At 41.2% G+C, this 63,582-nt stretch overlaps 3 protein-coding genes across 4 annotated transcripts in view; 1 reads left to right on the forward strand and 2 right to left on the reverse strand.

Moving 5' to 3' along the window:
- Nucleotides 1-7,324, forward strand: part of LOC307017374 (uncharacterized protein) — a 19,458-nt gene extending 12,134 nt beyond the window's left edge. The window contains exon 2 of the mRNA XM_079646965.1: nt 1-7,324. This exon is cut by the window's left edge and continues 2,380 nt beyond it. The gene's annotated coding sequence lies outside the window, so the exon portion shown is untranslated.
- Nucleotides 7,325-29,643: 22,319 nt separating this feature from the next.
- Nucleotides 29,644-32,627, reverse strand: LOC307017376 (E3 SUMO-protein ligase ZBED1-like). The gene is made up of 2 exons (XM_079646966.1): nt 31,447-32,627; nt 29,644-30,839 (listed from the first exon to the last, which is right to left on the reverse strand). Exons 1-2 carry the CDS (start codon nt 32,363-32,365, stop codon nt 29,824-29,826), a joined length of 1,935 nt encoding a protein of 644 aa, XP_079503092.1. The 5' UTR covers nt 32,366-32,627; the 3' UTR covers nt 29,644-29,823.
- A 2,928-nt stretch (nt 32,628-35,555) lies between these two features.
- Nucleotides 35,556-43,888, reverse strand: LOC307016373 (chromodomain-helicase-DNA-binding protein 8-like). Of its 2 annotated transcripts, XR_013801786.1 has the most exons (7): nt 42,672-43,888; nt 41,876-41,954; nt 41,680-41,794; nt 38,297-38,395; nt 37,670-37,781; nt 37,027-37,486; nt 35,556-35,669 (listed from the first exon to the last, which is right to left on the reverse strand). XR_013801786.1 is itself a non-coding variant. In XM_079645462.1 (6 exons), exons 3-5 carry the CDS (start codon nt 41,763-41,765, stop codon nt 37,277-37,279), a joined length of 408 nt encoding a protein of 135 aa, XP_079501588.1. In that variant the 5' UTR covers nt 41,766-41,794; nt 41,876-41,954; nt 42,672-43,888; the 3' UTR covers nt 35,556-35,669; nt 37,027-37,276. The 2 variants fall into 2 exon arrangements, 1 of the variants encoding a protein (XP_079501588.1); XM_079645462.1 differs by lacking the exon at nt 38,297-38,395.
- Between the last annotated feature and the right edge of the window lie 19,694 nt (nt 43,889-63,582).

Consider the following 63,582-nt stretch of genomic DNA (forward strand, 5'->3'; position numbering starts at 1 on the left):
TTTTGGTCGGTTCGTACTGTCACGGTTTGTGAAACAAGCAGGACCCAAATGCAGATTTAAACTGAAACTTCCTTTATTTCAAGGCTATGATATTTCTATACAATGACAAACAGAACACTCACCGCAGAACTAGTCAGGGAACAAGACGAACCGACCAAGACAGACAGACAACCCAGAACTTAAATACACACCAGACTCAATCACACAACAAGACACAGGTGAGGAGGGAGGAGAAAACACTGGGGCCCAGGTGAACATAATCAGACAATTAGACACACCAGGGAAACTAATGACAAGAGGAAAACACAGGGAAAAGGACCAGACAATAACCCAAAGGGAAACATGACATGGAAAACAGCAAAAACACCCAAACCTACAAAACTATAAACGTGACATAACATGAGAATCGTGACAGACAAGCCTGTTTCTATCGAAGGTCTGTAATTGGCTAAACTTTTTTAGAGTTGTCAGAGACATATTCCGGTGTCATAGTTGTTGCGGTGGAATATACAAATACATATTTTAGATAGGTAGGAAAGTTATATAACATAAAAGTGAATCAATGAGGTATGTAAGACGAAGGTGAAAGGCCCCGTACTTTTTTCAGAAAGGAGACGGCTGAAGACTCGTTGGGGGACGTCCAGTGACCGTTTTCAGACGGCATCCAGGAGACGAATCTGAATAACAATTCTTAGGTTCATAGGAATCGAAGTTGAGTTATAAGTAAAATCCAAAGGAGAGTAACGCAACCTTCAAAAAGCAATTTTGAAGTGACCGGACCTCATTAATCCTTTGTTCTGTGGGGGTTGAATCTGTGAATATTTACTGGTAACAAGGACAGTAAGTCAGATCAATAGATATGAAGTCTGTGAATATTGACTGGTAACAGAAACAGCCTAAGTCAGATGAATAGATACGAAGTCATAATGAAGGGAAAATTTTAACGAGAGGAGCGTGAGTTGAGAGCTTACGAGGACAGTGGGTTAAAAAAAAAAAAATTGAATAAAAGGATAGCAGAAGTGTTAATTGTTGAAAGAAGCCCCCCTTTTCCAAAGGAGAGGCTGAGAGCTACAGCAGGGGAGAGAGAAGGGGGTGTCAGTATTTGTCTGTGAGAGTTCCCCCCACCCTTTTTCCTCTCGAGAGCAGCAGCAGCAGCCCGGAGTGTGTCTGCTTGCTTTTTTCTCTAGTGATCTGAAGTTGGAGTTTAATACATAGAAAATTAACAGATCAAGGTGTGATTTGAAGTGGTAGATATATTGAAATAAATAAGAAACAATGATTTGCTGCTATTTAAATATAGTCTGTGAGAACTGATTGATACCGTTGCATTGCGTTGTGAATTTCATGGTATTTGTCATTAACTAAGGATTGTACTTAATTATATTCCAAGGGGAAAATTATATTAAATACAGGAACAAAAGAGTAGAAAGTAAAGATAAGGTTTTTGTAAGTTTGTCAGAGGGAATCTGTTAATGTTTAAGCATGACAGAGGTCCTGCACGAGGTTTTACTCCAGCCATCTCACACGGTTACACAAAGGGGTGATTTATGAGAAACTTGTGGTCAGGAGAAATGAGATGTTTTGGAGAGTAGACAGAGAGAGAGAGAAAAGTAAGGTTGTTGCTAAAATATAGAGAGTAAAAGTTATATAAAGTTAACTACTATTCGGGAGAATGTCATATTGTTGAATGAGTAACCTAAAATAAGTGAAGATGGTGAAATAGTTTGATTAAGGATACAACCGGTAACTACTGATTAAATACACAGTGATGGTGTACATGAACATTGAGAGTAGATTAAGTTGTTTTGTTCTTCATGCTTTTCACCAGAAGTCATTTGAATTGTTATTATTTTTAAGTAGTGTTGTTTTGGGTTATATTTCTAGACTATAATGTACCCACATGCATGTGGTTTCTTTGTCCCAGTTCATTTTAAAGTCAGCCGCCTCATGGCTAAATCTATTTGACCCCATGAGGTCAAGAGTCATTCTGTTAGACCACCATCTTGTGAAAGACAAATCATTGTTCTTTTGTCACATTTTGAATTAGAAAAGAGTTCATTTTGCTAGATCAATTTATCTATAAATGTTGTAGTGGGAGTTTTGTGTTTGCTAACATTTTTAGGAACGACAACACCAGGAGATGAGTAAACTCAAGAATCCGTGGAGTGTAAACACATTGAGAAAAACACATTTTTATACTCTAACTTTTTGCACATCATAGACAAGGAATTCAGACAATATAAATAAATATTCACCAAAAGTAATAAGTAAAATGGAAAGTAGACATGGGCCTACACTTGAGTCAAATTATATTACTGTGATCTGATCAGTGTGCTCTGCAGGTTTACTATTGTTCTAAGTAACAGTGGGATTTAAAATATTGGAGAAAGTATGGAGATGTTCTTTCGTAGTGTGTGAAATATGTAATGCTTGAAACAGGTATTTCAATTTATGGAAGAAAATGGTTTCCTGAAAGAGTCAGGTTGGGTACATATGTAACAATGGATGAAACAATTTATAGAGGGAGTTTTTGTAATATCATTAGTAGACATTAATGGTGTTGTTTAGATGGCATTTAGCAACTAAGACAGATAGTATGATTAGAAAGAGACAGAGTGGAAAGGGTTGGATTGATTCAATCTCAGTGTGCTAGATTTCTTATGGATAATGCGTCCCGGGACCTGGACTCCCCCTCTGAGTTAGAAAGGCTACGACCCCGTCCCTCCAAGCAGACAAAAGACCCAACCCAAAAGGAGGCTCCTCCTTCTCCATCAAACAGACAGAGAACCGGAGCTGAACCGTCTCCACCTGAGGCATCCAGAACCAAACCGCTTGCTGACAGAAATACTCTCATCAGTCCCTCAGACAGGGCATGAAGCTGAGCCACGAGATTTGGCACAGGAGCAGAGTGGGGGACATGAGAGCAGAATCCGCCCTCCATGAAGCAGCAGAGAGACTGTAAAGGAGGAGATGAAATGCAAAGCAGTGCAAAGAACAGTGGCATGATGTGGGCTGCAGATGTGACTGGGCCAAAGGCTGCCTAAAACAGTTACAGCGGAGGGATTCAAGAGCTGATGGACTGAAGAGAAGACAGAATCAGAGGAGTTGGCATAGTCGATTTGAAGTGAGGAGGTCGGGGTCACGGCTTGAGACAACCAGGGGAGGAGAAAAGGAGAACGGGAATGAGTGAGTTTACACATAAACACACTTATTCACAAAACGCACATAGAAGACACCACATTTAAAGAACTTGAATTGACTTGATAAATAAGTAAAGATAAAAAGAGGTATTAACCATGAATTAATCGATTGGTAAATTCAAAATAGCAGTAAAGAGGAAACTATTAATGTAAAATTAGAAAATCATCCTAAAAACACACTGAGGGTTAAAGGGGGAGACATGAGGGAAATATGCACTACACTTTAAGCAGGGGGTGTTTTGGAGTAGCACAGTGTAGAACCATATTCTTCAATCTTTCCATCATATTAATAAATTATTCTTCAAGAGATTTTTATTCATGTGTGAATAAAGCAGTGATCTCATTTGTTACAATATTGATTTCACCATTGTGGCATAGTTATTACCATAGGAGGGCTTTAGGATGGAAACTGTTTTTAATCCTTGATAGAGTAAGGGGTGATGGTTGCATGTTCGGACACCCAAGGTTCCACACACTGCTAAAGAGTTTAACATTGTTTTTAAGTAGACCAGAATTGAAGATAAATGAGTATAATGAGCTATGAAATGCAGAGCTACACAGATCCTAGTAATGTTTTGACTTAAGATAATAGTTATGTACACAAGTTTCTGAATTAGATTTATTACACATTTTAATACTACTTAGTTGTAAATAAATTGCAGTAGTAGTAGTACTATTATGAAGTGAGTTTTGTACCAAGTTGCAGGAAATGTGGGAAGCAGCCGTCCCGATGACAAGTTAGAGATATCTGACTTAAGGTGGTAATCGTGAATTGATAGATGATGGCGCTCCATATATGACTGATTTTTGTAGACAAAGGATACTGGCCTATGCTGAAATGTCAAAGTCTCTGCAGAGCACGACACATGGCCAATGAAACTGAGACCAAATGACCTTTGACCCTGACTGACAGTGTGACTTGAGAAAAGCACTATCAATGACTGACTCTGGGGCTGACCAAACTTGACTTTACAACCTGACAGTGTGAGTGTGAATGAATTTCTGCATGTGATCAGTGTAACTGCATGATTCTAAAACAATAACTAACCGAGCATGTCTTTGGACTAATACATTATTTTGGAGCTCCATGGGAAACACAGGTTTCCTACAATTCCACACATTTGGAAAAAAGCACATGTGACCCGTTTCTAATTCCCACAGGAGTTGGCAGTTTGCAAATGTAAAACTCAAACTAAAATCTAAAGATTCTGTTTCTTTTAGGACTGCCAGCTGGAAATGAACACTTATTTTCCCTGGAGTGTTTACTGTGAAAGATGATGGATATACTTTTGTGAAGGATGTTTGGTATTTTCTTATAACCACTGGTTACCTGAAGGTTTTCTTCCCATACAGGATTTTATTACACATGTTTACATGTGTAAAAAGGGGGAGTGTGGGATATTTTCATTTAGGGACTGGAAGAAACCTGCCGCCCCAACTCAGATGTTCAATCTGACCATTGATTGACAGTTTTAGATTTAACCTGCTCCATATCTGGGGATAAGATACTGTTTGATGAATGTTGACATGTTTCTAATATTGATTGAGTTATAACAGGTAACACAGATGCAGAATCAGTGGCCAAGGGGCTACTGTGAGAGATGTCATTCCAGAATGAGAATGAGAAGGTGAACTGTGATAATGAAAACAATTTTGTAATATTTCAACAGGTATTAAAGTAACTGAGGTTTGAAATGTAGAAAGAACATATTACAGCTAAGTTAAAACATAGTAATGTAATGAGATAGAATTTAATTTAGACAACATCTTGTAACTAGCCTGGTAAAGAAGTAAAAGCCATAGACTGTTTAGATCATTATGGGGATGTACATTTAATTTAAAGTCATAATAGAAAGACATTAGATGACAGTATGTTGAATTTCTGTATTCATTTTTCAGCTTGATAATATCCAAGCAGTGACAGGTAGAAGCAGTCTCGCCTGGAAATTATTCACTTTGTCAGTATCATGATTTTAGTTGTTTTTAATCCATAACATTAGTGTGTTCCATTACCAGAAACATTAGCAGTTCATATTATATTTAGATTTTAAATGGGATCTCAAGGATTTCATTTATAATAACACAGATGCTTGTCAGGAATTCAGAGCTATTGAGATATGTTATTTAGTTCACCTGAAGATGTTGGGGTTTATTTTGTTGACACAGGCCAAGTATTAGAATTCTGAAGCGGCCTACCAGTGGTGGGTCAAAGCCCTGAGGGCCCAGAAGCCCTGAGCGTAGACTTGAGGGGTGGGTATCAGATTTCTCCACACAGGTTGCTGACGCCAAAAGGGGGACCCGAGGAGCAGGAGGCCGACACAGCGGAGTTCGTCAGGCCTACGTGACTCAACCCCAGGCTCTCCGGCCTCTACAGAGTGACCCAGAGGACATCTCATGCCGTCCGCTGAGGAGCAAAGGGGGACATCTGGTACTACTGGAGCCAGTGTGCGGCGAGGAACACTCCGGCTAGGACCTTGGAGGACATCAGGATGGACCTGGCTATCGTCAACGCGGACATCCCTACAGCAGACGACTTGGAAGCAGGCATCAGCGGACTGGAGGAGAAGGACCTCGCGGACATCCCTACAGCAGACGACTTGGAAGGAGGCGGTCAGCGGGCTGGGGGACTTCTCGAGGCAGCAGAGGAGTCTACTTCTCTCTGATCAGATTCATCAGTTCCACCTTTGAAGGAAAGGCCGCATCTCCCCCTCCCTATCAGCTGCCCTTGTTGGCGTATTCCGCTGAGGGGGGGGGCCCTGATGATTCAACAACACGCAAGGATGCTGCCGTCTGGCACTCAGGCTCTCACTCTGATAGTTTCTTCACTGTCATTGGAGGTTGTTTTCTGTTCTCAAAGGTTTAATGAAGGGGGACAGACACAGTATCAAAGAATGACAGTAGTTTTGTTTCAAATGTCTTATGTGTGTTGGTCTCGTTAATGCGAGACCAAAAAGGGGGAATTGAAGGATTATTTGAATTATTTGAAGTATTAAAGTAACGTGGTATGACAGGAAAGTTAAATCTGGTATATTCCTTTTAATGCCACCTTATTTATATTCATGTGTGTTAAATTAGAAAGGACAAAGTATCTTTTCCCTCCCCCAATATATTGAGGTGAAGTCCTTGTGTATGGAGAGAGAGGTGAGAAGGGGACACCATATTTGGGAATAGGGCCAGACGCTGGAATGTTCCCCTCGTAAAAGAAGGGGGTGCTTACACAGGCTTGAAGCAGATGTGTGTGTGTGTGTGTTTTCATTGCAGTAAATAGATCTGCTACATGATTACTGGTCAACTATACCTCTGTTCTTATTCTTTCATGTGTGGGTACTAAATGGCTACAAACATTGTGGAGAAATTAGCTTAAACATCTTTTATTACTCTATATGAAATGGAAGCAGTTTTTATGACAGGGACGAGAGAGGTGGGGGAGGGACACATTCCGAAGAGGTTCAGCAGGTCAATTGTCAGGGGAATCGACTTGTTTTCAATAGAGGTGTGTGGTTAGTTACTTTGTGTTAATAATAGCAGTATGTGTAAAGGAAGCTGGAAATATACAATGTGAAACCTTTTATTTGAAGTAAAGATGTGAACAATAGCTCAAACAAATGGAGGGGCTATAGGTAAGCCTGTGAGAAGTTTGACTATTTGAAAAGCATCTCTAATACTGCTTAAGAGCATAGGTAATGTGTTCCTCGTTGTTATTGATATGAAAGTAATTAACATGTATTACGTATATTTAGCCAACTATAACAACTATATCTTAAAACATACTTTTAACTTGTGTGTGGCAGTCAGGAGGCGGGAAGATGGACTCAGGGACAAAGGCCCATAAAGGAGATGTGTGTGTGCTGGCTACAAGCTGCTGTGTCGCACTGATTGGGTGCGACAGGCCATGTGTTGGTCTCTGCCAATAAGATGACCTCTGGGGGAAAGCACGTACACACCTCCTCCTGTGTTTTAGTATGAAAGCCTGTGTTTTCCTTTGGTTCGCGCTCTTGTTTTTCACCGGCCGTTCCTGAGACCTGTCTCACACGTGGTAGTACTCTGCAGAGTGCTTCGTGATTTCTTTGTATTTGTATTTTGTATCGTTACTGTATATCATTAAAAGCAGGATTATTGTTTAACTTGTATTCTGGTGTTCCTTAATCCCTTTATTTTCCCGAACTCACCCAGCTTATCAAACGACACGCGGAGACGAGGTTGGTTTTCAACATCCTCAAAATCTCCAACAATCTGTGAAACGAAACACCTCTTCCCAAAGCGTGACTTCCCTATTGAGAGCATGCGTCTTCGGCAGTAGGGTCTAAACCAATTGGCCATATATACTAACATGCAGAACGTACGGTATGTTTGAAGACTAACCATTTATCCAGTTCAAGCTGTCTTTAAGATCTGACATTGCGCTCTGACTATTCCCCGTAAAATCGTGACAAACTATTACTTATTCTTAAATTTGACCTCTTGCTGCTTGGTTGAAAATGATAGATGAAAAATAACTCAAACAGCGAGGGACATTATACTGGTGAAAAAACTCTCAATTCTACAGATGACTCCCCCCACTCAACGCAATAAGTCCCTCCCTCCACTCAGCAAAGCATCTAAAACTAAGGACCCCACTAAGACGACAGTTTGAAAACTAGCTATGGATCTGAGTAAAAACCAAGTCTCCCCCCGTGAGTTGCAGCCAGGAACAAACTCCTGGACTACCATCATCACCACCATTCTGGACACCCGAATCTTGCAATACTACTGCTGCTTATTTTGCTCCTTGGGCCAAGACGTCTCTGTTTATGGACACAGTGAAATCAGTGTTGGTTGATATTATGGAGGGGGTGATACATCGGTACAGAGAAGAAATATGCAACGGATGCCGAGTCAGTCACCCTGGCCAGAGGCAACACAATTGTCTGAATGACATGCCCGATTTTTTCTTCAGAAACAATTACAACGCGTTAATGAAAAGACTCTGGCTCACCGACTTCATTACTGAGATCGACCAGACTCTTATAGATAAAGAAATTTTCACGGATGATTGGATGATCCAAGGCGCTTCGGAGGCTTTTCTGCACAATCTCAAAAATTGTAGACGCCTCAAGGAGAGACTTGAAAAGATCCATGCCGAGTTGGATGGAGAAGAAGAAGACTAATAACCTGCGGTTGGTTGAAGCCAGGGATTTTTTCTTTTTCGATACATTGACTTTTTCTTTAAAGTAAAATAAAAATGGGGAACTACTATGCAAAACGCTCTATATATATTGATCAGAATGTAGTCAATACCCTTTTAATAAGTGTGGTGATGAGGACGATTGAAAACAGAGTGAATAGTGATCCCCGTGTAAACAGAATGGCTGAAGTTTGTAAACTAGAAGACATTTTGGATATCGTTCGTTCTGGCAGTACTATTCCTGGTCATTGGGAAACGATTGTAAACGAAACATTTAAAGTGGTCCTGGAATCTTCATTTTCCGAAACATTCTGTAACATTATCGAAGAAATGAAACAAACATCAAAAGTGTATCATGTGCTCTCATTGTATGCTCTGTTTGTAGATGTAATGCATCTTTTTGTCAAAAACAGCATACACATGAATATTTTGACTGAAGTGAAAACACTCCATCATGATATTTCCAGTAATCTGGGGAAGTCTAAGCTGGAGACGGTCCTGGGGATGTAACAATCAGTATAACTATTGATTTTGTGTGTGAAAAAATGTAAATGTAAATAGGACATTTAAAAAATTAAAATTAAAAAAAAAGTGTTTTTTAGATTTAAAAAAAGGTTGTCTTCATTATAGCAAGGGGGGCGTGTCTGATACATGTGTATTACAGTCCTTCACATGTACTGTTGTCTTCATTATAACAATGGGAGGGTAACAGTGAAGATGTATGATACATGTGTATTGAAACGTGCGTATTATACCCCCGCAGAAACACAGAAACATGGAAACACAGAAAACACTGAAACCACTGAAACACTGAAAAAACACAGAAACACTGAAACACCGACACACAGAAATACCGAAACACAGAGACACAGAACCACAGATAGAATCATACAGTTCATGATACTTGCACTGGGAGACTAGTTCTATTTCTGCTCCATTTAAAAATACATTGGATCCTTCGATCCTTAAAACTAGAACACTGATGGCTGGCTTACACTACAAACTTCATCACCTTTTAACAAGAGATTAAGTATATAAAACGTTATTTTGTATATTTTACACATCAGCAGAAACAGAGAGAGATGGCAGGAAGGGGGGAGACAGTCTCCCCCACCTTTACAGACACTGTGTTTTAGAGAGAACCCCTCCCCCCTGCGTCAGCAAACGGCTTGCGCGGTAATACCATCGCCCAGATGGTCCGCTTTTAGTTTCCCAGACGGTGCTTGTCAGGACTCTTTTCACTTCTGGCGGCGGGGGGATATTTCCTTCTTCTTCCTCCACATTGAGGGGTAACGGTGAAAACTCTTCTTTGATCCCGCTTTTTGTTTGCGTTTCTTTGCTTGTTGTTGCACATATCTTGTACACCGCTGGTTCCACAGTGTTTTCTTGATGCACTACTTCTTCCGATACAATGGTTGCGTGGAGATCTCTGGAAGACACCAGAGTTAACACAGCCCAATCTGTTGAGGTCAACGTTGCTTTAACACTGTGGGGTCCATACGTTTCTCCATTCTTCAGATTGTAGAAATGTAGTTCATTCGCCATATAGTTGAATACGTATCCCCAAACATGTTCATTTTCCAGAAGCCATTTCTCTTCAAGATCTTTGACCGGAGGTGTTTGAACCCGGCACAGATACTGCATCCGTTTCTTGATTCGCGCTCCGGACGGATGGCGGTAAGTTGTCACAGGCGTCTCGCTGATTAAACCCATATCGAGGCGTCTCTTGGCCATTTTTTCTTTTTGGAAAGATGACTTGATGATTGGAAATGACTGGCTTTTTATCTGCACGGGGTTCTTTTTTTTTTTATCTCACTCCACCCCTCCGGTCTTCTGACATCACATAATTGGGGCGGGCCCTTCTGTCACTTTTATGCATACTAATGTGATGGAAGCGACATTTTGTTTTAATAGACTTGGGGGCGGGCCCACATGTCACTTTTTATGCATACTAATGTGATTGAAACATTTTTTATTATACACCATAAGGCGCAACAGTGGGGGCTTTTCACACCTGTGAATACACATCACCCCCCTCCTATCGACGAATCTCACACCTACTTGGGATATCGCACCAACTTGAGATCTTACACCTCGAACAAAGGGGAGGCGGGAATTAGCTCATTAGCATAAGTAGGGAGAGGTGTGACCTGTCACAGCACCTGTCACTTTCTATGCATACTAATGTGATGGAAGCGGGATGAATAATACTACTTCTATCTATCTATAACTATCTATCGATCTATCTGTAATGTTCTGTTTTATGGACATGTAATTGTCTACATAAACAGACGACGCGGACTACTTCTCTCATTCCGAGTGTCCATCTTTATTCAACTGGCACGTAACCTGCCCACATGCATTACCTCAACGTGAACTCAGTCATCCAAGATCTTGTATTCTCCAAGATGTTACACTATCTATAACTATCTATCTATCTATCTTTCTCTCTATCCATCTATCTATCTATCTATCCATCGTACCAGTAACGAATATATTACAACTAATATATATATATATATATATATATATATATACGGCTTATGAAGTGTGCATACTCTAACCGTTAGAGTCTAACGGTTAGAATAAGCCGTTGGCTACTCGCTTATTAATTATTAATGTTAAGGTAGCCTAATTATTCGTACCTTTCACAAGCAGAACCTGGCCGTTGAAATATTTTTCTTCCCAAAGAATGGGATAGAGGATGTCCGCTTGATATGTTTTTAGGTTGAAGTTTTGGATGTTTGTTATAGGTAGCTACAATAGCCTTAAATCCGTCCGTGTATTTCACATAAGCAAACATCCTGGCTGACAGATGTCGGGCCGAACGGATTCCAGTAGGGCCTGGCTCATTTCGTGGCATCTGCAGGCAGTGGCAAGTACTTCCGGCATCTGCCACAGAGGCCGCTACTCCGTGGTATCTGTGGCAAGTATATGCCAGAGATGCCACAACTTGCCGTGGCATTTGCGCATGCTGAACGGGAGTTGCCTCAAGATGCCAGAGTTAAGAGAAGGTTTACGGTATCTGCCACTCGCCTTCCGTGGCAAATGTTGATATTTAAACCCGTATTTATCGCGTAAAATGTCGCTGTTTTGGCATGACTTTATCGGACTGATCTGTACACAAGACTGATGATCTGTTACTGATGGTCCGATCTCTATTTTTCAAAAAGATGAAACATTATATGTTCTATAGATTTTACTTGGAGAACGTGGTTTGTTAAAATAAATAAACGTGCTATTTTTATGAGAACACTCAAGATATATTATTAGTAAGTTGACATAAAGATCTAACATTGTTGACCAGAGGTGGGAAATAGGCTAACTTGTATACTCAAGTACTGTACTTGTGATTTAGAAATAGCCTACTTGTGCTTTAGTTGAGTATGTAAATGGTATGTTACTTAGTACTTACCCCACTACAAATCAGAGGTAAATTGTGTAATTGTAGCCTACTCCCCTACATTTATTTAATACGCTACCTTTAGTTACTTACTACAGATTCTGATTAATGATGATAAATATAATCAAGTCTTAAATTAGACTTTATAGTTACTCCTGGAGTAAATTCACAAGATACCCTACAGTATACAAAGTCATTAAAACTAGCTGCACCTTTACCAGCTTTGATAACATTACATTACATTACATTACATTGCATTTAGCTGACGCTTTTATCCAAAGCGACTTACAATAAGTGCATTCGACCAGGAAGATACAACCTTGAAGAAAACAGAATCATATAAGTACATCAGGTTTCATAGAGCTAAAACATTTCAAGTGCTACTCAACTGGCTTTAGATAAGCCCGCCCTTTATTATTATATAAGTGCTTTGTTAGTAATTCAATCGCTCGAAGTGGAGTCTAAAGAGATGAGTTTTCAGTCTGCGCCGGAAGATGTGTAAGCTTTCTGCTGTCCTGATTTCAATGGGGAGCTCATTCCACCATTTTGGAGCCAGGATAGCAAACCCACGAGTTTTTGCTGATGGGAACTTGGGTCCCCCTCGCAGTGCGGGTGCAGCGAGCTGTTTGGCTGATGCAGAGCGGAGTGCACGTGCTGGGGTGTACGGTTTAACCATGTCCTGGATGTAGGAAGGGCCAGATCCATTCGCAGAATGGTACGCAAGTACCAGTGTCTTGAAGTGGATTCTAGCAGTTACTGGAAGCCAGTGAAGGGAGCGGAGGAGCGTTGTGGTGTGGGAGAATTTTGGAAGGTTGAAGACCAGACGAGCAGCTGCATTCTGGATGAGCTGCAGAGGTCGGATGGCACATGCAGGTAGACCAGCCAGGAGGGAGTTGCAGTAGTCTAGGCGTGAGAGGACGAGAGCCTGGACCAGAACCTGCGCTGATTTCTGGGTCAGCTGGGGACGTATCCTCCTGATGTTGTAAAGCGTGTATCTGCAGCAGCGGGCTGTAGCAGCAATGTTCGCAGTGAAGGACAGTTTGTTATCTAGGATCACACCCAGATTCCTTGCAGTCTGAGTCGGGGTAACAACAGAGGTGCCGATGTTGATTGTTAGGTCAAGAGTGGGACAATCTTTTCCCGGAAGGAAAAGCAGTTCAGTCTTGTCAAGGTTGAGCTTGAGGTGATGAGCAGACATCCACCGAGAGATGTCTGCTAGGCAAGCAGAGATGTGTGCGACGACCTGGGTCTCTGAGCGGGGAAAGGACAGAATTAGTTGGGTGTCGTCAGCGTAGCAGTGGTATGAAAAACCATGCGGGCTAATGACAGACCCAGGCGAGTTTGTGTACAAGCAGAAGAGGAGGGGACCAAGAACAGAGCCCTGAGGGACCCCTGTAGTTAATTGACAAGGGTCGGACACTTTAATGATCAATCATTTTAATGAAAACATGTAATATGTACTTTAAGTATATTTTTATGCTAATCATTTTGCGCTTTTACTTGAGTAACATTTTAATGCAGGACTTTTACTTGTAACAGAGTATTCCAACATCTAGGTTGGCTACTTCTACTTTGACTTCACACTAGAACCGCCAGGGGTCGCTGTATAGCCTACCTAAAACCACCAACGTGTCAAATGAACGAATACATTGATTTTCAAGGTACAATGTTATTTTATTTATCATACTAGAACACAATGAGTGTTGCCACTACTCGCCGTGGCATGTGCCTTGGCATTTATGGCATCTCCCACAGAGGCCACTGTGGTATCTGTGGCAAGTATATGCTACAACCAATAGCATACTTGTGCATTAGTTGAGTATGTAAGTAAATTCACAAGATACCCTAGTATACAAGGTCATTAAAACTAGTTGCACCTTTACCAGCTTTGATAACACTTTAATAATCAATATAATGAAAACATGTAATAGGCCTTATGTACTTTAAGTATATTTGTATGCTAATAATTTTGCGCTTTTACAAAAATAGAAAGATAAAAAAATAGAGATCGCACAGTCCTGTGTACAGATCAGTCCGATAAAGTCATGCCTAAACACCGACATTTTACACGATAAATACGAGTTTAAATATCAGCATTTGCCACCGAAGGCGAGTGGCTACCGTAAACCTTCTCTTAACTCTGGCATCTTGTGGCAACTCCCGTTCAGCATGCGCAAATGCCACGGCAAGTTGTGGCATCTCTGGCATATACTTGCCACAGATACCACGGAGTAGCGGCCTCTGTGGCAGATGCCGGAAGTACTTGCCACTGCCTGCAGATGCCACGAAATGCGCTTGCTGTCTCTCACGGATTACTTGTATACATTCTTGGCCTCATGCGCTACCTATTTCTTTTGCGCACGAGACACTGCTCTGGAATCTTGAATTCTAGAATGTTCTTCTTAGAGCTGTCATTATAGCATGAAGCGCTGTCATTCATCTTATTATGTAATGCAGTAGCGCAATACAGTCTATTATTTTAGTGCCTGTTTTTGTCAACCTCCTTATTATGCTTAGGCTACTGAGTGATCCCTATCCTGTACCCTCATTGGACAGCTGTTTTTACTTTCCTAAACATGGCTAGTCGCATAGCATCATCCATGTGGACTCTAGTTTGTTCATGCTTTTAGTTTTTTCTGATATGTGCTTTAAGTCACTCACATCTGTCTGGATCCATGCTGGTTCTGTTCCATAGACTGGTCTGATCCTGACGTTTGAAAAGGGAGGCAGGGGAACATAAAATATAGCATGGTGTTGCTACAGCCACACCTCGCCTCTTGAAAAAGAGCGTGTACTGCCTTCCTCTGAGTCTGCACAACTCCTGCCCTGCCTATGTCAGGCTGATCAGGTCCGAGCTCTTTTACTCTCAGCTTTCCCTCCAGTGTCCTCCTCTCAAAGGGTGTTTCTTTAAGTGACTAAACATAATTTTCCTTCTCCATATTTTCTATCTAGTTTTGTTTACACTCCTTCTACTCTCTCTCATTCAAACGTCAATCACTCACTCTAGCGCTTCTGCTGCCCCCTAGTTGTTGGCGGTGTCAACAGCTGCTCCTATCTGTTATGTACGTTATAACGTAGCCTACAGAACAACAGATAGTAGCAACATCAAAGTCAATAGAAATATCTTATTTCTATTGAGTTTGATTACTCTGAATCAAAAGTAACCCTTGAAATGTGTTTAAACAGAAACCTGTGTTACAGTGGAAAGCCTATATCCTATACAGCCTAATACAAAGGCCCATACTATTTGTATACAATGCTGCTTACATGGTTGGTAAAAAAAGAAAAATGTATAATACACAATATTCAGACACAAAATGTACACAGCTTATATTCTAAGATTTGCTGCATTGCCAATACATTATTTTCTAAAGCTGTCGTGGGATTCTGTATCAGAATCTAATATTTCTTGAAAAGAGAGGCTTCACTTGATAGTTTTCTTTGTGATGCATTTGATGAAAGTAGAATCTTAAATAAGAAATTCTTGTTTATATAAAAATATTCTCGAAAATATGTTATGATCATTAAACATGATTTTACTGTTTAGATGCCAAAACGAAGCTACAAAGGCTACCTGGAGCCTTGCAACAGCTTTAAAATACCTAGAACCACACATAGAAAGACTATTCAAGAGGCAGTAATTGAGGTATGTATCCCTGGAATATGTATGGCATGATTATAAAATGGCCAACCTTTTAAATTGTGTTGTTTCTTATTTACCCGTTTAGACCCAATAACAGCAGTGTTTTTATTGTCCTCAAATAATCAGTGTGTTGACGATTTATATTTCAATATGAGCAACATGCTTTATGCATATACCAAACAATTTAATTGAAAAAAATGGAAACGTAATGCTATTACAATACAATATGTATGATTCATTATTGAATATTAGAGTTAATAATCATGTTATTTTGACGGCAGAGCCTGCAACACTCTGATGATACACAGAGACTTCATCAGAATAGTTTTGAAAACATTTCTCCCAGCAAAGTGATCAGAGGCTGAAAACGCTCTCTGAATTATGGATTTAATTTACCGATCCTTATAACAGTCACTACACAGGGCACATGATTTAATTAATAGCAAGCTATTTTAAACAGATGCTTTGTTAAGTATAACATTCAAAATCCAAATCTCTGATTTTAGCTTCTCATTTGTAAATAAGTTAAGGTTTCTTTTGGTCTTTTGTGACATTGAAAGTAAAATAATTGTGGGTGGAGGAGCCTTATAGTCAGGAGAAAATAAGAGATTTAAGTATAACTCACAACTTTTGGAAAAACAGTAACTAACATATTTCACCTCTTTTAAACATTGTGTGAAAACAGTACAGTACAATACTTGACTTCATATGATGTGTACAATGATGATCCTTTTCTTTACATTTCTGTAATCTCTCACAGCCAAGAGTGAGTTTTTCAACACGTTTGTTTTTTATGTCCTCACTCACTTAGGGCACCGCTGTCTCAGGTGACTACCTTCCTCTCGCGGATGCAGCTCTCTCAGATGCAGCGCTCTCGGATGATGACTCAGCTCTCTCAGATGCAGCTCTCTCAGATGCAGCTCTCTCAGATGCAGCTCTCTCGGATGATGACTCAGCTCTCTCGGATGCAGCTCTCTCAGATGCAGCTCTCTTGGATGATGACTCAGCTCTCTCAGATGCAGCTCTCTCAGATGCAGCTCTCTCGGATGATGACTCAGCTCTCTCGGATGCAGCTCTCTCGGATACAGCTCTCTCAGATGCAGCTCTCTCAGATGCAACGCTCTCGGATGCAGCTCTCTCAGATGCAGCGCTCTCGGATGATGACTCAGCTCTCTCAGAGGCAGCGCTCTCGGATGCAGCTCTCTCAGATGCAGCGCTCTCGGATGATGACTCAGCTCTCTCAGATGCAGCGCTCTCAGATGCAGCGCTCTCGGATGATGACTCAGCTCTCTCAGATGCAGCGCTCTCAGATGCAGCGCTCTCGGATGATGACTCAGCTCTCTCAGATGCAGCTCTCTCAGATGCAGCGCTCTCGGATGATGACTCAGCTCTCTCAGATGCAGCGCTCTCGGATGATGACTCAGCTCTCTCAGAGGATCAAGAATCTCTCTCAGATGACAGTGACTCAGACTCTAGTGTGGGTAATCCATTTGGGATGTTAGGAAAAGATCCTGATATGGACTCCAAGCTAACTGCAACAGGTACTACAACCAGGGCTGAAGCACTAATCATGATTATGAGCCATGCTGCTCGACATAATATTACAGGTTCTCAGCTCAGTGATTTGCTAAAACTCATTAACCAGTTGTTTGGAAAAGATGTTGTCCCCAGATCTAAACATTCTTTTAACAAGATCTTTAAGAATCATTCAGAGATGGTAGCATTTCATTTTTATTGCGACAAATGTAAAGCAAACATTGGCAGAAAGGAAGAAATACAAGATAACAATATAACAATGTGTGCAAAGTGCCTAGCCCCAGTTGTGGTCAGTACCCTTAACAGTGCAAGGTTTTTCATCAATATACCAGTTGCTCCTCAAATACAGCGCCTGCTTGAAAATCCAGAGGTAAACAATGAGTTGAGCTACAGGTTTGATCACCCATGCAATGGAGACAGAGTCATCCTACAAAAAATTGTCAGCAGCTGGTGAGATTTTATCGGATGTTAATAATTTCTCTTATAATTTTAACTCTGATGGTTCACCTGTGTTCAAGTCCTCAAAGTTTTCGATTTGGCCCATTCAGCTTCACCTGAATGAACTTCCACCAAAAATGCGATTCAAACACATTATTCTGGCTGGTTTATGGTTTGGTTCAAGTGAGCCTTGCATGCATGTTTTTCTTAAACCTTTTGTTGATCAGTCAAAGTTACTTGTATCCAAACGAGTGTCTTGGAAAAAAAATGGAATGCAGGTCAATAGCAAAGTTATAGGTGTCTGTTGTTGTGTTGACTCAAAGGCAAGGCCCACCATGCAGAACACAAAACAATTCAATGGTTACTTTGGCTGTGGCTTTTGCCTCCACCCTGGTAACCTTGTGGAACGTCAACTAAAGTACACAATGTGTGAAAATCCGAACAGTGACAGAGATGCAGAAGGAATGTTGGCTGATATGGAGTTGACATTAATTGAACAAAAAAGTGTCCGGGTTGTCAAAGGACCATCTCCCTTGATCAACATGCCACAATTTGATATTGCGTGGGGGTTTGTGCCTGATTATATGCATGCTGTGTTGTTAGGTGTTGTCAAACAAGTGACAGAACTCATGCTAGAGGGCACCAATCAGACATATTACATTGGCAGACCTGCAACATTGAGGGTTATTGAAAACCGAATCAGATGCCTTCAGCCACCATATCTGATCACTCGGTTACCTAGACCAGGGGTTCCCAAAGTGGGGGTCGCGAGATGATTTCAGAATCCCCTTGATGTGACCCCTGAGGTGTTTTAAAAAAATTAATAAAATTAAAATATATTTTTTAATTATTCTTATTTGTATTATTATTAATAATAATAACATGTGCATAGACATTTTGTGTTATGTAAGTCTGTTTAATAGGTAAGCGGGACAAATAAAGGAATTTTGATTCTGACAGATTTATGACAGTATCATTTGCAGCTCAAAGGTCACTTTACAGCACCACAGTAAATATCAGAGACGTAAAACACACATCAACTATACTATTATATTTGAACAGCTCTTTAATACATTTTTCAAAATGAAACGTTGGTTAATACCAACTAGTGAGAAGGCAGACAGGCCAACGGAGAAGGCAGCGGAGGAGAGCGGAGAGCCGCCATCACAAAGGCCGTCAACTTCTTGCGCGGGAAGAGGAGGAGGAGGAGACGACAACCGTAAGGCGGTCCATAAGCAGTCAGACCAGCCTTCATCCAAGTGTCGCAAGTATTGAGAGGAATACATCCAGTACGGATTCACATACCTCATTATCAATGAAGCACAACATCCCCAATGTGTAGTGTGCACTGAGGTTCTTGCAGATGAGAGCTTAAAGCCCGTAAAAATGCTCAGACATTTAAACACGAAGCACCCCTCTCTTGCTACTAAACCAGCAGATTTTTTCCGCCGAAAGCAGAGAGAATTGCAAGGCCAAAAGAAAGTTATAACTAACCAAGCAACAATCCCTACCAAGGCTCAAAAGGCATCATATGAGGTGGCATATTTAATTGCACAGGCAAAAAAGCCACACACAATCGGGGAAACCCTAATTAAACCTGCTGCTATCGCTATGAGTAGGGAAATGCATGGGGATAAACAGGCACAGGAGCTGGAAGCAGTACCGCTGTCTGACGGGACCATATCCCGGAGCATCACGGACATGGCCCAGGATATCAAGTGTCAGCTGATTGACAGAGTGCTTTGCAGTTAGACGAATCCACAGATATGTCAAACTCTGCCCAACTGCTTGTTTTCGCCAGATACAGTTTTGATGGAAAACTTGATGAGGACATGCTGTTTTGCACCCCGCTGGAGCTAAAGTGCACAGGCGAGGACATTTTCACAAAACTTGACAACAAAATAAAAGAAGAGGGACTGTCTTGGGATGAGTGCATCGGTGTGTGTACAGATGGTGCTGGACCAATGCTGGGGAAAAAGAGAGGACTAAAAGCAAGAGTCTTACAAGTGGCGCCCCACGTTATCTTTACGCACTCTATTATCCACAGACAAGCTCTAGCGAGTAAAACGCTTGACCCAGAGCTTAAAAGTGTTCTTGAGACGGCGATGAAAATGGTCAACTACATAAAATCCCGTCCACTCAATACCAGGCTGTATCTCTGCAACGAACTGGGATCGGAGCATCAGGGCCAGCTGTTCCACACAGAAGTCAGGTGGCTTTCAAGGGGAAATGTTCTCAGCCGCCTGTATGAACTGCGGGGCGAGGTGCGCTTATTTCTCACGGAGCATGGGTCCCAGCTCGCTGACCACCTGACAGACCCTGACTGGTTAACAAGGCTGGCATACCAGTCTTGCATATTTGACAGACTGAACGGACTTAACCTCTCATTGCAAGGTGAAAACACAAGCATCATGTCCTTGAATGATAAAATCTGCGCGTTCAAGAGGAAAGTGGATCGCTGGACTGCGCGAGTTGAAATGGGCAGGATTGACATGTTTCCTGAGCTGGAGGAATTCATAGAGGAAAATGATCTTAGTGTTAACTCTGTGAAGAAGTCTATCACTACCCACCTGCAAGCCCTCCTGGAACACTTTAACAAGTATTTCCCAGAGGAAGCAGCTCCGGAAAAATATGACTGGATAAGATCACCATTTACCTTAACGACCGCAAGTCTTCTGTCATCCGACATGGAGGACGCACTGACTGGACTGTCAAGTGACCGCACATTAAAGACAGCTTTTAATGCGAAGACGCTTGCTGAGTTCTGTATTTCAGTCGAGAGGGAATACCCACAGCTTTCCAAGGCCGCGATGGACGTTCTGACGCCATTTGGCTCGACATACCTGTGCGAAAAGACTTTCTCGGCACTGACATACATAAAAAACAAATACAGATCTCGTCTAAATGTGGAGGATGATCTCCGAGTGGCAAAATTAAGCCCAGGATGGATTTGCTGTGCTCCATGCATATTGCCCACCCGTCTCATTAGGTGAGATTAACGCTGAAACATAGCGTATTCCCCAAATGTAAATATGCACCGCAACAATGTTCATATGTTTTTTTGTTATTATTACCTTTTATGTCTTTAAAGTTTGCACAGCAATAATGTTCATATGTTTATAAACTTTATGTATTTTTACAGTTTGCACCGCAACAATGTTCATATGTTTACTACAGTTTATGTCTTTTAAAGTTTGCACTGCAACAATGTTCACTCCTAATTCACATGGAGATTACTTTGACTCACGAGTTCTGCTGTTATCTTATATTAAATTGCTATATGTAAAATCATATCATGGTTGTCAGGCTATTCTGTTCTTGTGTGTTTTCGTTATGCGCGTGTTTGGATACGCCTATTAGTGCGTGCGTCCTGTGCACACGTTTTTTTTTCTTCTTCCAGTCACTACGTGATAGTGGGGGGTCGCCAGTCTCTGGCGCTGTTATTTTGGGGGTCGCGGGCTGAAAAGTTTGGGAACCCTTGACCTAGACCAGGGGTCTGCAACCTTTTTGACCAAAAGAGCAATTTTGCTCCTTTTTCCCCGAACATTTTTTGTCTGGAGCCGCAAAACATATTTCATAGCTTGATAGCTAAGTTGTATTTATTGTTATATCAGACAAAAACTACAGTTTTTTTTGCATTTATTAGGCTATTTATTACATTATATAAAACTGTTAACCTCTAATAAGAAACAAAGAACTCCTATAAGGAGAATTACAAATAATACACAGGCCTACTTTAAAATAAATTAAACACAGCACTTGGGGAGTCCTCTGCACATTTGAAGGACAAAAAAATATTATTAAAATGGGCCCACTTTGAAATAAATAAAATATATAGCTGCATCCTAAAACGAGTTAAAGGTAGGGTAGGTAAGAATGGAGAAACCAGCTCGTGTGCGCTAGAATTTGAAGATACACAACCGGAAAAAATAGGCCTCTTCCTTCAGACTTTCTTACAGATTCCCTCCTCCAACACACACGAACGCGCATCATCAATGAGGCCACGAGATAAGTTTGTGCAATGTGCACAGATGGAAGGCTGACAGGCAGGTAGGCCATCCAGTTATTTTAGCCGGGTCGGCTAAAATGATTGGTCGTGCTTTTTACAGCGCTACGGCTTCCAGAGATACATTTTTGTATGTATTTATTGTCAAAGCATTTAATATATTCATTGCTATCGGGACGTTAAGAGCATTCCATGGAATATAACAAAAAGTGGTTTCTGAAATAAATTACATACCCCATTGAATTATGACTGAAGATTGTCAGCTGTCTTCCTCTCCCTTGTTGTTCCTCGATACGTAAAGGCTGCAGCACCGTTGACAACTTCTCTCTACATATCAAACATACCGGTAAACCAGCATCGTTTGCTGTGAAAGCATATAACTCTGTCCACACAGAATTAAATCCTGTGTTCCTCCGGTACTTTTCTTTGATTTATCCATAGTTCGCTCATCGAGCCGGGGGTCCCCGCGCGAGCGCCTCCAAGAAAAGGCGCTCGCGCGGGACCGTGACGCAGGATGTGACGCATATTTTAGTTGACCTAATTAAAACCGTTTTGTTTTTTATTTATGTGTCACAGTATCACCTCAAAATACAAGATAAGAAACATTTTCAACCGTGCAACAAAATATAAATAGTCCTACAACTACTTTTATTTGATTTCCTTCTTATTTTTGTCTAAGCTCAAGGGAGCCAGAGCAGAGGGCTTAAAGGGCCGCATGCGGCCTGTGGGCCGCGGGTTGCCGACCCCTGACCTAGACCATTGAGTGAGCGGAAATTCTGGAAAGCCTCTGAATGGCGGGCGTGGCTATTGTTTTATTGCTTGCCCTGCCTCGAAGGTGTACTAGATGGTCGCTACACCAAACACCTTTGCCTGCTCGTTACTGCGGTTTTTCTCCTTTTGAAGGACAAGATTCACTTTGATGACATGAACAAAGAAGATGTAATGCTCCTTGAGATGTTGTGAAGTGTCAGTCTTTGTATGGGGAGAGTGCAATGACATTCAATATGCATCTCCTGACTCATCTGGCGAAGTCTGTGAAACTGTGGGGTCCATTGTGGGCACACTCCGCTTTTGTGTTTGAGAATGGAAATGGAAATCTCCTTAAAATGGTGCATGGAACCAAATGTGTTGCTCTTCAAGTGGTCAACAAGTTCTTGCTGCACAGAGCTGTACCACATTTCTCAAAGCAGAATGCAGTCAGTGACCGTGTCCTTGCATTTTGTCAGGAGATCAATAGCTACTCAAAAGTACAGAAATGTATACGCTACCAGGACACACAGTTTTGAATGATGGAAAGATCAAACACCTCACACAACACGAAAGGAATGCCTTCCTCACAGCATTGATAGAACCACCGATTACAATTCTTCTTCACAACAGAATGACACACAAGGGTTTGGTCTACACAAGTAAAAACTATACCCGCGCCAAAAGACGCAATGATTATTGTTTAAGTCTGACAGATGGACGCTCTGGGAAGATCGAGCAGATAATATAATTCAACTCAGAAGCAGGAGCAGAAATTGCCATGTTCTTCAAACTTTGACACACAGACTAGGTCCTTCCCCTTCCACAGGGTTATGGTTTTCCGCCTCATATTTTTTTTAGGGTAAATGAAGGTACATCCTTGATCCACTTGGTTCGAGTTGATGATCTTGAACAAAAGTGTCTCCTTGTGAAGTCCGCTGATGGAATGTACATATGCAACATCCCAAACCTGTATGAGAGGGATTAAGATTATATCATATGAGCCCGGGGCCATCTAGTATTTAGCTCGGGCAATGAAGCCTCACCTGCTGGTTGCCCGATCGGGCAATCTATTATGCCAGTATCATGCAGCTCGCGGATCCAGTAATGAGTGACCCGACAGTAAAACTAAACATATCTATAACTAGTTTAGGTAGTTTGAGAGGTAATTAAAATAGCTACGTGTGATATTCTAACCTGAGGTGTGTGTTTTGTCCGCTCACCGCTGATTGTGATCATGCAGAACTGCGTGTCGACTCTTCAGCAGCAGCTGATCTCTCTCTCCCGTCAGATTAGACTTCACTTGCGTTTATGTCCATATTGATCAGATCTAGCTAGTTCTAGCTAATGATAGGACTACCTGCTTATTAAAAGACACCTAAACAATAAGTGTCGCTATGCAACTGGGTGAGGCCACAAAGTATAGCGCAGCATTATGCATTTGTTTACATGCTCAGCGGAACCCCGAGGCATTACCAACAGATCAACGCACAATCAACCCATACAGAACATCTCTTTCTCCACATTAAGTGTTTGACATTAGAATTGACTATTCTTGTCTGTCACATACTCTTCTTGTCTGTCACATAAGTGGCGCAACTGAAGCGGTATTGTGCTAAAGGGAAATTATTGTGACCGAAGAGATTTAGATTTTTGCCGGCCAACGGGAACTCGGTTATGGCTAGAAAGGATCCCTCTTGTGTAAAACTCTCGCGAGAGTTTGGCTGAATGTCACGTGGCTGAATGTTTACGTTTGGCAGGCAGCTTTTCAGTTACGATCGTTAACATCAGTTGGCCACAGCAAATGATGGTGAGAAGCTAAACTATCTATTAATTATGTCAATGACAGGGAGTGTGATTATTGAAATAGGGTGTTAGCAGTCTTGTTGGTGTTCAAAGAAGAATGACAACACTGTAGATCACCAACACTGGTTTATTTTTTATTCACAGGCAAGTCAACGTTGTCGCAGTAAAAGTCCCAAGATAGCTCCTGGTGCAATAAAATGTTCCCTTGCAGTGTTTTACTATTAAGTCTGATGTTTCTCTATTAATATTGCTGCTGCATTAATGTGTATGTTGCATCATGTTACTGCTGTAGATGTGTTTCCGAGCCGCTCCGATTACAACGAGAGTTACAACGAGAATGTGACGTCATATTTACACTAGACGGATCCTTTCTAGCCATAACCCGGGAACTCTGACGTCGCCATTTTGTATGCTTCGCGGATGCACTCGGCTCCTCTCGACTGCTGCTCGGGTCTGCTCGGTCAGCTTCCGGATGAGGAGGCATTCGTTCGACCAACTTACAGTAGATAACATTACAAACATTTTTAACAGGGGCCATAATAGTGTAAATAATGTTTGTTTTGGCAGTTACAACTGAATGTAATGTTTTCTACTTTTTTACATCTGATGAAGGCATTTGCCTTCATCAGATGTGTCTTGACCAACAACTTAAGTATTTCTTATAGCTATACAGGGCATGCAAGCGAGCAAACACAAACAAGAACAAACAAACAAGTGAAATGAAGAATAAAATTGAAATTGTACAATATAATATTGTGCTGGTTCATCTTATAATTCAGTCTAGAGAATGCACCAGACAGCATAGATCTAAGAATTGCACAAATCTAAATGCTCTAGGGGGAGGCCCCCCAAACCCTTCGTGGCATTTGGTTCGCACGCATTTTTCAGGGCAATCTCTATTGGGCTCAGGGCCATCTGTAAATTAGCTCAGATGGCCCACAGGGCCATCTCCCAAAATCCTTAATGTCATGCACTGATAACTCAATAATTTAGGTTATAAACTATACTTAGTTAATGAGCCAGGGGGTTGGTTGTGCCAATGTAGATGGACCATGTCTCATAGTGACTTTTTAAAAAGGTCTATAGTTTGGAAAAATGCATTATAGCATTGCAAGAATATAAGCTTTCTATATGCTATTACTCCTTATTTCAACCCTATATCATTGCAATTCTTTCAAAGACATTCTACATTTAACTCTTTAAATGTTTGTTTACGTAATGCCATTGCTTGTGGGGTATTTTTTCTTTATGGAATAGATCAATGATTCGCAAAAACAAAATGCATTTGTATTTGTAAAGACAAACATGAGAAATTGCTATATATGGTCAAAAATAGTAAAAAGCAACATTTTGAAGTCAATGTCATAATTATTGTATGCTGCAAGATAGATCTAATATTGTGTTTAACAGGGTAATCTTTTGTGTGTGAATGAATAAATGTATTTAATATGGAGATTCTATGAATTTGCAGTTATTTATGTTCTGTAAATGTATATAAACTGAAATATTGTTATGTTTTTGTATTTCATGCCATCTTAATAATAATAATAATAGATTTTTTTTTTTTTCATTCCATGCTGGTATAACGGTTTTTGCGCCGGAAGACCAGCATAATGACCAGCTTCACCAGCATGGACCAACATGGACTTCAAGCTGGCCCATGCTGGTCCATGCTGGTCCATGCTGGTATACCAGCATAACGACCAGCATGGACCCCAGCATGGACACCAGCATGGACCAGCTTGAAGTCCATGCTGGTTTTTTCAGCAGGGGGAACCGCAGTAGACACAAGGCATTGCTATAGCAACACTGTTGAGATAACATACAGACATGTATAGCAGGGCTGCCAACACTCACGCATTGAGCGTGAGAGTCACGCAATTACATAGCCGCGGGAAGTCATTTTGCTCAGGGGGTGGTGCCAAAAGTGGGGAGGGGGGCCGCTTAAAAAAAAGAAGAAAAAAGGCGGTGCCGGTTCGGCCCGGCTGTCAGCGATGCGAGCAGCATAAATTGTTTGTTAAAAGCGAGACACGGCAGGCAAAAACATAGTTTTTCATGCACTGGTACATTTTGAGATGTTGTGCTATTTTGATTCCATAACGTTTTCTTTCAGGCTTTTAGAAGGAAAACGTACAAAATACACACTTAAGTGTTTATTTTACTATAGTTGGTCTATTTGCGTCTGTATATTTCTCCTAAATTCACCAAAAGTTAGCATTCTAACATAACATAAAGTACAGCGACCGCTGTTTGCACCATGTCATCAGGGATATCGTTGGAAAGCTCCGTTTCTCCTGCACAATCTCATCGGATCCAAATATGGTAATTTCCTTTGCACCAGCAACCAATCGTGAAAGTACAAAAGGGTCTTAAACCAAGAAACGAAATCTCATTGGCTGGTGTCAACTTCTGACAACGTGATTCGTTCAGATGCGTCACGTGGTGTGCTAAAACACTTCCTGGTTAGCTTTCCGCTAGAAATTTAAATCTCAAAATGGCAAAAGAACGGCGAAAAAACGTTCACAGAGAAGACAACAACAATTGTCACTTGCAAGAAGCAAGATTATACAAAAAACAAATGACCCCGAACATGAAATACATTCACGGAGAGCGTCGAGGCACAAGCTGTCATCCAAAGAACAGGAGGGTTTAGCTAGCGCCACACTGCAATCTTTAAAGGTCGTTTTCTCAAAATGAGTTTTTTCTCCTACTCTCCGAAATGTCCACTTCAGTTGCAGTTACATACACCAAAACTTCCAGTTATATTCCTATCAACATTATGAAGGCTTTTACTAAGTTCATATATCATTCATAGCCTGAATTATATAAGATTGTATACCTAAAAACATGGCGAAAATTGATATTTTAGGGGTGTTAACAGTATTTTCTGATTTATGGAGTGATAAAAAGAGATATCCAAAATCCCTTCTGTAAAAGCCTTGGATGCTAATATGAATACAAAATGAAACAATAATTTTGAACCTGGCTTTATCCAAAGTTCAGATTTCGGTTCCTGAAATGTGTTAAAAATATGCGCATATTTAATGAGATAATGGTCATTTGCATATTCAGAAAACTTGTAATACAAGAAACAATTGCCTTATTGTAGGTACTTAACTGGAGAAATGTCTAGCTGATATCTTTAAGTTAAAAAAATGTACCCTATTCACCTGGGGTTTCTCGCCTTAACTGTTATGCTTAATAAACCATTATAGACCTACATCACTTAGCAACAGCTGCACATGCCCACACGCTAACTATGGGTCTTACAAACCTACATAACATTACAAATAGTCAGAAAATATTATTTACAATATTAATAAAACTATGAATTCAATTTTAACTGATTGACAAGGCAAAACACTGCACAGCGGCAGCAGCATTAAAGGAAAATATCGTCTTACCTTGCGCATGTGTTGGGGCTTCACAAAACCCCAAATGTAGCCTTCCTCTCTGGGGTGGCACTAATGAAGACCCTCATTAGAGCAGATACATCCACATTGTCCAAGGGAAGGGGGGTGCTGAGGGCGCTGCAGCACCCCCTAGCGGCAGGCAGGGGGTGCGGAGCTCCCCTGTCTGAATTATTATTTGACGGTTATTGCTGCTCCCGCTGTGCATAATCTGTGTAATATTTAGCCAATAAATTCCACATTGTTGGTAAAATAATATTTTGGCCTGCCCTGAATGTTTTTTCTGTAGCCCCGGACAATTCTACCTCAATAATATAATACATTAACCGTGCTTTACGTGAACCTCATCAAGACACTAGAAAGGACGGCAGGACTGTAATTTCCCGTGTGCAGTGAATGCAACAGAGGCAAGACACCAGACCAATCAGAGAGTTGCATGGAAATAAAAGTGTGCTTGTGTCATTCAAGCTCGCGAAATAGCGCATTTAGTGTGTGTGAGAGAGGGGGAGAGAGAGGGACCGGTGCCAGCAGCAGGGACCGTGTTGTTAGCATCTGGTTAGCTAGCTGCACTAACGGACATACGGAGCTGTTTGTTCCACAACAAGCTGGAGGAGAGCTCTCCTCTCAGACTGAGAGGCTCAGGTGAGCTAAAGGACTCTCTGAGTGTTTAGATAGTTAACTTTAGTCTAAGTTATCTCAGTGGGTCTCAAACGGTTTGGTCAAAAATTATTCAAAAGATTATTTCCGCGGCACACCTTCACATGATCATTATAGCTATAAAAAAAATAAGAGAATAAAGGAAAAACAGTTATGAAATACTATATGACAGTAAAACAAGAATACAGTTTAAAAGGGGAGTGATTTGTAAAATATCCATAAAGAAAAAGAAAATCTGTTTACAGTTCTGTTTCATATGGGTGTTGAGAGATGTATCCATATATCTCTTAATGTTGCTCTCAAAATGCACCAGGTTGATGCATTTAACTTCAATATTTAAAAAAGAAATAGCACATTAATAGCACATTAGCTCTGCTTACACCTATATGCCATTTTATATGCTGTGAGCTGATTATCGAGCCTTCATTGTAAGAGTCGCGGGTACACTGTGTGTATTCCACTTTAGCGCCCGGTATATTAATGGGAAACTCTAGTTTTTACATGTTCAATACATTTGTAACACTGTACACATGAACGTTTCTTTTTTCGGTTCACCAAAAAAAAAAATCTCACTCCAAGCTGAACTCAAATGTTGGCAGCCCTGTACTGTATAGTGTATGTATGACATGTATTACTGTGTACCACATTGTCTATGTAAGTAGCTGCGACCATAGACATATAAAGAGTAGACGAGTGGCGAAGTCCCTCCCCTTCAGGTGGACCTCCATGGGACCTTATATCGGAAAAATAATGTATTGAAGTCAATGGGGAGAGAAAGATTATCTTTCGATCCCGTTTGAATTGTGCCACGAATTACACATTATGATGTTTGTCAATTTAAAAGATAATTTTGCAAGTCAAAACAATTAAAATGTGTCGTAAAACTGTGAAGTTACACATTTCTTTGTGTGAAGCGCTCAATGAACTACAACTCTGGTCTTGCACACGTCACCAACACCAAGATGGCCGTCACGTTTGTACATTTCACCTCTTTCTTTCAGAATGAGGCAAAAAGTATTAAAAGAGGTGAAAATCACTACAAGTCTGGGCATGTTGAGAGCTGTACATATATACGAAAAAGCGGAGTTAGTCGATTCCGTAAGAGCCAGCATGCGGGACCGGCTTTACAAGGTTTCGGTGAGTAACAAGAGTGTAATGTGTAACGTTAATGTCAGCTAGCTAACATTAGCTAACAAGGTACACTCTCGTGTTTTGTTTTAGTTGAGAACGAGCAAGAGGTACTATTACTGGTATGATAACAACCTGGTACAAAGCACACAGGCATCTTGTTAAAGTAAGTAAGTACAGTAAGTAAATGTATTTTTAGCTATCTGGAGGGAATACATCAGTTATGACAGCACTTACACGATTTGTAGTCTTTCTAGTTGCGTATTTTTCATAGTCTTATATAGGGCTGGGCGATATGGAAAAAAATGTTATCACGATATGTTTTTCCATATTGATCGATCTCGATTCTTATCACGATATGTAGTTTTTGCAGATGCTGCCAGTGTGAGGGACATCCTGAAGCTTGAAGAAACAAGAGATTCACTGAAACTTTATAATAAAGTTTAATGCCTTCCAATAGTGAGAACAAAATGCTTTCGCTCATACAGAATAAAAAAACAAAAACAATTATTAAATAATAATAATCTCAAATATTTGTACAAAACCAAGGCAGTACAAAACCAAGTGGGTCAGACCCTCTGACACATTAAAGTGCTAAACATAAAAAACATGTGTAATGTGTAAACATAGTAAACCAGTCACAGTTATTCTACATCTTGTGCAGTAGTGAACATCATTTACCCCATTACAGGTTTTTTGCAAGAAAGACAAGTCTGTTCACCACATCTGGCTTTAAAGCTGCCCTATGGCAGGACACAATATTGCCACTTGTACTAAAAGCACGCTCTGAGGGTGAGCTGGTGGCAGGAATACATAGATACCGCTTTGCCAGGAAGCTCACTCTGGGGTATGATGTGCAGTGGATTTTCCACCATGCCAGGGGGTTGGTCTCACCGTCTACTTCTGGAGCTAGCAGGTAACTGTTCAGTTCAGCCTCAACATCCTGCTCATCTGTTAGACTAGAGGTAGAAACAGAGTAGGACTTCTTGAAAAAGCTGCCCAGTGTCTTCCTCTGCATTTTGGCTGGTGGAGCTGAAGCTGTAGCAGTAGCAGTAGCTGTAGGTGTGAGAGTAGACTGTGGTGTGCTCTGACAGTCACCCAGGATCTGTGCCACAGCTCTGGATTTCACAGCCTCTACCTTGTCACCTTGGATGTAGCGGGTCTTGAATCGAGGATCAACAAGAGATGCCATGTTAAGGAGGTCATCAGTGGCATCATCATCATACTTTTCATTCAAATATGTGGTGATAGTAGTTTTGATGGCCTTCGTTAGCTCTGTGTCATCCTCTCCTGGCTTCAAGACCTCTGTATTGAAGAGCTGTAGGACAGGTTTCACACAAGAGACACTGACATGTGCTTCACCAGAGAGGGCATCAGTGAACTCAACAAGTGGATTAAGGGCCTTGTGTACAGACTCCAAGACCTCAATGTCTTGCCATGAGAGAGCCAGGTGCCTTGTTTTTCTATCAGCAGATAAAACCTTTGAAATGGCCTTCTCCTGCTCCAGTACTCGTGCTATCATTGCATGGCGAGAACCCCACCTGGTAGGTGATTCTGTCATCAACCGGTGCTCAGGTAGGTCGAGCTCCTTTTGTGCAGCTGTTAGTTCTTTTTTCTTCTTCCATGAGTATGAGAAAGTACTAACCACTTTTTTGCTCACACCCATGGCTCTCTCTATTCTCTTGTCTCTCACACTTCGCTCTGTAGATGACAAAAATGTAGTATTATTAGTATTAAGTATTATTTAAAAATTAGTTTCTGTCTTATAATAATAAATCATAATATTGTCATGACATCCTTGATATGAAAATCAATTAGACTACACACATAAACATATTTTTCCTCAATTTAAGTTGAGTACAGTGATAGAATATAAACTCTTCATTCAAATACATCTTAGATGCAAAATGTTAGTAATGATCGAATTATCACCTAGTATCAGTATCAATAGTTATAAAGTGATAGCCTGTACATTGGTTTATTGAGGCATGTAAAGTGAAATAATTTTGTTTTCAGATACATTCCTATTTCTATTCCAATTTATACACATCAGTAATTACCAGGTGCAATAATTACATAGGCTACTGAGTCCCAGTTACCAATTTTGAGAATATACTTTATGAAGAATAAATCACATTGTTACTATCATTTCATGAGAAGAGGTAAAAATATACATTTTATTCCAGCTTTATGGGCAACAGTGTATAAGAATACGAATCATTACACTGAGCTATTATTAGAGCTGAAAATGTAGCCTTTGACATCATCATGAACTTTTTTTATTATTAGCCTATCATCATGAACTTACCAATGGCAAGGTGCAGTCGATGACCAAAGCACTGCAGCCGGGACCAGCCTTTGAGGGAAACAGCCTTGACAACGTTTGCACCGTTGTCTGTTGTGATGCACACCTGTCGGTCTTCCCTAAGGCCCCAGGATTTGAGTGCATCCTCCAGCCCCTGGCTGATGATTTCCCCAGTATGGTCCTCTGGGAAGTATGCTGTCTGTAAGCATTTGCTGTGTAGAGCCCACTCCTCGTCAATGAAATGAATCGTGAGACTCATATATGGCTCCGATGTACGGCTAGACCATAGATCGGTGGTGGTGGCAAAGTATTTAACATCATTCAGATGAATTTCCACCTTACGACGGCATTCATTATAAAGCTGTGGCATCGCCGTCCGAGAAAAGTATTTTCTACCAGGGAGCTCGTACCTGGGGTCTAACACTTTGATCAGTTTCCTGAAGCCTTCTTTTTCCACTGTGTACAGGGGCATCATATCTTTAGCGAGGCAATAAGTGATAGCGCTCGTTATAGTTTTGCTCCGCTTTGACTGTTTTTCATACGGGGCAATGGCTGCAAAGCACGACTGGATGGATTGTTGTTTATTGATGTTACCGGGCGACGTGTGTGTGTGGCTTAGCTTCGTGTGTGGTGTGCTAGCTTGAGCCCGCAGTGTCACACTCTCTGTGTAGTTAGTGGGGTGGTGCCTTTTCAGGTGATTGAAAAGGTTAGTCGTATTCCCCGTCCTGGCTGGTACTACCCACCGGCATATTTTGCAGACCGGCTTCGTCTGCTCCTGGTCGCTTTTGCCGTAACCGAACCATGTCCACACAGCTGACGTGGTGTGACATTTTTTGTCAACTATGTCTTCTAGTAGGCCTACGGTGTCGCTTTCGCGTTCGCCAATAATTTCACTTTCACGGTCCTCTTTAGTTTCGCTCATTTTTGACAACTTCTTTGTTCATCCCTTTCTCCCTCTGTCTTCAGTCTCACTCTGTAGCCACGCTGCTCGCTCGTGGGCGTGTCCTACCGGCATACAGCAGCCAAACTGATACTGGTGTTGTTGCGCCTAGGCGGCCTACTTTTTATTAAGATGTCATATCGAATAATATGTCCCAAGCATAATATCGCAATCGATCAAAATTTTATCGCGATCCCGAACCGAGATCGAATTATCGCCCAGCCCTAGTCTTATATTTCAACAGTTTTAAGACAAACTTTGAATTTTTTGACATGGAAATGATTTTTCAAGATTGACAAACATGTGTAATTCATGGCACAATTCAAACGGGATCAAAAGATAAGTTTTCTCTCTCCATTGACTTCAATGTATTATTTTTTCGGATTAAGGTCCCATGATGCGGAAGTAAGTGGGCGTGACTTCGCCACTCAATTGTCGCTGTCACCATAGATATATATAAACACTAGATGGCTCATGGGAGATTTTCCAGCATAGCTGACCGGCCGCCATCTTGCCACAGTCAACAGTTACTCTGATTCGCGTTATGGTAGCTGTTGTAAGGTGAGTGATCTGCACAAAAACACTCTTAACTCGCTGAAATCTTGACTGATTTACAAACGGTTTGGTTTATTATAAACATTATTAGCATGGCTATGATACAGGATGCTTGGACATGTTGAAATAGCAACTTTTCTTTGTGTATGTGGTTGTATTTATTAGCTGGCTAATAACAAGAGGCTTTGAGTGAGACCTAGTATTACAAAGTTGACTCAGCAACTTTACACCAGTGGGAGAGGCAGAACTGCTCTTTCTTTTCAACATAAATTAAGTTACACATGATTTCTTCCAAGTGGTTTGGCTTGTTAAAAACATCTTGCATTATGATACAGGAATTTGCTGGCTTTGTCTTTACAGAAGTACCTGACTATGCCGGACTTTTGTGCAGCCTACGGATGCTCCAATCGCCGCTGTCTGCCACCTACTATGTATTTATTAAATCTTCATGTTCCATGATACGCAGCACTATGTTCCCCACATATGTTTATGTTTTCTCAGTCTAATAAACCCATAACATGGTTGTGAAAGAATAACAAAGCTGAGGCTGGACGATGATTGATTGTTGGTGTGCCATGTGTCACCGTGTGTCTTATTGGTTTTGTGTTATACTGTATTTTATTGTGTGCAGCTGGTCCTTATCTCCAAGACACATTTAAAACAAATAACCTTGAACCTTGAAGCCCCATCTCTCCCCACCTGCTCCTGCTTCCTACATCCCCTCCACACCACACCAAGTTGTTCTTCTTAATAATAATAATACCTTTATTTTGGGGGGCCGCCTTTCATAACACCCAAGGACACCTTAAAGGGGCATAGGGGCAATATAGGGAACAATTTAAACAGTGGATTTTGTGATATATCAGCCGGGGTGAGACAAGACAAACCACAAATGGACTACAGAAGGACACAAAAGGACACATGGTAAAGTTTATATTATTCTTGGTCTTTTTTCAATAACATATTTCAAAGGTTCTGGATTTGTTTACAAATCTAGAAACTAAATACAAAACTAGGATGATATGAAGATCTCATGCAAAAAATAATTGTGATAAATTAGACAGAACTGGCCTGTCTGTGAGCACATTTTATGTTGGTTTGGTTCTTCTGATAAAGGTGTGAATATCTAAATAATATACCAACATATGCTATTGTCATTAGTTGTGTCCCTGTTCTTCAAACTAAGGCATTCCTCAATTAACAACTCTTGGCTTACAGAGTGGTAACATGAGACCGATTTTTATATATAAAATATAAATGTATTTTAATTTTATAATTTATTTATAATTTATTTTAAATATTAACAATATAATAAAATAAATAGAAATGTATACACCGGCAAATATTTAATATAAATATGTGTATAGCTATTGCTTTATCTGATTCATGTTATTTTCATATGAAAGTCCATGATTATAAGTATGCAGTATCATAACTACATCTTTGATGTTTATAAAAAACCAAACCGTTTGAAAATTGGTTGAAAATTGAGCAAGCTATAGTTATTTAAATAGTAAACCATAATGTTATGAATGAGAGAACTGCCTGTGGCAAGATGGCGGCCAAGTGGCAACGTCGGTCTCCATTGGCCAGCAGCGCGGGTGAGTCATCTATGGCTGTCACTGTCACTACCATGGATGTATAATAAGAACTGGATACAGCGTGGGAGGCCTCATTCATTCCTATGAGAGTTGCTCAATGGCGCATGATGACAAAATGGCCCAAATTTTGAGAGAGCGAAACGTCACAGATTACCCGGCATGTCTGAGAAGTACCCGTATGTGCACTCATAGAGCATGCGCAACTTTAACCGCGCCGCCCAAAAGGCTCGTTCACATCAAGCACGCGAATTTGCGTACACGTAACAGCACCGCGCGTTCATGACAGCATGGTACTGGATTTATATTAACGAGGCGGCATCATATCATTCCATCTCTAAACTCATGGACGTATCTATGATCTAATCCAAAAATAAATAAATAAAAAACATAATAAATAAAACAAAACAAAACAACAATCTATGATCTTTCCTGACCTAATGTTAGATAATTGTACCTACCCCAGTTTCACGAAAGGTAAACAGTGCCTTTCTGGTAGCTCTTTCTCCTTCTCCTTTTGTTCCCAAAATACCAACCACACTCCATTCCCTCTCTGCCTCTAAAACGTTATCCTTTAGTTTTTCTCTTTCAACTTTATAGATGTTCCACATTTTCTTTAACTCCACAGTTCCTACACTTGTCACTTTTCCCCATGACATGCAGCGTACCATTCAATGCTGTGTGATTTATTCTGAGTCTAGCTATCACAATTTCCTCCCTTCTGCTTCTTTCTTTATAAATATTTGTCTGCTGGCATACCAGCAGACCAGCATTTATCTATCACCAGCTTATGTTAGTATTAAATATACAATGTATTCTGGTAACTATCAAAATAAAGACATTGTATAGTGTTCATAACAGTATTTTTATTTAATAAATTATACTTAATACAATAATATTACAAAAAAAAACAACATCTAAATAAATATATCATCTAAAATAGATGCATTTGGTTTAAAAATAACAAATATAATTCAAAATGTAAACAGCAACAAAGAAATTATAAACATTATTTTTCTTTTTCTTGTTAATATCCATTATCTTCTCTGTTATGTATCTTCCGGTCTTTGCCAATCTGGCCAGCATTTCTTGGTCCTCCACGTCTTTCTCGTACAGCCACTGCTTGAAGCAAACTGAAAATAAGAAACAACAATGTTTTAACAAATCGTATTAAATTATGTGATGATAGAACTGCAAACAGAATAGTTGTAACTTTAACAAAATAAATAACTCAGTAACCTCTAATCATTACCCCATGTTTGTATAATTGAGTTAACTCTGTGTTGCAGCTAGCATACATAACACCTGACATGGAAACGTTACTCGTGGATGGTTCTACAGAGCTGCTAGAAAGACAGTCGAACCCGGTGCATTCCTCCGTCTGAATGTGGTGCCCTTTTGCTAAATGTTTAGACAAATAGCTCTTGTTACCGCCCTTACATGCTAAATTCTTATTGCACTTTGGCAACGAGCATTTTCCACCTCAAGACCAAGCCCCCAGGAAGTGCGCCGGACTCTGAGGAAAATATTCGTTGTGTCCAAACGGCGGTACTACAATTTCCTTATCAGTCTGTGACGTCGACCGGCCCAGAAATACTTTTTCCCCTTGACTAACATTGGGAAAGAGACGTCTGTAAATCGGTGGATAATTTTTTTGAAACTAAATAAACTACCCAGTATGAACTATTTTATAGCCCTAGAATCGTTAAGTCGTTAAAGTTGTAAAATGTGCTAAAAGCCGAATCTAGATTTATTCTCTCTCTCCATTCTTTCTAGTGAGCCGAGTGTGTGCTCGGGGGGCGGGGCTTAAGGGGCGCATGCTCTGTGAGCGCACAAACGGGTTCTTCTGCTCTGACAGCCAGGCATGGCGGGTAATCGGTGACGTTTCGCTCTCTCAAAAGTTGGGCCATTTTGACTTCATGCGCCAATGAGCAGCTCTCATAGGAAAGAACGAGACCCCGCCTCCGACGCTGTATCCATTTCTTATTATACATCCATGCTCAAGACGGGTAACATAACTACCCTCGGGGTGCTTAGTTCTCTCCGCCATGTGTTTGTGTGCGCACGTGTGTGTGTTGCATGCATGTAGCAGGTTGTGTGTGTAAACTGCCCCACCCCCTCGCACACCGACCAGGGAGAGAGATCTCTCGTCTGGATTGGAAAGATCGAAAATAAATCATAGACGCACTTTGTAGTCTTATTGCATATTAGAAATTGAGTTGGCGACAGTAAGACTGCGATATAATGTTTATGTAGATAAAATGCATATGACATCTATTTTTGAAATGTCTCCGGTACTGATAAAAAGATTGATAACGTTGGACGTTAACGGTACCACGGCCTTTAATAATTCAGCCCCGAGGCCCCGTTAATACTGGGGCTTGGTACCCATCCCTAGTTTTAATTATTACATCATCAATATTACATTTCAAATGACCAAGTTCTTGGTATCTCACAAAGCGCTAGTGGCTAGTGCTGCTAAGAACATACCTGGTGATGGTGATGATGGTGGCTCTTCGCTGCCGGATCTGGTCGATGTCCTCCTTGCATAGGCGATTGCCTTCGTCGTTCTCGTCCATGATGGCGGCGTAGGCTCCTTTCCTCAGCAGGTCCTCGATCTCCTTCTTGGAGAACTGCTGGACCGGCTAAAGGCGATGCAGAGAGACATTTACACAAGTGGATTTAGAAAACTCTTTTCGAAAATAAACTAAGCGTACTGCAACAGCGACTGACCCAAAAATTACTTGGCATCTAGAAATATGACACATTTTATTTTTCTCAGCCCGTTGTTATTGTCTTCTTTGTTCCCACTCATGCTCTGCAGGACGGCACGGTCCAGCCCGAGCTTCAGACTAGCTTTATTCAGCATTTCCCTCTCATAGTTTCTAGTGATCAGACGGTACACCTTCACCGCCTTAGACTGGCCAAAGCAATGACACCGAGCTTGAGCCTGAAATAAAAAATTGAAAAAGGGGTCAAAAGAGCATCATGTGCAGCTGCTGGTCAACGTTTTTAAGCATTAAATGGGAAAATATACACTTAAAGAACCGAGGGAATAAACGGAAAGACTGTTGTTGTTGTTGTAGCCCTATTGAACTATCTTTAGGACAGACAGAGCAGATATATATCGTACCTGCAGCTCATTTTGAGGGTTCCAGTCAGAGTCGAATATCACACAGGTGTCCGCAGCAGTGGGGTTCACAAGCTCTTGATCAGGTGTTTGATGTGGGCTGGCATGATCCTTTCTGTAGCGATAAATAAAGAAAACAAAGAAGACATTATTAATAATAGTAATGATGGTAACAACAATAATATTAGTATAACTATTTATATAGCACTTACATAATAATTGCAAAGTGATTCTCACAACAAAAATAAAGAACAAAACAATATCAACAATAAAAAAACTAATTATTATAGGAATGTTAAGATACAAAGAAATTATAAACATTCTAAGAGGCCGACTACAAAAGGGAGACTCAATGGCTCTTGATGACATCAATGAGCAGTCCCAAAACATGCTGTTGTATAATAAAGAAATAGGTCCTGATTTCTTCAATTTAGTGTTGGATGATTTGTTGTATTGATTGCTGATGGATGTTAAGATATGTTTTACAATTATAACAAAAAGATTATTCTAATTGGAATCAAAAAGTTTACAAATCGTAATTTTAATAAAATGACTAGCAATATAGGGTTTATTCAACAGCGGTAAAGCATTAAGTTGCTAAATCAACGTACACTGAACTGTAAAACGTACCACTATTTAGGAAAGGACCTGATCAGAAGGATTGACTAGTAAGAAAGCAAAGAGGTGGAGGAGGTCTCTGTCATGTACAACCATTGGTAGATGTTACACCTGAAAGAAAGATAAGGAAATAAGAGAAGACAGGAGGACAAACATCCTCTTAGATGCATGAACGACCAATACCTACACTCTTCCATGAGTGGGGTCAAAAATGACCCCAATTAGAATCAATGTGTTTTTGCAATGAATTAAAAAAAATGTCTTTAATTTTGGTTAAAGGTGATTATATTTATTATATTCGGGTCAACAAAAGACTGATTTTACATTTAACATGCTTAATTATAACTTTTTATAAAAACAATTCACAAGAAAAAACATCAAAAATCTTCAAAGATTATTGTTAGTATGTCCATCTGTCTGGAGGACAAAAAAGAGAATGAACATACATAAGACCAGAACACTGTCCACTCACATGTGCCCACACAAACGTCTTTTCTCTATTCACTGTGTGCAGTTGTCACAAACTATTTGCTTTTGGCTGTGACCATTGCACACTGGGGTACTGCATTTCCAACAGCAATTGGTGGCTTTGCGATCTTTGTTTCTTGGACACATCTGGCACCTCTTTCTCTTTTGTTGGCCCTCTGTGCTTCTCTCCTGTTGCTGGTTTGCAGCTTTTGTCACTCCACACCTTCCCATTGCTTCAGTGATGTAGGTTGGTAGGTTCGGGGTACCTTCCAGTCGACTTTTTATGTGAGGAGTCACAAGCTCCTTTGACAGCTCTGTGAGGAAATGTCGCCGTGCGTTGGTGATACCTGTGGAAATTTCAGGGTGCTGAGCCCTGAAAAATGAGTAGGCGTTTAGAGTGGCTATATCAATCATGTTGTACCACAGCACCATGGGCCACCTCTGTGTCTGGCGCTTGCAGGTGTAGTAGCCAACCATCTGGTCAACGGTATCTACACCTCCTTTGGTCTGGTTGTAGAAGAGGATTATTTCTGTTTTTTTCTTTTGGCTGTTTTCATCCACCATCTTGCTGTGGTGCATTGTGCTGAGAAGCAGAACAGCCTTTCCCTTTTTTCTGATATAGCTGATCATGGTCATGCTGCCATTGAACCCAAATTCAGTGCTGTGGACCTCCCTCGACTTGGAAGCCTTCATCACTGGAGGGATGTCTGGCTTGTTCTGTCGCAACGTTCCCACAATAGTCAGACCCTTCTCCAGGAGATGCTTTGCAAGAGGCACACTGATGAAGAAGTTGTCTGTGGTGATGTTGCGACCTGTGTGTCTGAATCCACTGCACAACTGACGGACAGTGTTTTCCCCTAGATTCTTCTGGACTTCTTCCCCTGGTTGTCTCCCTGTGTACACAATTCCATCAATTGCATAAGGGGTGCGTGCATCACAAACCCAGAATATCTTTATGCCGTACTTGGCAGGCTTGCTTGGCATATACTGCAAAAACTTGGTCCTCCCTCGAAATGGTACAAGTTGTTCGTCCACTGTGACACAATCACTGGGGATGAATTTCTGCCTGCAGTTGACCAGGAACAGGTCCCATATGTAGCGGAAGGCTGTCATGTGGTCTGTTTCCAGTCGGGAGGCTCTGGTCCTCTTGTCATCAAAGCGCAGCAAACGGCGAATATCTTCAAAACGTCCAATTGACATTGTGGCCTTGTACATTGGGTTGTGTAGAGGACTCCCAAAGAGCACACGGATTGGTACATCCCATTTTTTCTCATTTCCTGCAAGAATGGTCAATCCAATGAAGGCCATGAGCTCCTCTTTGCTTAGCTTTTTCCACTCTTTTCCTCTGTTTGTTGCGACTCTTCTTCCCTCCATGTTTGTGCATCTCAACACCTCTTCTAATATACTATCAGTGATAAACAGCTTCCATGCATCTATTGGAGAGACGGTGCTAAACCCAGGTGCAGGCCCTGACCGACTTCTCAGTAAATTGTGGCTTGGTGTTTTAGCCTGGGTGGGAGGTAACTCTGCCCAGTAAGAGCCCTTGCGGCTCATTCTGTTGGATACAATATCCATTTCCTCTTCGGAGGACTCAGAGGACTCCTCCGTGTCCGACTGATCTTGTTCGGCAGGGGCAGGTTGGTTCCCAGACGGCCTGACATGTCCAGGTGGACAATAATCTGGATCCTCTACATCTGAGATGTCAGATTCCGAATCAATCCCACCGATGGGCTCTTCATCCCATCCGTTCAGGATCATATCTCGAGCAAGTTCTGCGGGTATCCTAGCTGGCCTCCAAGTAGCCATGATAGTCTAGATGAGAAAACATAAAACAGACAATGTTTGAATGACACACAAAACTATAAATCAATATGTAGCTATCTAAGTAAATGTCGGTATGTCGGTGTGTGTTTGTACACACACACACACACACACACACACACACACACACACACACACACACACACACACTGACATTTACTTAGCTACATATTATATGTAAGTAAAGGCACAGCCATGCATGTGTACACACACACGCGCACACAGCCACACACACCCACCCACACACACACACACACACACACACACACACAGACATACACACACACACACACACACACACACAAATCAATATTCATATAATAGGTTACCTAACAGGTTAGCTTTTATTAGAAGGAATTATGAATACAGTGAGTCTCTACACAACAAATGCAGTAATATCAGCTGGCTTACTAAACTAGTGTAATGTTAGCTAGCTTAGTAAGCTAGTGTAATGTTAGCTAGCTTAGTAAGCTAGCTAACAGAGTACTAACATTACTACTAACATTATTTAGCAGTTAGCTAACTAGTGTCTACTTTGTTGACCAACATGATACTCTATCACAGAAAAGTCATGGAGTTGATAAATGAAGATAATACTTACATGTATGCTGCTGTGTCAAACTGACCTCCTGGTGGTGAGACTGCAGGCATCAGATGTGTAAGTGGGACAGAAAATGTATCCTGACAGTCACAGTTGGTAAGAATCAAAGGTTCCCAAAGCAAACCCTTGAGATTCTGTAGGAAATGCTTGGGGTCATTTTTGACCCCGCTTATGAAAAACTGGGGTAGTGACACAAAAACTGCAATTTCTTCAAATGTATAAAAACATTTAAAAAAATTAAAATGGCCTCAAGTCACAAACATGTTTTATGAGGAATACCTGGAATATGGAAGTGTAAAAACTTTTAATTTCAGAGATTTTGAAGAATAACAACCCTCGGGGTCATTTTTGACCCCACTTATGCATCTAAGGGTTAATTAAGTAAAAGAACAAATCATGTCAAGCTTTACATCTTTCAGTCTTTATAATGCACTGTTGGAAATTACATTCCAATGGGTAAATTCAAACTCAATACCATAAATAACTGGGTACTAAAGTGCTTTACCTGATAGAACACGTTCCACACGGAGCAGCAACCAACCGGATGGGCCTTTTGCTGCAGATGATCTCCTCCCTCTCCACTGTTACCATTAGATATCTACTGCCTCTGTCCAATAAAACTGAAATGCCCCAAAACAATCATATTTAAAAAGTTAAAAACAATAACTTGCTTTTGGCATTCAAAGGCATTAGAATCTCACCTTTTTCCTGGATGTCAGGAAGGCCAGGAAGGCGTTCCCTTCAAGTCTGCAACCAGTCATAGGAGTTCAAATGCAAAGCCTGAACGATGACAAGAGCGAGACTTACATTTTACAAGATAAGTAATACCAGAGCAGTGTGTACATAGGCCCTTTACGACATGCAGAGAACAGATCAAATCCCCTGACAGACTCACACACTTTGGTGATGTCCTCATCTGATAATGATGTTTCATTTTTAGCAGCAAAGTAACATTACTCAAGGTATATGTTGGACCCAACTCATGTACAGTATGTTTTGCATCTCCTCAACAATGGTCTGTATAGTTGAGTAGAAACAAATTTTTCCTACAGTTTCAGGTAGATTAACACACATTTGTAAGAAAAGTTTGCATTGAAGCACAAAACCCCTCTTTGTATTAAGCTAGCTGCCACAGAAAGTACAGCTTAACATGCTAACCTGGTAGAGTTAGTTAACGTTAGCTAACTTCATGTCCAACTAAAAACCTCTAACGTGCATTACATTGACGATTTTAAACACAACTTAACTCTCTCAACTTGTAAAATAACGTTAATTTAACATACCCTTAAATAACTACATCACATTTTTCAGGGGCAACACAAACTGCAGAAAACGTTAGCTGCTAACTGTTGTTAGCTAAGACAGCTAGCTCGTAACAATAGCCTCCTAGCAAACTTAAGGTTACGTTAACATGAACTTAACGTTGTAAGAAAGCAAAACGAACCTTCGAGAAATATTTTACTCTCAGACTGGGTGTAATTGTGTAGCGTTGCTTACCTCCAGAAGGACTTTTAGCTGTTTCCCAGGAGAGACTAGAGAGAGCTGTCAGAGTGGTTGCTCTCAGAAGAGCAGCATTGGGCGGACCAGATAAGACCAGAGAAGAACCAGTTAAGCACCAGAAAAGCAGAAGAATGGTTCTTGAATATATATATTTATATATATATATGTATTTATTTATTTTGGCTTGAATGGCATTCCATACATAACACTATTGCTTTCATATCAGAGATCAGATGAGGTGGAGCTGCCTCGAGCAATAGAGGATGAGGCAGAGAGAAGCAGCAGCAGCACAGGGTTGCAGCAGGTATGTTATATGCTGTAGTCAGGTGATTTAAATGTATCAATGAAAGGAAGAAGTGTAGGCTACATGATAAGAAGGGAATATGTTGAATAAAAGTAATACTGTACTTTATTACTTTTTAATGTAATACTTTGTTACTGTACGACAGGGGTCGGCAACCCCTGGCACGCGTGCCTAACCAGTGGCACACTAGGAATAAGTGGAATAAGTGTGCAAAATATTTAAATTAATTTTCGGATCCTGAACGCGAGACCGCCACCAGAGCTCGTCTCCCCGTTACCTGCAGAAGGAAGCCATGCATGCAACGCAGCCCCGCTCTCTTTATCTCCAGTTGACTTTCTGCCGCTTTCCTCCGTGGTGCAGTGCTGATCGTTTCACCACGGAGGGAAGCACTTCACTAATTGCAGTACCCATAAGGAGCTGTACAAATGACGCAGTTTTTTGCGTGGCTGTGTTTATTTAGTTGAAAGCCCAGTGGCGATCTGCTCATCTCTCATCGAAATAATATGCTACAAAGGGGCGGACTGGCCATCTGTGTGTAGAACTTTCCTGTCGGCTCCCAGACCGTAGTCAAGGAGGGCAGAAGCAACAAGCTTCAGGTTCAATAACCCACTTTAGCTTAGATGACTGGAGAGAGGCAAGCTCTTCTTGGGAGGACGTTGCATTTATTTAGCTGTTCTTCTGTTTCACAAAATACATCACAGACCTCTGTTTTTCTGCTTTCCCGTTTCACTTCCAGAAACAAACACACGTTCCCTCACTGTCGCTCTACCATTCACAAACACACATGCACAAGCCGCACCCCTCTCTCTCTCTCTTAAAGGGACAGCGATCTCATCTCACTCTGCATGACCCTAATATCATAACTTGTGTGTTCTGGAGAATCACAGAACGGACGATCGTCATTATTATTATGCCGTTTAAACCAATTATTTAAATGTGTTTGTTAAATTCGGCATCATGTAAGTTGCGCTGACAGGTCCACACACTGCTTCCCCGCAGCGAGGCTCCCCCGCCCTCCAGCTGATAGTTGACGAGCGTCAAGCTCCTCAACCCCCCCCCCCCCCCGTTGATAATTATCGATCGTTGGCACGCTGATAACATTTTTAAAATGGCACTTCTTATCAAAAAGGTTGCCGACCCCTGCAATACGCCATACATTCATAATGTCAGCGGGAGGGAGGGGGGAGCATCGCTACGTAAAAGCATTAGTGCGAGGGAGAGCTGTCATCTTCCCTTTACAAGCTTCAAACCTGTATTTATCGGGAGATTTTGGCAATAAAAGTTTCAGATTCTGCAAAAAATTCCCTGGAAACCTCCAAAACCCTTACACAGAAAGAGGATCTCTGCACACGCTTTTTTTTATATCAGCTTTTTGTTTCAATGGTTTTGTCCTAACCTTGGAGAGCCGTATGTTTACTGCCACCCAAAAAGGACCTCAAAAATGTTAAAAATGTTAATGAAGAATTTATTGAAAAGTTAGTTGGCTGATTGTTTTATATTGGCTCAGTCAGGTTATATGGGATTCCCAGTCTACTATATATGATATGGGTCACTCATTTTACAATATTAAACTTTGTTTTCTTATCTTTAATTTGTCATCCTTATGTAGAATGCTATTACGAAACACACATTTGGTTGTTTATAGCATAAAGAACATCGGATTTAATGTGAGGTAGGGAAATAATCATTTGAGTATAAATATGTGCATATAAATATGTAATTTACAACAGCTGTACGCTGCTTGAAAAGCTTGAAAATGCACCTTGAAAATGCTTGAAAAGTGCTTGAATTTGACTTTGGAAAAGGTGTAAGAACCCTGAGTTATGTTGCAGTTGTGTTCTTTTTTTATTATTATCTAGTGCTAGGGAGTTAGCGCTGTGTTGTTAGCTGTCAAAGACCTCTGTGCAGACTTATTTGATTACCGGCGATCGCAGACGGAAGTTCAAAGTTTGCTGCTCGTTTATATCGCCCAATTTTCAAAACGCGATCAAAATACCCATTCACATGTCTTGTGGCATGCCTAAACTGTCTACATACGACATTGTGCGTCACCATAGTAGGGAAACTTTCCTCCCATTATGGTCCAGATTCTTGTTGGCGAAGGGAAGAATGTACCCCAATCTGCTGCACCTAATACAAATAGTCCTAGTTTTTCCTGTCTCTACCTCTCAAGTTGAACGGCAGTTCTCAGTAATGAAGAGAATGCAGGGCGATGGGCGTTTAAGCCTGCACACTTCAACAATTGAAGATCTACTCCTCATCAAATCCCAGGGTTGTGCTCCTGCTGAATATCAAAGTGATGAAGCTGTGGCAAGATGGTGGGCAGCTGGCATCAACAAAAGGAGTCCCAATATTCGTCCCTATGGTCAAAGGAACCCCAAAAGTCCAAATCTCCCTGACTTGTTATCATCTCCATCTTCAAGTGACTCAGAATAAGGATGCACCTTGACGTAGGCCCACTACCACAGTCTCACAGTGAGCCAAACATGTCTGTGCTATAAGAATCGTTGGTAGTTTTAATAAAGAATTTGTTTAATTGCAATTTGGTGTCCATTGAATGCTTAATAAATATATATAAAAGTATTGTAAATGCATATACAATCGTAGTCACTTCATATCGTATGTTAAATCATTGTTTTAATTTATGGCCTTGGTGCCCTGGCTTTTGGCCTTTGTGCCCTTAAAAAATTGACAACTCAAAAGGCCAAGTGGCCTTGCCCCTAAAATTACGAAATTCCAGGCCTGGTATGCACTCATTTACAGATGTGTGTACAGGGGCAGTGTTTGTTTATTTCCTGAAAGCGAAGAGTGATGCAGTTCAAGCCACTGAGAAGTATCTGGCAAGTTCCCAAACTTTTTCAAACAGAAATGTTGTTGTCCTAAGGGACCCAAGCTCAAAAAGTTTCATGATTTTCCATAATATCTACAGTTATAAACAAAGAATGCAACACACCATGAATTTAAAATGTAAATGAAAATATTTATTTAATTATAAAAGTGCATCGCAGCAATTAGGTTTCTCACCATAACAACCTTCCCTTTGAGCTTGCCCAGAAAAAATAAGGATCAAAGCAGAAAGACGAAACATGGGACGTGTAGTCAAGTATATACAGTATAAATCCAATTTCAATTATACAATTATCAAAAGTGCAATATTAAGTTTGTCGCTAGCTCAAAAACTATGTACACACCATTTTAAACTATTTTAAATGAACAAAGAACAAACATGTTGTAAACAGAAAGGGACAAAACACTAACTGAAGTGCAGTCAAGTGTATACAGTACATCACAGGTGAAACCAAATTTAAATGATCAGGAGTGGAACATTAAGTTTGTCACTAGATCAAAAACTATGTACACACATTTTTTGAACATTTTTAAATGAACAGAGCTGTTTTAAAACACTCTGAGAAACAAATAAACTCCAACACTTGGCAACTGATTAACTTTTTTTTTGTGGAGGCTGACTTGATAGGATGCCCTCAGTGCCCCTCTGTTCCCTTTGAATGCCTGAAAATAACAGAGAAGATATTATATTTAACATTGCTGGGTTATTGGGTGATTTTTAATACCAGCCGGCGTACGCTGTATACCCAATGTGGACCTGGCAACCGCATTTATTGCGCATTACATTACATGTTACTTGTTAGACGCTTTTATCCAAAGCGACTTACATACTCAATACTGTGGGGAATACCCACAGAGGGATTTTGACAGGGTTGTTGCACAAAAGATCCAAGCGCGCACAGAAGAAATCTGAGAGCAGACATTTCACGAACGCACAGAAACAGCCTGAGTGCAAGGAGAAGGTTTTAAGCTGGAACACAGGAAATCTGTAAGCAGAAATATATCTGAGTACAAGCGTACAGTTTGAGCAGAAGCAGAGCAAATCTAAGCGCAAGCAGGCACTATTTGAGTGTGAGGACAGGGTTTGAGGGAAAGAAATACCTATTCTGAACGTGAAATCAATAAAGTGTGCTCTCAAATTTAAAGACCACGCTCTTGAATAAAGATAGGGAATAACCCCCATATGTATTCTATGTGCATCACACAGCAGCAGTCACGTCCGTGCAGCTGATACTTTCTCTCGCTTTCCTTCTCATACTGCCTGTCACTTTCCCTCTAATCTTCCTGTGGTTATTGTTTCTCTGTTTTTCTCCCGGCCGTTTAAAAAACATTTCAGGCTAGTAAAAGTTAAAACACCGCTCTGTGCCGCTGCAGAATGTAGTGGACTCGCGGGAGCGAGTAGAGGACGCGTGAGAGCGCGCAGCTGGCGGTCCGGCTCCGGGGCTCAGTCTGCATTTCATCGAACTTTGCATTAACGAAACAATTTCACAACAGACCCTGACAAAAACACAAAACAAATGATTAAAATGAGTGACTTACTTTTCCGCCGTCAAAACACTGCTTCTTGAAAGACTCTTCTTTGCAGATGAAAAAATCCTTCGATTTGTCCCGATGCAGAGGATGTTTTGTTTGGAGATGCCGGTCCAATTTATTCTTTTTCAAGCTTTCGTTACTGAGCACCTCTCCACATAAAACACACTGAGGCCGCTCCTCTCCATTTCTAAGAGCTTTTGTGAAGCCAACGTTTAAAAACTCCTCTTTGTATCGTCTTTTTGCCATCATGTACGATCGGGATTAATCAACAGACAATAAACAATAAACAGACGGCGCGAAAACTTTCGCGGGGGACGCGTCAGAGCTGATACAAATACAATCTTTTATTTTTAGTTTATTTGTATTTAGAAAATTAAATCATTCAATATACAATGCTATATTGCATAATTTCATTTTCAAAATAAAATACAAAAATTATAAAAAAATTGTATTTGCAACGCAGCCATCAGCTCTGACGCTGTGTGTGTGTAGCAATGCATTTAACTGGCAACCCAATCAAAACGGGGTCGCGACCCTGAGTTTGGGAAAGGCTGCCCTATGGGACTGTGAAATGCATTAGATCAGATAATGGGACTGAGTTCACTAGTAAGGAGTTTCAGACACTATTGAGAAAGAACAAGACCAGACGTGAGACGTCTTGTCCTTATTCCCCACATCAAAACGGGACAGCTGAAAGAGAAGGGCGCACTCTTTTTGAAATGGCCAGATGTATGCTTATTGACAATGATCTGCCTAAAAACCTGTGGCACTATGCCAGGGTTCCCCAATTATATTTACCAAAGGGCCAATTTTTGTCAAGTATGACAAGCTAAGGGCCAAAATATTATGTGTCACTAAAAGTTGTTTTACACTATGTGCAGATGTTACCTCTATTATAATTGTTGTAGTAGTGGCAGTAGTAATTAAACAAACCCTGTGTTGAGAGTAAAGGAAAAATGCATCCTTGAAACAAAATTAGACCGAAATCAAACATGTATTAACAATAATAATAAATAAATGCTTTAACAAATACAAATGATTTTGCTGTGGTCTGATGGGGCATAACAATAAAAGAAAAAAACAAAACAACGGAGTGAACTTGTGACGAAGGTAAGTTCGCCACTATGGACTGACGGCTTTGGGTCGAGTAATATTGCACTTTTATTAGCGTTATTGCACAGTACAGTTAACATTGCGTATTTGCACATCATTTATACTAATTATTGAAGTAGTATTTTTTAGCTGATTAAACCGTATTTACTGGAGTGTCGTCTAGCAGGTGCTGGTCGGGTCGTCAGCTCCGCCTGAGAATATAGGGGAGTTTGCGAGAGCGCCGAGAGCATGTATGCTGGTGGGGATGACAGCAATTGAGTGTAATCAGGGTGCAAATAATATGTTGATGTCTGTGGCTGCTGATTGTGCGCACCTGGGGCCCTGGGTTGTCTCCTCCCCCCCCACCCGTGTCTAATAGCTCCCCCTCACCTGTGTCTTGTTAGTCTGTGTATTTAAGTGCTGTTTCTTGTTGGGCTGAGGGTGTGTGTGAGATCGTTGTGGCTGCAGGATATGAGAAAGGAGAACAGCAGAATTGAGGCTGTGAACTTTGTGCACATGTTTTGAATAAATGCCCATGTCGGGTTATATTTTTGGACGTTCTGCCTCTGCCTCCTTGCTTGGTCTGGGCCGCTCAACGGTCAGTCTCACAAATGGTGTCAGAAGTGGGATTTGACCAAGTGAGGAGGTGAGAGTGATGGAGGAACTGCGGGAGATGATGAGGTCACTCCTGCAGCTTCAGGCAGCCGGTGAGCAGCAGTTCGCACGGGAAGAGGAACGGAGACTCCGGAGGTAAGACGGCAGATTGGCTGGAGGCTCGACGGGCGCTGGCTCTGCCGCTGAGGCATCAGAGGTCCTGGCGGAGAACCAGAGATTGGTGCAAGAGCAGAAAGAGGAGCAGCTCTGGTTACGGAGGGAAGAAGAGAGGAAGACAGAAGCATTGAGAACGGTTGGAAAGATGGCGGCGCATACTGAGAAGAATAACAAGCCAAGGAAACCTGGAGGAAAGGAGTCGCAGCTTCTGATAATTGCCAAAACTCCGGAGTTCGTCCGGGAGGTGATGGGTTCCAGCGCCAGTGCGGGCAGCGGGGAGTTCCACGTTTACCGGCACCTCCGACGCAGGAAGATGCGGGAAAAACTGAAGCGCAAAATGCGGATGGCAAAGATAGCCGAGAAGGTCCGTCGGGAGAGAGAGCGCGTCAGACAGCAGAACCAGCAGGCGCGCATAGAGAGGAAGAATCAGATCCTAAAGAGGAAGAACTTCACGTCCCCCCCTGAGGAAGCCAAGATTCCTAAAACATTGTATTTCCTGGGGAGAGGGGTAAGGAAATGTCACGGAGGTGATCTCTGGGCTCATAGATCTCGGCCTCCGTTACGGGTTATTTAGGTTTTTGTTGTTGAAAAGTGTTCCCCTTTCCCCATGTCTGTCGTTGATTGTGTGCACCTGGTGCCCTGTGTTGTCTCCTCCCCCCCCACCTGTGTCTAATTGCTCCCCCCTCACCTGTGTCCTGTTGTTTTGATTAGTGTCGGTGTGTATTTAGGCTCTGTTGCCCTGTCTGTTTGGAGGCTGGTAGAGTGAGTGTGGGTGAGATCCTTGTGGCTGCTTACTGTTCAGGGGAACAGCAATTGAGGCTGTGAATCATGTGCTTTATGATTTGAATAAATGCCCACACCGGGTTGTATTTTAGACATTCCGCCTCTGCCTCCTTGCTTGGGCTGGGCCGCTCACTTGTCAGCTTCACAAGTTGTGTCAGAAGTGGGATTTACCAAGTAAGGAGTTGGAAATGCCGACGAAAAAAACGACCAAATTGAGGAACCTGATGACGGGGTGGCTAGGCATGGAGCTGACCAGGGGGCCACGGCTGGTGAACCAAGGGACAGGTTTGAGGAACTGTCTGAGATGATGAAAGCACTCATGCAGTCTCAGAAGCAGCAGGAGACGAACTGGCAAAGGCTTCAAGCCCAGGTATCTGAGATTAGAGCGGGGCCGCCAACAGAGCAAGACAGTGATGAGGAGCGGCCCAGAAGAAGAGGGGACTTCGGTGATGATCTGGAGCAGACGTCTTCATCCAGGCGAAGGTCGCCAAGAGGTCAGAGAGAACAACCGCTTCACCGCGAGCCAAAGTTGTGGCCACTGGGGCCGGATTACGACGTTGAACAGTTCCTCACCACCTTCGAACGCATGGCCCAGGTCTGTCGTTGGGACCAAGAATCAATCAATCAATCAATCAATGTTTATTTATATAGCCCAATATCACAAATGTTACATTTGTCTCAGTGGACTTCACAGTTTGTACAGAATATCAGTATGACAATACGACACCCTCTGTCCTTAGACCCTCACATCGTACAAGGAAACACTTCCAGAGAAAACCCAGTTTAAAGGGAAAAATGGGAGAAACCTCAGGGAGAGCAACAGAGGAGGGATCCCTCTCCCAGGACGGACAGACGTGCAATAGATGCCGTGTGTAAATTGAAAAGATAATACATTTGCAACATAGGTAGTCCAAATGTTTGGAAATGCATGTGTGTATAATAGGAAGATGAATCTATGAGTATATCCATCCAGGACTTATGATCCAGGACCACAGCCACGACTCAAGATCCAGGACTCGCAATCCATGACACAGGACCGCAGGATCATCCATGACTCCGGATCCCGGCGTATATAGACACCAAAAAGAAAGACATTTGGGGAAGCTGGGTTAATCGGAACATGAGAGTACACAGGTATAGACAGAGAGAAGGAAGAAGTAAGATGTCCCCCGACAAACTAAGCCTATATCAGCAAAACTAGGGGCTGAATCTAATCAGACCTAACTATAAGCTTTATCAAAAAGGAAGGTCTTAAGCGCACTCTTAAAAACGGATAGGGTGTCTGCCGTCCGAACACAAACTGGAAGCTGATTCCACAAAAGTGGAGCTTGATAAGAAAAGGCTCTGGCTCCCATTGTACTTTTAGAGACTCTAGGAACAACCAACAACCCTGCATTCTTGGAACGCAATGCCCTAGTAGGACAATAGGGTATAATGAGTTCTTTAAGGTAAGATGGCGCCTGCCCATTAAGGGCTTTGTAGGCGAGAAGAAGAATTTTAAATTATATCCTGTGTTCTATAGGGAGCCAGTGTAAGGCAGCCAGAACAGGAGTAATGTGGTCCCTTTTCCTAACTCTGGTTAGTACACGAGCTGCAGCATTTTGAATCAGCTGAAGCGATTTGACTGACTTCTTGGTACACCCTGATAATAAGGAGTTACAATAATCCAGCCTTGAAGTAACAAATGCATGGACTAGTTTCTCTGCATCGTTTTGAGGCAAGATATGCCTGATTTTTGCAATGTTACGTAGATGGAAGTAGGCGGTCCTTGAAATTGATTTTATGTGGGCGTTAAAGGATAAATCCTGATCAAATATAACACCAAGATTCCTTACAGTCTCACTGGAGGCCAAATTAATGCCATCCATAGTTAATATATCTTTAGATAATTTGTTTCGTAGATTCTTCGGGCCAAGTACAATAACTTCAGTTTTGGTCGTGTTTAACATCAAAAAATGTAAGGTCATCCACGTTTTTAAGTCCTTGAGGCAGTCTTGAATTTTATTTAGATGATTAATTTCATCAGGCTTGATTGATAAATATAGTTGAGTATCATCCGCATAACAATGAAAGTTTACAGAATGATTCCTTATAATATTGCCTAACGGAAGCATATATAGGGTGAACAAAATAGGTCCAAGCACTGAGCCCTGTGGCACTCCATGGCTAACTTTGGTTTGCATGGAAGATTCATCGTTGACACGTACAAACTGAGAGCGTTCAGATAGATAGGACCTAAACCAGCCTAAAGCAGTTCCCTGTATGCCAACTAAGTGCTCTAGTCTTTGCAATAGGATATCATGGTCGATAGTATCAAATGCAGCACTAAGATCGAGCAAGACAAGAATAGAGACAAGTCCCTTGTCAGAGGCTATTAGAATGTCATTTGTGACTTTAACCAGAGCTGTCTCTGTGCTATGTTGTGTTCTAAAGCCAGACTGAAAATCTTCAAATAAATCATAGTTTTTTAAGTAATCACACAGCTGTTTTGCGACTGCTTTCTCAAGAATCTTTGAGAGGAACGGAAGATTAGAAATAGGTCTATAGTTGGCTAAAACCTCTGGATCGAGGTTGTGCTTTTTAAGAAGCGGTTTTATCACTGCTACTTTGAATGATTGTGGAACATAGCCTGATAATAAAGACATATTCATAATATTTAATAAAGAAGTGCTAATTAATGGAAAAACTTCTTTTAAGAGCTTAGTTGGAATCGGGTCTAAGATACACGTTGATGGTTTAGAAGAGAGAATCATTGAATTTAATTGTTCAAGGTTTATGGCTGAAAAGCATTCTAGTTTACTATCTAGTGTAATATTAGAACTTACGTTTCCGGGAGCTGTTGATAACACTATACTGGTTAAAGGCAAGAGGTCATTGATTTTGTTTCTAAGAGTAACAATTTTATCGTTAAAAAAGCACATAAAATCATTACTACTGAGTGCTATGGGAATAGAAGGCTCAGTCGAGCTGTGGCTCTCTGTCAGCCTGGCTACAGTGCTGAAAAGAAATCTTGCATTATTCTTATTCTCATCTATTAATGAAGAGTAGTATGCTGCTCTGGCTTTACGCAGTGCTTTCTTATATTCATTGAGTGTAATTTGCCAAATTAAACGAGATTCTTCAAGTTTAGTGGAACGCCATATCCTTTCAAGTTGTCTCGACTTTTGCTTTATTTGGCGGGTTTCGGCATTATGCCATGGAGCTAATCTATGTTGTTTTATTTTCTTCTTTTTCAAAGGAGCAACAGAGTCTAATTTTATTCGCAGCGCATCTGTAGCACTATCAACAACATGATCAATTTGGGGTGGTGTACATTTTGTATAAGTTTCCTCCCCTACATGCAGACATGCTATCGAGTTAAGTATTGGTGGAATCTCTTCCTTAAATTTGGCTATAGCACTAACAGATAGGTTTCTGCTGCAGGAGCTTTTGGCTAATGCTTTGTAGTCTAGTAACAGTACTTCAAAAGTTACTAAGAAATGGTCGGATAAAGCAGGATTATGCGGTTCGACTAATAGTTGCTCAATTTCAATACCATAAGTCAGAACAAGGTCAAGAGTGTGATTATAGCAGTGGGTTGGTTTATTTACACTCTGACAGAAACCAACAGAATCTAATATAGAGTTAAATGCAACAGTAAGGCTATTTTTATCATCGTCAACATGAATATTAAAGTCACCTACGATAATTACTTTATCTGTTTTAAGTACCAAAGCTGATAAAAACTCAGAGAATTCTGATAAGAATTCTGAATAAGGACCTGGTGCACGGTACACTGTAACAAATAAGATTGGCTGCAAAGTTTTCCAGGTCGGATGCGTAAGACTGAAAATGAGGCTTTCAAAGGAGGTATAATTTAATTTTTGTTTAGTATTGATAAGTAAACTTGAGTCAAAGATTGCTGCAACTCCACCTCCTCGGCCCGTGCCTCGGGCAATATGAGTATTGATATGGCTGGGTGGAGTGGCCTCATTTATGCTGACATATTCTTCATGTCTCAACCAAGTTTCAGTGAGACAACATATATCAATATTATAATCTGATATTAAATCATTTACCAGTATTGCTTTAGATGCTAGAGATCTTATGTTTAAGAGACCACATTTAATCTTCCTGTTTTGTTGCACTGTAGTAGTTGTTACATTTACTTTTATTAGGTTATTATGTATGACACCTCTATTAGGTTTTACCTTAAATTGTCCTTGGGCAGACACACACACCGTTAATATTGGGTATTTTATTGGGTTCGGGATTCCTATGGATGACTGCCTAGGAGAGAGCGCAGAGAAGCGTGTAAGACTGCGACTCTGCCTCCTGGTCTCAACTCCAGTTTGTCATGGATTAAGTCCACAGAGCCCTGAAATGTTTGCCGAAATGAGATTTGCACCTTCCAAAGTAGGATGAATGCCGTCTCTCTTAATCAGACCAGGTTTTCCCCAGAAGGCTGTCCAATTATTCACGAAGCCCACATTGTTTGCTGGGCACCACCAAGACAACCAGCGCTGAAATGATGACATGCGGCTATACATGTCATCATTGATCAGATTGGGGAGGGGACCAGAGAAGATTACGGTGTCCGACATTGTTTTAGCATAACTACACACCGACGCCACATTAAGTTTGGTGCATTCTGATTGGCGTAAACGAACATCATTACCACCGACGTGAATAACAATCCTACTGTATTTACGTTTATTTTTAGCCAGCAGTCTAAGATGCGCCTCAACGTCGCCCGCTCTGGCCCCCGGAATGCATGTGACTGTGGACGCTTCGGTCTCTAAATTCACGTGTCTCATAATAGAGCTACCAATAACCAGAGTTGGCTTCTCAGCGGGTGTCTCGCTGAGTGGGGAATATCTGTTAGATACGTGAACGGGTTGGTGGGGACCTGCGGGTTTCGCGTTATGCCCCTTCTGAACAGTCACCCATTCTCCCTGCTGCTCGGGAGTTGCCGGGGGACGGCTAAGAGGAGCTACCTTTTGCCGGTCCGCACCGGCTAACATGGGCTTTAATGTAGCTGAGTTATTTTCTAAGATGCGGAGCCGGGCTTCTATGGCTATGATTCCCGCCTCCAACCTAACAACTATACTACATTTAACACATGTATCGGTACCAGTAAAGGAGGTAGGGGAGTAACCAAACATGAAACAGTTAGAGCAGGAAATAGCACCCGAGGGTGGGGAAAGAGCCATGGCTAGCTATCAAGCTAAAGTAGCTACCGTTAGCAAACCCGAAAAGAGTGTAGGCAACTGTGGAGTTACAGTCGCTAAGAGAAGGAGAGTTTGTGAGTGCTTAAGCTGTAGTAACGTGTGATTACAACGTCAGGCAGTTGCCGTGATCAAGAGTTTTAAAACGATCGATTAAGTTAAGATAATAAGCTATCAGCAACAGAACAGGCACACGGGATACCCGGAGATGACAACAACCGGAAGTTACAACATGCTTACCGCAATAGTGGTCCGTGTAGAAAAGAAAACAAAAACACCAAGAAGAGTGGGCTGTCCGATTGGTTCCCCTACTGACTGGTAAAGCACGCAGTGCGTACGTGCTAATGGACATTAGAGACTCTGAGGACTACGAGCAAGTCAAAGCAGCGATCCTGGCCAAATACGAGATCACAGCTGACACCTATAGACGGAGGTTTCGTGCCCTCGACATCCAACAGGACGAGATCCCACGTGAGCTGTACGTCCGACTGAAGGACCTCTTCTGCAAGTGGGTTAGTTTTGAGACGTCCAGCATCAAAGACATTTGTGAGATACTCATCCTTGAACAGTTCCTTCGCATGGTAAACCCAGAGATGAAAGTTTGGATCCGGGAACATGATCCTAAGTCTGCGGAGGAAGCGTCCCGCCTCGCTGAAGTATTTCATTCAGCAAGGATAGAAAGCAAAAGCTTTGCGAACTGCCAGAACCGATACCCGTCGGGCAAAAGTAATGCTTATGGCGGTGAAAAGGGTAGTGGTTACACCTATGGTAGCAATAGCAGCGGCAAGCAAACCACGCCAAGTCGATGGACCTATGCTAAGAGGCAAGTTCAGCCAGAAGTAAGGTGCTACCATTGTAATGAGTTTGGCCACACACGACCCACATGCCCAGTGGCTAGGCAGAGTAAGCCCTCTCTTCTTTGCACTGTTCCCAGACTCACCAGGCAACCAGTAGTTAGGCAGGGAAAAGCACGTATAGTTCCGGTACTCATCAATGGTCAGGGTGAGGAAGCACTTGTGGATAGGGGCAGTTTCCAGACAGTTGTGAGGTTAAGTCTTGTTGGCAAGGATCAGTGGGCCCCTGATAAAGCTACCATCAGTTGCATCCACGGAGATGAAAAGCCTTACCCCACCGCCGAGGTCTTTTTGACTGTCAGGGGGCAGACTTTCCTTCTTCCTGTGGCACTAGCACCCTAGCTGCCGTATTCAGTCATTTTAGGCCTGGATGTTCCAACGTTGCTAGAAGAAATGGAATCCGACCTCCAGATAGATGGTGTGAACAGTGATGGAGACACAGAGGAGCCTCCTTATGAAGAGGATTTGGATGACAGAGCGAGTGGAAAAGGCCCAGAAAATAATTTCCAACGGGAGATATTGCCTTTATTGCAAATACAAGTGGACCCTGGATGAGGGAAAGGACGGACAAGGATTGGTCAGCTCTGCGAGCCCCAAATTAAGACCAGTGTCATGGAGGGACCTGTTTGAAGATCTGCCTGCTCCTGGATGCAGCAGTGTAGCATCATGAACATTTATTCTTTCTGTTTCTCTAGACTATTTTTCTCTCTTTTTCTATTTATTTTCCAGGAGGCTGTTGCCTGAATAAAATGGAGGACATTATTTGTATAGTTGGGATACGGATACAGTATAGCTCCATGTATATATAATTTAAGTAATTGTGTGTTTACACAGTTCACACATAGGGGCCGGAATGTTGGAGCTATATATATCTCTTTATATTATTTAATAGTTTAACATTTATTTTCTTGCTGTTTATTATTATTATTATTATCATTTATTTATATGTATTCTTAGTTAGCTTCATAAGTTAAAGTAGTTTCTATGCTTTTATTTTGAAGGCATGTTTTGGGCACTGGGTGATTAGAGCACCTGGTGTAATTGTATATATTGGAGACAGGTGGGTGGTGGGAGCCAGAGCACTAGTAAGCAAACAGTTTTTTACCAGGGTGTTTTAAGCCAGCAAAAGGAAAGGCTTAAGGAAAAGGGATATAGGAAACAGGAAACCTGTTTGTTGTACTTTGTCATCGGAATAAACTGCACAAATGGAGAATCTTGTCTGGACCTGGATCACTGCCCTGCGTAAGATCCGCTAACTAGTGCCTCAGCAGCTGTATTATTTTAAGTTAATTATCTGTTTTATTTCTATATGATTTTGGCCGCTACAGTTCCTTTTAATGTGATATGTTAACAAAGGTGGAACGATTTGCCTGCAACATTCTAAGGACGTGTTTTGGAAACACATTAAAGATGTTCTTTATAAAACGTTCCCTCAATGTTACATGATAACAAATGAAGAACATTTTCAAAGCAACATTCTGAAAATGTTTTCAGGATGTTATTGAGGCCTGAGATGAGAGAAAGGGTTGTATAAAATGTTCCCTCAATGTTACATGATAACAAATGAAGAACATTCTCCAAGAAACATTCTGAAAATGTTTTCAGGATGTTATTCTTTTTTTATAAAATGTTGCTGTTATGGCAAATATTAACACGGTCATGGTCAACGTCAGATTTATTTCTAGAGCGCTTTAAAAAATAAACTTGTTGCATTTGTTTGAAAAGGATGTTTTAAAAAAAATCTGATGTCACCATATTTTCCTTTTGAAAAAAACAAACACGTAATTCATGATAAGCTGTAAGCAGATATTACATGTTTGCGGTGGCATGTGTGATCTCCCAGCTAGAAATGTTTGTTACCATTCGTTATTCAAGGACGTTTTATTTTGGTTCCCAGAATGTTCTTCTGAAAGGTAGGATAACGTTCTTTAAAAACGTTCTTGAAATGTTTGGTGATAACCTTCTTAAGATGTGTTTGATAACATTATTACAACATTATGCCCTACTGTTCTTAAAACGTTTTCAGCGGGGCGTATTATTTTGGTTCCCAGAATGTTCTTCTGAAAGGTAGGATAACGTTCTCTAAAAACATTCTTAACATTTTTGGTGATAACTTTCTTAAGATGTATGAGCGCATGCATCTTAATAATAAGTGCAGTTTGAATTCTCTACATGATAGGAAAGGAGGTTTCAAACTTCCTTTATATCCTCCTTTAGCTTAGGAACCACTGAACCTCCCTTACTGAAAGGAGAGGAGAAAATGCTGCCTCGCAGCCGCAGCATTTGCCATCACACAACAGTCGGCCGTTCACGGAAACAACCGATTATGACGGAGAAATTATATCATGAAACTTACGGTGCTTATTAAGCATTTTAAAATGTATGTGGTAAGTTGCCAAAGTGCTTTGTTTTGAACGTTCATCAGAATTATAATCAAAAAGAGAAATATGAACGTTAGTTTTTACTGAAATGATTAAACAAAGTCAACATTTCACAGAGCTGTGTGGGGTTTGTTCAACTTTAAAAAGATGTTTGAATGGTGATATACACAGTGATAGATGTTAAAGGTCCCATGTCATGGCCATTTTCACTGATCATAATTCCATTGTTGAGGTCTACTAGAATATATTTATATTGTGCAATTTTCCAAACTCACATTGGTTTCTCATACAGCATCTCTGTAAACTACTTGTATTCACTGAATTTCACTCTCTGCCTTTAACGGCTCGTTGTAGCTCCAGTAGCTCCAGCCCCCACCCTCCCTGTGAGCACAGTGTGCTCTGATTGTTCGGGACGTTGTGAATCACGCTAAGCTCCGTGGAGGTGTTGTTTCCTTGGTTAACGATACACAGCGAAACACAGCCAAACTCATCCTGAGCACACACAAAGTCACAGCCGAAGTGAAAACAATAAGTGTGGCTTGATATTGAGTAAGAAAAAGGTTGATAAACGCTGTGAGAATGGGTCTGCAGAGAGAATTTCGCCGCAATCCCAACTGTCTGTTATCAGCCTTCAGCCAGGGAGGAGAAATCAGCAGAGCTGCTTGCACTGAGTGTGTGTGTGAGGAAGTCCGTGGATTGGTCAATTTGGACCAATCAGCGAGGGCTTAACGTAACGGCTCCGTGGACGTAATCTAACGGCTCCACGGATTGGTCCATTTTGTTCCGAATACGGTTGACATCATGCATACCCGGAAGAATCAAATGGACAATGACGTATCTCCAACGAGGCATTTTGGGGAGGTATTTTCTGTGTTAGAGTTTTACTCGCTACAGGGTGTACTTTCAGGGTTTGTGACTCTGCAGACCGTTTACATGCATAAAAACCTTCATAACACAGAAGGGGACGGGTAATAACCAGAAAAGCATGACATGGGACCTTTAAGGACTAACGTTTATAATAAATACATCCCAGCTAGCGGGGAACGTTCTAACAACTTTGGCTAACGTTACCTATAGGTTCTAATAAGATTTTAAAGAAATGTTTTAATCTGATGTTCAAATAACCTTTTTAGGATGTTCATTATTTCAAATAATGTTCCTATAAGGTTTAAGGTTAACTAAGACATAACGTTTTAACTGCAACATTCAGAGGATGTTTTGAGGATGTTATTGAGGCCTGAGATGACAGAATGTTTTTTTGTTTTCAGGAGGTTATTATTTTTTTATAAAATGTTCCTCTGATGTGAAATATTAACAGGGTCATGGTCAACGTCAGATTTATTTGTAGTGCGCTTTAAAAAACAAAGTTGTTGCATTTGTTTGAAAAGGATGTTTTGAAAAATATGTTGTCACCATATTTTCCTTTTTGAGAAAAACAAACAAGCACGTAATTCATGATAAGCTGTAAGCTGATATTGCATGTTTGCGGTGGCATGTGTGAATTCCCAGCTAGACATTTTTGGTTCTCAAAAATGTCTGAGAATGTTACCATTCATTGTTCTAGGAATGTTTTCAGCGGGACGTTTTAGTTTGGATCCCAGAATGTTATTCTGAAAAGTAGGATAACGTTTTCTAAAAACATTCTTAACATTTTTGGTGAAAACTTTCTTAAGATGTATGAGCGCATTGAGGCAATGAATAGGACGTATAAAAACGAATGTGCATGCCAATATTCACTCACATGCACTTAATAATCACACTAAGGTATGAAGTACTCATAATATCATATGTGTAAAATATCAGAAAATAATCACACTTTTTTAAAAATATTTTGGTTGTGTCTTTATGTAGGTTCTAACTGTTAGATAAGCTATCTGGCCGTGTTCGGTTTGTGAGGGCTGCGTATAAACAATGTCCGCTGTTTATGCATATTGGATAAAAATCGTTATTGCACCCTTTAGATTTGAGACCGACAGACATATAGAGGAACGGACCGACTTGTCACTACCCGTCCCTGAAACCCCTGTTAATATTTGTATGAGTTTGTTTCTGCCTGCTGGTCTGCTCGACACGGCTGGGTGCAATCTCCAATCAACCATACCTGCAACCTGCTCATCAGCCACACTATGAAAGCCTGCAGCCTGCACTCATTCCCTCCCGGATTGTTGCAGTGAACGGTTTGTTACGTGCCGCTCTAGCTTTTTGCCAGCATATTCTTTGCCTGCTTTTGCCTCACACTCATTTTTGTGTCTCTCCCAGGAGGAATCCAAGGCCTTCCACACTCCCAAGACCGGCCAGGCCTCTCTACCTACCCTGGAACAACTGTTTCCCACTGCCGCCATAACCAACCTCCACTCCCAGCTCCCCTTTTCTAATAAACAAATGTTACTTTCACCAGCTGATTCCGAGTCTGATTCTGGGTCTTCTCCAGTAGCCTACATGTGAAACCGACAGTGACTTGTACTAGCTGCTGGTTGCAGCAGCTAGTACTGGGAACCAGCTAAAACGTGCAGCTGAAAACGTTTTAAGAATAGTAGGGCATAATGTTCAAACAATGTTATCAAAAACATTTGAAGAAGGTCATCACAAAATATTTTAAGAATGTTTTTAGAGAATGTTATCCTATACCTTTCAGAGGAATATTCTGGGAACCAAACTAAAACGTCCAGCTGAAAACATTTTAAGAATAGTAGGGCATAATGTTCGAACAATGTTATCAAAAACATCTTAACAGAGGGCTGCTGTGCCTCTGTCATCATTAATTAGACCCTCCAGAAAAACGATTCTGTGATCGCAGAATTTACCGCATAATCAGCAAAATGGCGCATATTTCTAAAAGGCCGCATATTTATCAAAAGGCCGCATAATCCCCGCATTTTTCCACACAAAGTTGAGGGCAAAAAAAGGTAACTCGTCTTGACATGACGTCATCAGCTCGCGCATCACATAATGTAAACAACACTGTATAGAGTGAACGTGTGGAGCTCACACGATAGAGAAAACACCAAGATGAAAATATCTAATCCATCTCATTTACCGACGAACATTTCTACTAAAGACCGGGCAAAAAGTGGGGGGAAACTATTCTGCACCCCGTGCAACTGTGTGTTGGAGCATAAGTGAAAATCGACGGTGACGACCCACTTTGATTCATTCAAACATTCGAAAATGCTTTCTGCTGCTGCGGACAAGAAAGCCAAACAACTCACGTTCACGAGGCATCAACCTCCAAAACCCTTTCGAGGGCTACAAGAAACGAGGTGAGTAGCCTACAAGATTGAAGTTGCAGATAACAAATGAGTAAATGAAAACAGAATGAGGCGGAGAAGTGTGTGTGTGTGTGTGTGTGTGTGTGTGTGTGTGTGTGTGTGTGTGTGTGTGTGTGTGTGAGATTAAAATAGCCCAATTGCTTTTACAATAAATAAACATTGAATGTGTTTAATTGAATAGTAAAGGGGTTTAACGTTAGTGGCAGGTTGTGTGCGAGAGAGAATAAATAAGACAGCCCAATATTTTAAAAAAAATCGATAATTGTTTCCCGCATATTTAGCATATTTCGCAACTTTCCGCATATTTCGCAACTTCCCACAGTTTCACCGCATAAAATCACATAAAAACCCCACATGTTTAATCGCATAATCAAGATATTTAGCCCGCATAATCAAGGATTTTTGCCCGCGTTTTTCTGGAGGGTCTAATTAATGGACGTCTCTTTAAAATGACTACTCAGAGGAGAGGAGTTCTCATTTCTCTAACCGCATGCTGCTTCCCCTCTTCTCTCCTCGGTTCCCCTCCTCGGCTCCTCCGCTCGCATCTCCTGTGGGCGGGACTAAGTCTCGAGGATAGGAGTCGAGGAGGGGAGTCGAGGAGGGGAGTTAGAGAAATGAGAATGGGCCTAGGCTGTGTTCAATGGGGCTGATGTGTTGTGTAGATTCTGCCAGAAAGAAAATCACGGTCACACTCCTTATGAAGCGGTGAGGTGCCGTTCCACATTACTTTTCTTCCCGACTGCAACGCTGGTCCCGTAAATCAAGCAAGAACGTGATTGGTCGATTTGTTGGGGTGGGGGGAGGAGGGGTGTTAGATAGATAGAGTTGTAGTAAGTAGATAGAGTTCGCTATTATTGAGGTTTCGTTTTTTGCATAGGGTAGATTCTTTTAATTACATTTCCTTTTTTGTTTTGTGTATTTTTTACATTTTGGATTTGCTTGGCGAGCTATTTTTAGAACATGCCCCACGGGCGACTCACGTTGCCCCTGCGGTCGACTAAGTGCTCGTGGTGCACCGTGTTGGCTACCCCTGTACTGTAGGCTATATAGTACACATTGGAATGATTTCTTACTTTATTTTGTACAACTAGGCTATATTAAATAGATAAAGGTGTGCTCTCTCTACCTCTCTCGCTATCTCTCTCTATGCTCGCTCACAGAGGTTGTGTGGTCCTCCGTGGCGATGATGGCTTGCGTTAAAATAAAATAAATAAACATAGGCCTATTTGTAAAGTGGGGGGACACAAACGGGATTTCGAAAAGTGTCACGGTTTAACTCCTTATGAAGTGGTGAGATGCCGCTCAACATTGCTTTTCTTCCCGACTGCAACATTACTGTGTTACATACAGGGCTGGCCCTAGACTTATGGGGGCCCTAAGCAAGCTTTGGCTTGCACCTTTCCCCCCCCCCCCCTCCCACTACAAACAACACGGAACCAACTTTTGTCTTATGATGTTAGCATAAGCACATATATTGTATAAATAAGAATTTTTTTTTTAATATTGAAGGTAAAAGCATCAATCTGGTGCACTTTGAGAGCAAAATTAAGAGATCTATGGATACATCTCCCATATGAAATAGAACTGTGAACAGATTTTTCTTTATGGATATTTTACAAATCACTTAAACTGTATTCTTGTTTTGTCATATAGTATTTCATAACTGTTTTTAATTTATTCTCTCTGGCTGTCTATCTCATAATGTTCACATAGAAACTAGCTGTCAATATGATATATCATTCAGAAGAATTAAACATTTTTGCAAAAGTCTGTCATAAAAAGAGGTTGCACATTTAAATTCAGGTGTTGTTATGGCAAAGTCAGTGGCCAAACAGACACATTTACTGCTGCAAATACGTTCAAACAT

Source organism: Notothenia rossii (assembly GCF_949606895.1).
Source record: "Notothenia rossii genome assembly, chromosome: 8".
Taxonomy (NCBI): domain Eukaryota; kingdom Metazoa; phylum Chordata; class Actinopteri; order Perciformes; family Nototheniidae; genus Notothenia; species Notothenia rossii.

Bases quoted from the DNA above. Each gene is read 5' to 3' on its own strand.
- LOC307017376 (XM_079646966.1), bottom strand. From the start codon at position 32,365: ATGAGCGAAACTAAAGAGGACCGTGAAAGTGAAATTATTGGCGAACGC. The intron at 30,840-31,446 runs GTAAGTTCATGA...TGTCATCTACAG, and splicing joins TCGACTGCACCTTGCCATTG to AGCGAAGTGTGAGAGACAAG.
- LOC307016373 (XM_079645462.1), bottom strand. From the start codon at position 41,765: ATGGTAACAGTGGAGAGGGAGGAGATCATCTGCAGCAAAAGGCCCATC. The intron at 37,782-41,679 runs GTAAAGCACTTT...TTATCGCTACAG, and splicing joins TGTGGAACGTGTTCTATCAG to AAAGGATCATGCCAGCCCAC. The intron at 37,487-37,669 runs GTACGATATATA...TTTTTATTTCAG, and splicing joins ACCCTCAAAATGAGCTGCAG to GCTCAAGCTCGGTGTCATTG.